Genomic DNA, 60948 nt, shown 5'->3' on the forward strand with positions numbered 1-60948 from the left:
CACAATCAATAGGAAGAAAATCATAAAAAGGATGGAGAAAGAAAAATAACAAGAAGTGCGCAATTGTAAAGTATTCCTAACCTGTAAGGTGAACAATCTATCATTGATCTAGACTTCTTTGGTCAAAAAGTAGGCTACAATCCCAAATTAAGCATCATAGATATATAATTCCATCAAAAGAACTAACTCGCTGTCCAAAAGTAAGTTAAAAAATACATAAAATGATTTAGAGACCTAACAAAACCTAATCTTAATCTAATTAGAAAACTCTAATTAGCTCCACCCAACCTATTCAATACTTGAAAGTTAATCAACATATCCTTACCATCTGACTCTAATTAACATAATCAATCACACATAGATTACATCTCCAAATATGAGAGAATAGGTTAATAGTATAAGAGTAAGGAAATTCATTACCTAACTCTTCTTCTTTGACAATGCAATGATGTCTAAAGGTCCCTAGCAGTGGCACGGTGGCCAGGGGTTGACTTTGATTGCTCGGTCTTAGGTGGCGTCCCCACTGGCTGGTGTAGGGAGGTGAGAGCTCTTAGGGCACTAGAACAAGAATTAGGGTTGGTTGCTTACCTTCGAAGCCCTAAGGCAACCTCACGCCGGTGATCGGATGGCTCTAGCTTGATACCACGGCACCAGAACAAAAATTAGGGCACGACTATACCTCAGACGTCAGCGACGATCCAGGGGAAATCGGTGCACAGGGAACCTACGCACTCCCTCGATCAACGGCGTTGTCGATCTGTCCTCAAGCGAAGGCGATGACGGCTTTGCGAAGGAAGGGAGAGCTCGGCAGTGTCGGCGTCGCGTGAGAGAGGAGAGGGAGGACTCAGCGACGGAAAAACCTAGGGCTCGGGTGGAAAGAGTTGAGAAGAAGAAGAGATCAGGATGATCCGGGCTTCGTTCTCTAGCAAGCTCCGGCGACATGCTACCAGTCGACGTCGACGATCATCGGAGGTAGGACTCTATTGCCCGTCGCCTTAGTGTTGTCCACGAGAAAGAGCAGAGAAAGAAGGGAAAAAAGGAAAAGGTTCGGGAGAGGTGAGGAACTCGGGTCGGGATCGGCGTTAGGGAGAAATAATAAGAAAAGGAATATAAATAATTAAGCATTTCCTCATTTAAACGGGTATCTCAAACAGGCCTTATCCGTACCCGTAATTTCGTCCCCTCAAAACACGTCGCATGAGCTCCGAAAAATTCCCAAAAAATTTCTAAAAGTTCTGAAAAAATTCTATAAGGCTAATAATTTAATAACCCTATTTAATTAATTTCCCAATATCTCACAGAGGAGCTCGACGTCGACAAGATCGAGAGAGGGGAAACTAGGGCACGGGAGAGGGGAAAGGGTGGCGGTGCGACTGCAATAGGAAACTAGGGCATGGGGAGAGGGGAAACGGCGGCGGTGATTGGGAGTAACCGGCAGCACCCTCGACGGCTAGCGATGGCTGTGTCTTCGGGAATGTGAGGGCAGCGCCGGCTGCGTCGGAGGTCAGCAATGAAGAGGAGATCGCGGTGACGGTGAGATCGGCAGGAGAAGAGGAGGAATGGGGAAAAAAATGAGATTGTTTAGATTTATATATGTAGGTTATTAAATAAATAAACTCCCACTTTATTGGTACTCGAAATAGGCTTTCTCTAAGTTTAATCGATTTACCCTATTAAATGTGTCATACCGACTCCATTTATATTCTAATAAATTTCTAAAAATTTTCAAAAAATGCTACCTCCCAAGGAAGCGCCGAAAAGTCGATGCGCTAACACTTTAAAGGCAAAGCAGCGAGAGCGACGAGGAGCGTCTTTCGCGGAGGAGTCGCGAAGGAGGAGTCGGAGATAGGTTTTTGTTCGTTGAAGAGTCACAGAGAATTGAGTTTTAGGTTTTTTTTTTCATGAAGTTAAAAAAATTGTTGTGTTTTTAGGATTCAACAACATTCACTAGACAACAGTTTAATAAAACTGTTGTATATTATCACATAAGCAATACTAAAAGACAATAGTTTTTTAAAACTGTTGTCTTTGACACACATTAGACAACAGTTTTTTGAAAAACTGTTGTTATTTTAAAAATATTATGGTGAACAATAACAGTTTTCAATAAAACTGTTGTTAAATGGAAAAAAGACAACAATTTCTTGAAAAAATATTGTCTATTAGGTGTGGTTAAATCCAAAATTTCTTGTAGTGTGGTGGTGGGGGTTGCTCGGGTGCAAGCTGTCCCTGACGAAGAGAGGAAAAGCTGGAGGCTATCTCTGCAGGAAGTAAGCGAAGTTCGTCCAGGATAAGCCGTCGTAACTGTGCGGACTGAACCTCGAGACGCGTAAGTCGGTCCTCGATCGATAAGGAAGTGGATGGTCATATCGAGGTCGATGGCCCTACCGAAGTGGAGGGTTGTCCATGAATATCCTCGGCTGTGAACTCTAACTAGTCCTCTCATTCAGTTGGAGTAAAGAAGACAATAAACTCGTCGTCTGCCTCGGGCCCTCTCGGAGCAACGACTGGCTATGGTCTACCTTTCCAAGCTAGGATCCCCTCAGCGGTGATGTCTATGTGGGATAATATGAGATTACGCTGCTCAAACTCATCATAATTGTTGGAACCCCAAGGTGTTTTGATGTGATCAAACAAGTTAAGTTAGGTCCTGTTTTGTCTTACCCTTATATCTAAGTGTGCAGGAGCTTACGAACACAGGAAGCCAGCGGAAGACGCGGCTAACGAGAAGGATGGCACGGGGAGAGAGCTGACGGGCTCGGTGCGTCCGAGGGACGAGGTGACCACGGAAGAGTAGACCGGTGGATGAGAAGAACGTACGCGACGTTCGAGGGACGAGAAATCGGGAAGGAAGGCTGCTCGAGGAGAAGGCCGGAACTTGAGTTTGGGTGAGCCCTATTCTGGATGGCCAAGATCACCCAAGCTAGCGGAGCCGGAGTTGAAGACCCGGATCGAGACGAGCTGAACCAAAGCAGAGCTACCAGACGGAAAAAGTCAACTAGAGTTGACTTTTAGGTCCAGGCACCCGGTGCTGACCGAGGTGCCCGAAACGTACCGGGGCGCCTGGACCAAAGATTTTGACCAGATTGAGTTTTGACTCGATCTGAACGTTTGGGGATAAAATTTTATCCCCCCTAGGGCGCCCGGACCCTTCAGGGCGCCCCGAACAGTGCTATAAATATAGCACTGATCTGCACAGTCTTTTCAATCAACTTGTAATCCATTTTCTCTGTGCTTAACTATTCTTTTGTGCTGTCAATGCTGTAAGAGGCTACTCCGCCAAGAGGAGATCATCAGATAGTGCGCCGTCTTTTCCTTGGATTAGCAATCCTCTGATTGCAAACCAAGTAAACCCTCTGTGTCTAATTTCTGTTAATTAGTCTCTTTTATTTAAAGTTACAAGTTTTATTATTAAGTTGAAAATCTGAGAAAGGTGTAATTTATTTTTGTAGGGCAATTCACGCCTCCCCTCTTGTCGGCCTCTAGAGGGACCAACAAGTGGTATCAGAGCAAGGCGCTTCAAGAGGACTAACTGCAGATCGAAGCAACGAGATGGCCGGACCAAGCATTGTTCCACCAAAATTCGAGGGGGACTTCGCACACTGGAAGCGTCGTATGGAGGTATTCCTGAAAACTGATTTCGAAATTCGGTTAATTATAAAGTATGCCTTTGTAGCTCTTACGAATCAGAATGGAGAAGAAAAAGAAGAGAGCCAGTGAACAAAGAAGGAGCAGAGTGATTCCGTAGCGAACAACCGTGCGAAATATCACCTGCTCAGCGTGTTGACTCCTCAAGAAGTCAACCGCATCGGAAGCTACTCGTCGACCAAAGAACTCTGGGAGAAGTTCCTAGAACTCCACGAAGGAACATCCGAAGCCAAGCTAGCAAGAAGAGATATCCTTCGGAACAGACTAACAAACATCCGTCTGGAAAAAGGTGAGAAGGTAGCTGATCTACATGCGAAGGTAAAGGAATTGATTACTGGTCTCAAGAATCTCGGTGAAATGGTAACAACCGGGACACCATACGCTACACACTCAATGTGTTTCCCAGAACTCCAGAATGGATATCAATCGTCGACGCCTACTATATTTCAAAAGACCTGGAGGTAAGTACTTTAGAAGAATTGTTCTCTACTCTTGAATTACATGAAACCAGGTGTGCAGGGACAACAAAGGAGTCAAGCCAGATGATCGCACTAAACACAACTAAGAAGGATGAACCAGAGTCAAATTCAGAAGAGGATCAGGAAGCATACATGGTAAGAAATTTTAAAAAGTTTTTTAGATCTAATAAATTTAAAGAAATGCAGAATAAAAATAATCCAAGAAATAGAAGAAGAATGCGTTGCTACCAGTGTCAAAAGGAATGACACTTAAATCCTAGACTTTATTGTCTCAACGCGGGAGCCTGACCACTTCCATTTGTATATTCTTGGAAGGGCATGTTGTTTGTAAGGATCCATTATTCTAACATGTTCACACATCCAGACCTGTAATACAATAAAAATTGTTTAAATATGATACTCTCTGCATAAATCTTATGAGACTATCATTATATTTAGGGACTTACAACAAACCAAAGCAAAGGCGCTGCAATAGTGGAAATAATTTATAATCATTTTTTTAGCAAGTTTAAATAGGGAGACGACAATTAAATATTTTTAGGGTTAATCTTTTTACAAAAATACGGCTACTAAAAAAAGGACTTACCGATTTAGCTACAACAAGTTGTGGCAGCTACATGTAGAGGTAACTGCTACAATGTGTAGCAGTTATTAGTCTAATTAGCTGCTACAACGCGTGGCAGCAAACCAAAGCAAAGGCTCTGCAGCATCGTAAATAACTTTTTATCATTTTTTTAAACAAGATGATATACAACTACAAACAGGTGTAACAAGTTATTAGTCGAGGTAGCTGTTTCAACGTGTACAAGCAAAACAAACCAAGGGCGCAGCAACAGCATAAATAATTTTAAAGCAAATATATATACAGCTACAATCAATCTGTAGCAGCAAAGCAAAGCTTGACACTGTAAGACTGGGAAAATAATTTTTAATCAAGTTGATATATACAATATGAAAACTATAGCTACTGGGTTAATCTCTACTAGAAAATAGGGCTGCTAGAAACACGACTTACCAAGTTAGCTGCTACAAGGTGTCGCAGCTACACAGAGAGTTAACTGCTACACGTTGTAGCATCTACCTCTCCATGTAGCTGCTACACCATGTAGCAGCAAAGGAAAGTCCAAGTGGCTGCAGGCGGTTGTTGCATAAATCCTTCGGACCTTCTTCGATGACCAATCCAAGTCAGATGCTACAAGGGCGGTTTCCTGCGAAGTAGTTGATGCAACGTTTAGAAGCGAAGCAAAGGCGCGGTGCATCTTTAGACAATTATTTCAGCTAGCGCCTTTACCAATTTTTGTAGGCAATAACGGTGTGAATTAACACAACAGCTAGCTGTACGATTGAAGACGCCGGAGAAACTTCCCGCCGGGAGCGCAAGGGACGAGGGATGACGGAGGACGTTGGAGGGAGTGAGCGAGGGAGAGAGAGAGCGGCGAGGAAAATTTTAATATTAAACTTTCCCGATTTTTACCCACGAGGTCGGTCGGACGACGGACGACGGAGGTTGTGAATGGGAGAGAGAGGGAGAGAGAGAGGAGGGAGATTTTAATTTGGGTAATTTCCACTACTGAAGTTTTGAATAGAAACCCGAAGGGGAGAGAGAATAAAAGGAATATTTTATTTGTAGAGAAATCGAGCTGGCAACGCCACGTCTGCGCGTCGCTCATGCTCACGCACAATGCGTCGCCTAGCATATCAAATTTGTATATATATATATATATATATATATATATATATATAGTAATAAAAAATTAATATGTAATAGATATTATGTAATAGAAAAGTACCAATAGATATTAATTATTAATAACTTAACTTAAATTAAGAATTTATTTATTAATTATTTATTTTATTTATTAATTATTTTATTTATAATTATAATAAATTATATTATTTGTAATTTGTATGGTATATTATACATATTATCAAACCACCAACAGTGAGGTCTGAGCTTGTCCATCCAAAATGGGACGGAACTGACTTCCATCAGTCCTCGCTTAGCTGCTTCCTGGTTACTCGACAACCGGCTGCGAGGCCGTGGGGCGAGGCGTGAGGTTGCGAGGGTCGTGGATGAGGTGTGAGGTTGCGATCTCAAGGCGAACTCTCGAGGTGAGGCGCGACCTCACTGTGAATATATCCTTTCCCCTTCCCGAAGAATATATTTATTCCTTTCCTTTATTTTTATCCGCACCTACAAATAAACAAAGCACTAAAGTCCAACCCAGTAAAGTCCCTCCCAGCTCTAATTTTCACGATCCGTCTTGATTTAAACCTCTTATTCATAAATTTGGAGAGCCAATACAACAAATGAAGTATCATAGTTAAAAAAGAAATGTCAACTACAATGCACACTCTCCATGGATGGAGTCGACCATTCTCAAGTGCTTGACTTTAGGACAAACTCAGTCTCGCAGAGGTATAACTAATCATCTCATAGAGAAGCGAGATCTACTAATGGATAAACTCATATGATATATTAGGACTTAATGACTTCATTTTGCATTGTTTTGATAGTTAAATTACTATCATTGTTAGGGATAAATGCTGATAACATTTGTCTTGTTGTCAAAGTTGCAGTCTCTAATACATAACGAAGGAATTTAATACGTAACGAAGGGATACGTTCGATTCTTAATTGCGGCTTATTACTGGAAATTTTTTCCTCTAGCAAAAAGTGGATCTAAAAATACTAGTCATTTAGATGGACCTCCATGAATGTTTTTCAATTTATCCTGATGATCTATAAAAAAATTTTATCAGACTGGACCGGTCATCAATATAATTAGTTGGTACGAAGATTAGACATCTGAATTAAAAAGAAAACATTGCATCAATGATCTAATGATTTTAATAACAATTGGTGTTGCTATTAATTCTTCAAATTATGGAATACTAATCTAAATTATAGCATCCACTTATTTAATGTATAGGGTGTTTGGTCTAGTGGTATGATTCTCGCTTTGGGTGCGAGAGGTCGTGAGTTCGATTCTCGCAACACCCCAATTTTATTTTATTTTTTATTTATTGAAATAAAATTATTTTATAGATTTCAACTTATCAATTTGTTAATTAATTTGTTAGACAATCCGAGAGCTAGAGGGGAGGTGATTAGCTCCATTCGCTTTGTTGATGATAATTTGTTCCAACAGGAAAAAATTATTCCTCGGAAACAATCCGGAGGTGATTCGCTTTGATCGCTTATTGTCAAAGTTACATGCTCTAATACGTAACGAAGAGATCTAATACGTAATTGATACGATGCGTAAAGGAGAGGTCTGATAAGGTCAGGAGGTCAAAAGTCAAGGAAATGTGACAGTCAAAAGTCAAGGAAAGATGGGAGTTAGACCGCCTCGCGTCATCAGCGGCATAATTCCTGGTCGGTTATAGGCAGGATAGGTCCCCATATCCGAAACATAAGATGAAGCTTAGACTAGTTCTTGATCTGCCCCCGATTGATAGGATTCCCCCAGTTCGGGCTTTATGCCCTATTTACATCTGGGGCAAAATTGAGAAAGGAAAGGATTTTTTAAGGAAAATGATCCTTTCACACAGAAGGTAAAGAAAAGAAATGAAAGAAGAGGGAAGATAAAAGAATCCTTGGGGAAAAGAACCAAGGAATATTAGAGGGAAAAGGGACGAGCGTCGCAGGCCCCTTCGCGAGGGGCCACATAGTGCTGTTGAGTATGGCATTTGTGCAGTGTCGATGGCGACAAAGAGGAGGCTGATAGTGCCACCTCAAGCACAACTACGAGCTCTCTTTTTTTTTCCACCGACAGTTGTCGCCTTCTTCCATCGCCCTCCTTCTGGTCACGCAAAATGGACTCGCGATGTAGTTAATCTAAAAAGATAATCACTTGGTGCCATGTAGCCAATGATGCCTTGGAATGTTAAGGAAGAGGAGGTCTACTTGCTTGTTTCCATCATGCAACTGCAAATGAACACACAACATGCGTACAGTACCAAAATCTCTCACATGCCTTCAAGTCCTTATTGAGGAGAATGTTTGATGGCTTGAGATCATAGTGGATGATTGAGAAGTCATAGTCGGAATGTAGATAGACAAGTCCTTGAGCCGCCAAGAGTGCAGATAGACAAGTCCTTGAGCCATCGAGATGCAGAGCCACAACCTTTCATAGATGGTCCATTGCTATCAATCAATTTCTCGACAGCATATAATGTTTTCGAGAGTTCCATTTTCCACGAACGCCCAAAGGAGAGCTTGATGTCATTGTTCTTGAAAACCACTCCATTGCTATCGTTGTTGTCGTTGTGAATCTCTTGAAGGTTGATCGTTGGGTGGTCGCCCACCAATCGCACATGCAAAAGAATATTTTTCATGTCGAATTCTGCTTGCACATAGCTGCGGCATCGAAGCACGAAGGTGAGGGGTCACATATGGAGTCTAGGTTGAGGGAGATGGAGCTACGGAGGGTTGTGATGGTGCCGGCGAAGATGCAATCAAGGCGTTGTCACTTCTTGGGTGGCGACAAGGTTGCAGAGGGGGAAGGCGGGGAGGACGACGATGAAGAAGAAGAAGAGTTGTAGGCTGTAGGCCAACGACGCAGCAATGGGGTGGAGGAGACGCCTTTGTGGCTGCCTCGCTTGGTTCGTGGCTGGTGGGAATGGTGGAGATGCAGCAGAGGAAGAGAAAGGAAAGGCATTCCACCCAATTTGGGTGGATGAAAAACAGCTCAAAAAATGATCCATGGATAGATCTACGAATCCATCCGTTTATTTGTTTGATAGTGAGTAAACAGAGGAAAAGAAATGGAATCTATCTTTCCTCGTGAAGTAAACTGTAGAAACTTATCCTGCAGAAATTTTTCCCTCACTTTTTATATCCATCCTCCTAGGTAAACAGGACATTATAGATAACCTTGGTACTTTTAATAAGACAACTCCAGACTGTCTCTTCAAAGGTCACATCATGAAAGATAGGTCCCTCGCCACAGTCTCAGATAAAACCCAGTCGGTTCATCACATCTTATCCTCTTCAGCAAGGCTCAGTCTTGGGCACAGCTGAGCAGTCATGCCGAGCTTTTTGTAGTTGAACCTGAGCAGGACAGAAAGCATTAAGCGACAACAATGTCAGAGAATCATAACCTCCTATCAGAAAATAACTGTCATACACCAAGGAATATTCCAGTGGTCTGCCACTCCTTGAGAGTGAAACCTTCCTTCTACCAATAGGAGGTCGTCATACATCCTCTCTCACCTGATAGATCCTGATACCCGATATTCTCTGACAGCGTTCAGATTCAAAAGGTATGCAGAGTTATAAAAAGGTAGGTCCTCTTCCTTGCCCAGGTATGCACACATCCGGATTCATCTTCAACAATTTTTTTTTTCATCGTACACTGCTTTTTCATGGGAAAAGGACATGACTTGAGCATTGGAGGGCCTGCGCCGGGGACTTTTTCCCTAGTTTCTGGTCTCTAACACTCCGGGTGCTTGTCTGAGTGTGTGCAGAGTCTATGTACTACCAGTTCTCCTACTACAGACTTAGGGGTTCCATGTGGGAGTTTGCTTTTTTTGCACGCATACACAGGGTGTGTAAAAGTCGTCTCTCCATTAACACCAACGTCTTCTCCGTTGGCCTCCATCTGACTTAGATTCCGGATAGGATCAATAACTAAAAGATACGTTTGATTCTTAATTGTGGCGTATTACTAGAAATTTTTCTCTCTAGTGAGAAGTGGATCTAAGAATATTGGCCATCGAGATGGATCTCCATGAGTGATTCCCAATTTATCCTGGTGACATGTGAAAAACTTTTATCGGATCGGACCAGTCATCTATGTAATTAGTTGGTATGAAAAATTAGACACCTGAATTAAAAAGAAAACATTGCATTAATGATCGAATGATTTTACTAACAATTGGTGTTGCTATTAATTCTTCAAGTTATGGAATACTAATCAAAATTATAGCATCCATTTATTTAATGTATAGGGTGTTTGGTCTAGTGGTATGATTCTCGCTTCGGGTGCGAGAGGTCGTGAGTTCGATTCTCGCAACACCCCAATTTTATTTTATTTTTTATTTATTGAAATAAAATTATTTTCTAGATTTCAACTTATCAATTTGTTAATTAATTTGTTAAGATACTCTAAGAGCTAGAGGGAAGGTGATTAGCTGATGATTTGTTGCAATGAAAAAAATCACTCCTCGAAAACAATGGTAGAGAAAATAAGTTCACATACAAGAATACAATGAAAACAAGATGTAAATATACAATACAAATGAAAACCTTACTTTTTTGATCTCTTATTGCTTGTAGATGCCTCTTGTAGACTCGAAAATGAAGAGATGTTGATTTAAATCCTTTGAACACCTTATATCCCGCGGATTAAGATTCCCAATCGATTGGCCTTACCCCCAATCAATTGTCATATAAAATCCGAGCACATCCAGCTATTTAAAGCTCACAACGACTTTTTTCTTCTCCTTCCAATTGATTACCTAATCGACTAAGAGGCTTTAATCAATCACCTATTAGATTACGAAGCCCACTATGCGTTCGTGAATTTCTCCCAATAGATTACCTAATCGATTAAACTCCTCGCAAGGAAGCTACTGTGCTTCGCAAAAAAACTCCACTTCAATCGATTACCTAATTGATTAAAGAGGGCTGAATCGATTAGCCAATCAATTCAGCACCTCTTTGTTCTCATAAAATTTGTCTTAATCGATTACCCAATATATTGTCTTCCAACTGAATAGATTACCAAATTGATTCACCATGCCTCTTCGTGACAACACTCTCAATCGATCCACTGATCGATTGAACTTAGGACAATCGATTGCTCTAATCCTAACTCACTTAATCTGAATCTAAGGTTCCCTTGCCCAATATTTCGGTCAACCATGACCCATTGAGACTTCCTTTCCAAGTATCCAGTCAACCTTTTGACCACTTCAAGTTTGCCAACTTTTAGTTGGACTTCCAATCACCAAGTGTGGTCCTCCTTGACCCACTTAGATTTTTTTATCTTGCCTAATCGTAGTTAAGACTTTTCTCTTGCTAATCTTGACCCACATGGATTTTCCTTTCTAATGTGCGGTCCTCCTTAACCCACTTAGACTTTCTTTTGCCAACGTGTAGTTCTTCTTTACCCATTTGGACTTTCCTTTACCTAACTCTTGAATTAGGACTTTCCTTTACCTAACCCTTGAGTTAGGACTTTCCTTTGCTAATGTGCAGTTCTCTTGGACCCACTTGGACTGTCTTTTGTCTAACCCTCAAGTTAGGACTTTACAATTTTCTAACCCTCGTGTTAGGACTTTACTAGTCAAGTATTCGGTCCTCTACGACTTACTTGCCTTTCCTCTCACATGTCATCAAGTATCTGGTCAATCTTGACCTACTTGACCTCTTTTAGATATTTTCTAAATATATTGTCCAAACATTAAAACTCAAGCTCAAACTCACTCGAGCTTAGTCAAACTGGTCAACTTTGAACCAAGGATGATTGCATCAACAATCTCTCAACAATCTCATCCTTTTTGATATTTGACAATATGTTTAAGTTAGGTTAACCCATATTTGCCCAATTCCCATGTCGTGTGAATGTGGATTTCTAGTTTAAACCCTACATTTTTCTCCCCATAAAAAATTCTTCATCTTAAGAGTCAATTTTATCAAAGGAACCCCAATGAAAATCTCATACCCTTCATTGTGTCTTATGCTCATCCTTGAGCATTTATTGTATGCTCACCCTTGAGCTTTTATCCATAACAATGAAGGTTCTCAACTTTTCATTGTATCCTTATCTAAAAAATTTTAAATCATGTCTTTAAGGAAGACCTCCCCCTCAAAATATGCATGCATAAAACTTCTATCATTGCAACAACAATGATTTGGAGTTCCTAAGCCTTTAGGAAATATAAAATTGAAGGTTTGAAGTTCAAAATTAAATTTTGAAATTAAACCTCCTCCTAAACTTCAAGTTAGTTCCTTTTAACCATTCTTTTCTTGTTTTCATTAAGAAAATTACCCTTAAATACTTATCAATGCATTTCTTAAGGTTAGAGATGGTTGACATGACTAAATGTGGCTTAATGGATTGAAGTCAGACCATTTAAACCAAAAACAGTCTTCCTAATCAGTTAGTTTCAGCTATCAATCGATTCCAGCATGTCTTAATCAATTGAAGTTGGGGTTCAATCGATTAATGCCACCTCAATTGATCAACCGATCGATTCTGTGTGCCTCTATGCTCACAAAAATACATCTTAATTGATTAACCAATCGATTCCGACATTTAATCAATCACTTGATCGATTTTCGTGAGCCTCTATGCTCATGGAAATTCTTAATCAATCAATTGCTTAATCAATTGGCATACAACAATTGATTGACCAATCGATTGGTGTATTTGATTTTTTTATTTCGGATTTCAACCTGAAATTCAGAAATCCTAAATAATTCTATGATTTTTTCAAAAATCACAAAAATTGATGTAGATCTTATTTATGAGATATACTATTAGGAAAAATAGCTTCATATGAAAATAACTCTCATTTTTAAATATTGATATAAAATGAAAACCATTTAAAAACTTCAATGTTTTACTCTACTTTGTATCTCACTAATCAATGGTGATTTCTATCAAAAGATAGACTTCACTAAGGTTTTCTAAAATAAATTTGAAATTATTTTTAAAATAAATTTCCAGCCATGTTGTTTGGACTAAATGCACATGACTTGTACACTTGCTTTTCCAATGATTGGACTTCACATAATATATTATTTTGATGATATTAAAACTCCAAAAAGATACATTGAATTAACATCTTAAGTTTTGTTCATCTTCTTAACATCTCATGTGTATCTAAAATGTCTTAAAAACATACACATAGTCAACCCTATGGTCTTGTGATATGTAAATAGGTTTTCCCTATATCTAAGGGAGCATGCATATCTAACTAGGCATTTAAACTCTGATAATACAATCTAAGATGTCAATTTATGTCATATTTCTTAGTTACAAGGATTTAAAGTGATGCATGAAAATGATTATGGCATACAATAAAATGAGTATTTCTAAAAAGAAATCTATCATATCTAAATGATGCATGTATGACATGATATATGATATTTTTCATAAAAATATGAATGCAAAAATAATGATGTCATGGCATATGATAGCGCATACAATTATAGTAATTTTAGCATAAAGAAAATACCTAGATTCTCTAACTAATTGTTAAATTTAAAAGTAATCGTAAGTCGCCTTTATCTCCTAAGAAAATGCTAAAATCCCAACTTGATATTTTTTTAACTTTTATCCCAATTGTGCCAATTTGATCAAACTCAATTCTTAATATTTTATTGACACATTCTCACTCTTTCAAAGAGTAAAACTCAAATTTTCATTTTCAAGTGTAATAATACCTTGAAAATGCCCCAAAGGGCCAACTTTACCAAGGTAGGGTTAACTACCCTTCCAATTTTAGTTGATACTCTCTAAACACATTTAGGATATAGAGAATACACTCTTAGAAACTCAAAATCTATTGGTATTCCTAGGTGTCCTAGGTACTCATTTGGGATAACTTTCCTTGATAACCTTCCTAAGCTTCTTAGAAGTCTTAGTCACACTAGTTTTCTCTAGGTCAACTCTAAGGATATCTTTCCTTGTGACCTTTTTAATGACTTTCTTAGGCTTCTCAAAAGCCTTAGTCATACTAGTCTTCTCAAGGTTACCCCTAGGGATAACTTTCCTTATTACCTTGACTTAGCTTCTAGACCTAGGGTTAGTTCCAATTCTATATAGAACTCTATGGTATGAGAGGACATTCTTCTTGGCTGTTGGTTTGTATCCCAAACCTCTCTTGCCATTAAATAGCGCTTGCCTATCTATCCCTAGATTTTATTCTTTTGACCCCTTAAAGACGCTTTCCATTCTTTTAAGGGGTTTCTCCAATTTATCAAATATTTACCTCAAGACTTGATTTTCTATCCTTAAATTTAGATTTTTCTTGATTTCCTTGGATATTTTTATTTTTAAGTATATATCTAAAATCCTTATAATTCTTGCCGAAATTGTTATATGTCTTCTTAGCCTTAGGGGAGATAGTCCTAGCGTGAAAAGATTTATATTTTTTTCTAGATTTTTCAAGTTTTCTATTTTCATGATAAATATTATTAAAATAATAGAATTTACTTATAGAATATTTTTTATCATTATTTAAAGGAATGTCATTAACTAATGGTACCTTAGGCTTGCCCTTGGAAACTCCCCCTTGACTTGAGCTTTCTTCTTTGACTTTTCTTTGATGCTTCTATAGGATCGCTGCGCTAAAGAGGGGGTGAATAGCACTCGTGGCTTTCACGTTTATTTAAAACTCGGAGTGTAAAAAAGCAATGGAATAAAGATAAAAGAGAAAGAAAACACAGCGCTAACATAACCAAGTTTTACTTATTTCGGAGCTTGTGGTGACTCCAACTCTAAGGCTCGTATGTGAGAGTACTTTCATTGGGCAATAACTAATTAATTGAAATATACAATATAATATTAATTGAGTACAAGTAATTTGAACAATAAAGAATATTGATGACTTGGAGAAAGAGATATCTTCAACATAGTTGTCATCGGAGTAGGTTTTGAGCTTCATGGAGACCTTTTAAGAGCAACATGCAAGAGCGGAAGTTGTTTCGAATGATGTGTTAAAACTGCTAGTTAGGCTTTCCTTTTATAACCTTGCTCAGGCACATGGATCCCCTCTTGTGCACCTACAGTGTGCTGACATGGCGAGTTCTCATTGAAACTTTATCCTGAAAGTTTATCCATGTCTGGGTGCCCATACCCTCTCTGGGCGTCTGGACCGCTAACATGGGTCGGCTAGTTGTTGTGCTCCAGCTCAGCGTGATGATGAGATTTTTCTTATCCGGGTGCCTGGAGCAACTCCGGGCGCCCGGACCGCTCGGGTGCCTAGCCAGGCACCCTTCCAGGGCGTTCCTCGTCACTGCTTACCCAAGTTCCTAGAGCAACTCCGAGTGCCTGAACCACCTTTTCCAGCTTTCTCTTTCTACAAAAAAGAGTTAGTCCTGACAACAGTATATAAAGTAAAATAAGTTTTCACAACCTCTGAACTATCCGGTCCAAACTTTGAGTTTTGTTGAAAGTTTAGGTCGGGCCAATGCCTACTATTTCTTATTCGGGGAACGTAATGTCACCTACTCCTCTTAGGAGAGTTTACCTTTTGCCAGACTGGTCCTCTAGATTGTCTGGAATTTTGGTCAGTGTTCTAGACCTCAAGACTTTTCGCCGGATGTCCAATCCATAACCCATTCAATTTTCTGCCTGGTGTCAATGATGTTGGTCTAGGTAGGCCGGCTGGAGAGGGTTGAGTTGCCTGAAACACTAAAACAAGTACCTTTCTCAACTTTCAACTCAGATTAATAAAGAAATTAAAAAAATTAACAACTTAAAAGAAATAAGTAAAAGACCACTATTTACTTGGTTACAATCTAGATGGTTGTTAATCCAAAACAAATAAAAGCTCACTAAGAAACCCCTTCGCTGAAGGCCTCCAGCTTTTTACACACAATGAAAGCTCAGAAATGACTAGGAAACTGAATACCGAAGTTGTTACCTCTTTCCTAAGTCCAGGGGTCTTTTTATAGACCCTGAAAAAACTTATCCGCAGGCTAAAGGCGCCTTCCATAGGGTTGGAAGGCGCCTCTAACGAGGCCAAATGATAAAACTTTATCCTTTCCGCAATGACCAAAATTGCCTGGTCGAAGGCACCTTCTATGGCTATGGAAGGTGCTTTCGCACTGTTCATAGAAGGCACCTTCCAGCCTTGGAAGGAGCCTTCCACAGAAGGTCTGGAGGCGCCTTCAACAGCTTTTGAAGGCGCCTCTAGCAGCACTTGCATCCTCATTTCACTCCTTTGCTGCTACGATCTCCTGGGTAATTTCGACCAACGGAATCGGGCTTACCCAAATCCAATTTCTGACCTTCTCCTCGAGCAGCCTTCCTCCCCGGCTTCTCATCCCTTTGACTATCGCGCACGTCCTTCTCATCCACCGATGTACTCTTTCGAAGCACCTCGTCCCTCAGACACACCGAGCCCGTCACCTCTCTCCCGTGTTGTCCTTCTCGCTAGCGGCGTCTTTCGCTCGACTTCCTGTACTCCTAAGCTCCTGCACACTTAGATACAGGGATTAAAATATAACATGACTTAACCTAACTTGGTTGATCACATCAAAAATAACCTTGGAGTTTTAACAATCTCCCCCCTTTTTTGATATGAGCAGCCCAACTTAATGTTGGATCGAGAAGCGCTAGAGGGGGGTGAATAGCGCTCATGACTTTCACGCGTTTCGGATTAAAATGTATCGGAATAACGCAACAGAAATAGTAAAGAAAAGAAACACATGAACACAAGTTATTTACTTGGTTCGGAGCCTTGGGCGACTCCTACTCCAAGGCCCACAATCGTTGATCGCTTTCGATGGGCTACAACTATAATATCAGAATTTTGGTACAATAACGAATTATAATTAAGTGAACTGAAAATAAACTATACTGACAACACTAAGTGAAAACTATAGCTTTGGGTCGTCGAAAACTTGTCGTAGCTTAGCCGGGTCATTTCTTGAGCAGCACAGGAAGGAAGACCACTTTAGAATTGATTGTTAAACCTGCTGCTAGAAACCTCCTTTTATACACTGCTTGAGACGCCTTAAACACCATCTAAGGCACCTCCAGCATGCCGAGTCAGCCGCGTGGATTAGCACTGAAAACTTCTCCTCTGATCCACTTGAAGGCGCCTCCATGCCAGTCGAAGGCGCCTCCAATCTGCGGTCCAAGGCGCCTCCAGCTCTGCCGTGCACAAGCTCTATCCTTTGCACCCGAGGCACCTCCAAGTTCCATGGAGGCACCTCGGACACTGTTCATCCGAGGCTTAAGGTTGCTCCTTTGTACCTGCAAGATACGTTAGTCTAAAAGATACCCTGCAACACAAAGTTAGCACATAATATCATAAATATAAAGTCTGATAGTCATCGGACTGTCCGGGTCTGACTTCGGATTTTTGACCGGAAACCCTAGGTCGACCCGACGCCTACTGTTCCCTCTTCCGAGGAACGCGTCCTCACCTGCTCCCCTCAGGATAGATTACCTTATTTCAGTCTGGTCCTCTAGACCGACTGGACTTTCCGCTTAGGGTTACCACCCCCTAGGACCTAGGGTTACCGCCCCTAGGGTTTTTCTCCACCTAGGGTTACCACCCCCTAGGATCTAAGGTTATCTCCCCTTAGGATTTTCCTCCACCTAGGGTTACCACCCCCTAGGGTTTTCACCTTGCCTAACTGCAGCTAGGACTTTTGCCTAAGAACACTTAGGATTTTCCTGCAATCTCCATCAGACATGTTAGATCACATATAAGCTTAACTTTGATTCCTTTGCCATTATCAAAACTTGGATTCGATCATCGAATGCTTCCCGCACCAACAATCTCCCTCTTTTTTATTATGGCAACTGAAATTCAAAGTTAAATAAAATAGATGCATAAACGATCTTCAAAGTTTAAGTAAGAAACATAAACAAGCTTAAGTAAATAAGCATAACTTAAGCTAAAACTTTTAACAATGTAAGACTCCCCCCTTAATAAGAGCTCTTTTTTAAATTTTGCGAATTGAATTTTGAATTTTTCTCGAATTGAATTTTGAATTTTTCCCTACTCTCCCCTTTGCTATATATCAAAATAAACAAGGGAGTTACAAGGAACAGTGATCAAATGGCCTTAGCTCGTTTTGTAAATATTAATAGCTAAATTATTTTGTCTTTGAAAAGTAACTCAGCTAAATTCGAAGAGATATTTTAAAAAAACTAGGTAAGCTTGTAAAATAATTAATTTGAAAAAATATTTCCTTAAATTCTGTAAGTCGTAAAATATATTGTCTTTATTTCGAAAAGCTTTTTGAACAATCATAAGTTAAAATTAAAAAACCTTTTGAAAAAATACTTAGCTTAATTTTGAAAGAATCTAAAATATTTAGCTAAATTATGAAAGAGGTTAAAAGATTACTTAGTGTAGAAAGCTTTTTGTACAACGAATTGAAGTTTGAAAATACTTAGCAAAGAAAACACTTTAACACATTTAGTTAAATTTGGAAACCTTATAATCAATTTTTGAAAAAGCTAAAAAATACTTAGCCAAAAAAAAAATACTTTTGAGATATCCAGCTAAGGGTAATTTGAAACAATATTTGGTAAAATAATTTGAACCAGACTAAGTTTTTAAGAACCTTTTGAGAAAAAAATAAGCTTGTAAAGTTGCAACTAAGGCCATTTTCACATAAGTTCAAGAAGTCCTAAAGACCAAGCATGAGTAACTAAAAAATATTAAAATTGATCCAGTTAATCCTCTTGACTACATGTCTAACCATTTAGCTACTAGTTGATTATCTAGAGGGCAATAACTTTCACTTGGTTAGTCAAGTTAAGTCAATTGATCCAATTAGATTTGACTAGGTCTGGATGACTTAACTTGATTAATGAAATGATGGTTTTTAACGCCCAGACTTACTGTGATGCGCAGAAATAAGTATTCTGAAGTCTAGGCTGTACCCTATGCATCTCACACCGTTCTTAGTTCTTTTAAACACAAGCAAGTTAAGCCTAAGGTGTTTGTGAGATGCTTTGGCTGCAACTAGAGGAACATGATTTCTAGGGTTAGTGCCTAGGCTAAGTCTAAATTTTGAAAGTCTAACAAAATTGGGATTTTGAAGACATTATTTTTCATAAAATTTTGAAACCAAATTTGAGAGTAAAGAAGATCAAAGAAGTGCTAACATAGATGAAAGTACAACTAATCAAACATCTAAGCAACCAACGTACTAAGGAGATGTCCAGATCCAATATACAATGCATGGGTGTTTAGGATCAAATACAATGCATAGAAGGATAGAGTCAGGCAGAAGGATCGTCAGCTGGCACTACAAGAAAAAAGCCTAACAACAATGATTTTTCACCGTTGTCGTAGCCCCTTTAGAGCTGTTGTTAAATGTCGTGTTGTTAAAGGGGTGCCCAAAGACAACAGTTTTTAACCGTTGTCTTTAAAAGCAAAGACAACATTTTTACAACGGTGAAAAACTATTGTCGTTTCCTTCAAAGACAATAGTTTTTCACCGTTGTCTTTGAGCGTCTACCTTTAATAACAGGGTCTTCAATAACAGTTTTAAACTATCTACGACAACAGTGAAAAACCATTGTCTTTTTTAGATAAAAAATAAAAAAAATTAATACACAATTTTCTAATATTATAAATCATTCAAAATACTAAATTTCAAAATAAAATTTAATATACAATTTTTTAACATTCAAAAATAATATCTATAACATTATGAAGAAATTTCATAAGCAACCAACAAAATTTCATAAGCAACCAACAAAATGATAACACTATTAAAACAAAGGTAGAACAATATAACACGAGATTTTCTACTTAGATGTTGGTGAAGAGGAGGGATTGCAGCTCCTAGTGCTCCTTAATTTGTTAAAGTCTCTCCATTTTTTTAGCTTGTCGGCATTCTTCCCAGTACTCTTGAGGACACCTATTCGAATAAAGATATATATTACAAATTAGAAACTAAACTGTACGCGTGATTCTAATTGCACTGCATAAATGTTACGTAACCATAAAAATCATTTGATATAGTCATCTAACAGAAGTGCAAAAAGCGTTATCTATGTAACATAAATGGTAACCTCTTGAATCAATAGTAGGAATGGCTGTAGTAATTACCTGAAACAACATAAATCGTTAGTTTTGAAGGCAGAGTACAGATATGTCATGCAACTTTTAGAAATCAATGCAACATAATCTTAAAGAATAACATTATAGTAGGATAAAGATGCTAAAAAGAGCAATAGATTGAAACTAAAAAAACTACCAAAGAGTCTTTAATATGTACAAAACACCTTTTAGCTTCATGTTGAATACAAAGTGAAAATAATCGAATGAATCGAGATGCAAATATTGCAAATGTAAGTTAGAAAAAAACTAAGAAATGATAAAGTAACTGTAATTTAATCTAACTTACGATTTAATTCTAGATTTAGAGAAGTAAGAAGTGTAAGCTTTTCTAGATCACCCCATGTATAGAAACTGAAATATTAATAGGGCCATTACTTGTCAACACATGATGTTCCTTAGAGGAAGAAAAGGACTTTAGAAATAAGACCAAAGAACAAATACATTAACTGCAAGCATAGATTATGCGTGGGTGATTACATCAAAGGTAGACTATAAACATTTTTAATTAAGAAAATATGGAAGGAAATGAATGGAGGAAATGAATGAGTTTTTCTACTTAGATGTCGATGAAGAGGCAACACTGCAGATATTGCAATACAACAAAAAGTAAATTCTTTTTTCACAAACTAGTAAAGGAAAATAAAAGGACTAATGATCTATAAGTGTGAAGGTCTAATATGAGATTTAATGTTCACAGATTGCAACAATAACTTCACCTTGCTTGGTAGCTGAGGAGGGAAAGGAGTATATGGTTTCTTCTCTTAGCCTTTACTTTCCTTTGAACATTCTTCCTTGATAGTGATCTTCAAAATTATATTAATTGTCAAGATGCATGCTATAAAACTGTTCAAACAATCACTTAGATAAAGTATACTGATATAATTTTTGATACTATCACTACAAGCCAAGTTTGATTTTCAAAAACTCAATGTAAATGGGAAAGAAAAAACATAAAACTCTTATATGGTACAAGAACACAAAAAAACTAATTATTTATCCTTAGAACTAGATGAATAGAGACACGTGTTAAAGATTGTCAAGTGATATGCAAACACAAGCAATGGGATTGGTAGTGTAAAACATACAAGTACATACTTTAACTTGTTGTCAATTTGAGTGTAAGCTTCAGAATAAGAGTTGTCTATTTCATAAACCACAGTAGCATAGTTAGGCAATCCAAAGGTCTGGGAATTATGACTTTAAAAATGATGACAGTAGAAAGGGGAACTTCAACAATAATGAGCTTCTGTTCGTGAACTAAAAAATAGCCGAAAAATTTCATCTTTATGTTTAGACATTCAAAGAATGAGATAATATCATGCATGCAGAGGTAAAATTCAATGAATAACCAAACAACACAACAAGAAAACTGTTCATTAGTGGTGTAATATTTTCGCCGCTAAACCAAACAAATACTTACCTTTCACTCATATATATGGTCATGTCATCAGTAGAATATTTTTTTGAAAAAAAAACTGCACCATTAAAAATAATCTCGCTGAGAACATGAACCTCACAATCAATAGGAAGAAAATCATAAAAAGGATGGAGGAAGAAAAATAACAAGAAGTGCGCAATTGTAAAGTTTTCCTAACCTGTAAGGTGAACAATCTATCATTACTCTAGACTTCTTTGGTCAAAAAGTAGGCTACAATCCCAAATTAAGCATCATAGATGTATAATTCCATCAAAAGAACTAACTCGCTGTCCAAAAGTAAGTTAAAAATGCATAAAATGATTTAGAGACCTAACAAAACCTAATCTTAATCTAATTAGAAAACTCTAATTAGCTCCACCCAACCTATTCAATACTTGAAAGTTAATCAACATATCCTTACCATCTGACTCTAATTAACATAATCAATCACACATAGATTACATCTCCAAATCTGAGAGAATAGGTTAATAGTATAAGAGTAAGGAAATTCATTACCTAACTCTTCTTCTTTGACAATGCAATGACGTCCAAAGGTCCCTAGCAGTGGCACGGTGGCTAGGGGTTGACTTTGATTGCTCGGTCTTAGGTGGCGTCCCCACTGGCTGGTGTAGGGAGGTGGGAGCTCTTAGGGCACTAGAACAAAAATTATGGATGGTTGCTTACCTTTGAAGCCCTAAGGCAACCTCACGCCGGCGATCGGATGGCTCTAGCTTGATCCCACGGCACCAGAACAAAAATTAGGGCACGGCTATACCTCAGACGCCGGCGACGATCCAGGGGAAATCGGAGAACAGGGAACCTACGCACTCCCTCGATCAACGACGTTGTCGATCTATCCTCAAGCCAAGGCGATGACGGCTTTGTGAAGGAAGGGAGAGCTCGGCAGTGTCGGCGTCGCGTGAGAGAGGAGAGGGAGGACTCGGCGACGGAAAAACCTAGGGCTCGGGTGGAAAGAGTTGAGAAGAAGAAGAGATCAGGATGATTCGGGCTTCGATCTCTAGCAAGCTCCGGCGGCATGCTACCAGTCGACGTCGACGATCATCGGAGGTAGAACTCTGTTGCCCGTCGCCTTAGTGTTGTCCACGAGAAAGAACAGAGGAAGAAGGGAAAAAAGGAAAAGTTTCGGGAGAGGTGAGGAACTCGGGTCGGGATCGGCGTTAGGGAGAAAAATAAGAAAAGGAATATAAATAATTAAACATTTCCGCATTTAAATGGGTATCTCAAACAGGCCTTATCCGTACCCGTAATTTCGTTCCCTCAAAACACATCGCATGAGCTCCGAAAAATTCCCAGAAAATTTCTAAAAGTTCTGAAAAATTCTATAAGGCTATTAATTAAATAACCCTATTTAATTAATTTCCCGATATCTCACAGAGGAGCTCGACGTCGACAAGATCGAGAGAGGGGAAACTAGGGCACGGGAGAGGGGAAAGGGCGGGGGAGGAAACCTGCAAACGGCGTGCAAATGCAGTGTTTGCGGAAATGCAAGAGAGAGATGTCTACGGAGAAGACTTAGTCAAATGAAGAGGAGATCGCGGTGACGGTGAGATCGGCAGGAGAAGAGGAGGAATGGGGAAAAAAATGAGATTGTTTAGATTTATATATGTAGGTTATTAAATAAATAAACTCCCACTTTATTGGTACTCGAAATAGGCTTTCTCTAAGTTTAATCGATTTACCCTATTAAATGTGTCATACCGACTCCGTTTATATTCTAATAAATTTCTAAAAATTTTCAAAAAATTCTACCTCCCAAGGAAGCGCCGAAAAGTCGATGCGCTAACACTTTAAAGGCAAAGCAGCGAGAGCGACGAGGAGCGTCTTTCACGGAGGAGTCACGAAGGAGGAGTCGGAGATAGGTTTTTGTTCGTTGAAGAGTCACAGAGAATTGGGTTTTAGGTTTTTTTCATGAAGTTAAAAAAATTGTTGTGTTTTTAGGATTCAACAACATTCAATAGACAACAGTTTAATAAAACTGTTGTATATTATCACATAAGCAACACTAAAAGATAATAGTTTTTTAAAACTGTTGTCTTTGACACACATTAGACAATAGTTTTTTGAAAAACTGTTGTTATTTAAAAAATATTATGGTGAACAATAACAGTTTTCAATAAAACTGTTGTTAAATGGAAAAAAGACAACAATTTCTTGAAAAACTATTGTCTATTAGGTGTGGTTAAATCCAAAATTTCTTTTAGTGTGGTGGTGGGGGCTGCTCGGGTGCAGGCTGTCCCTGACGAAGAGAGGAAAAGCTGGAGGCTATCTCTGCAGGAAGTAAGCGAAGTTCATCCAGGATAAGCCGTCTTGACTGTGCGGACTGAACCTCGAGACGCGTAAGTCAGTCCTCGATCGATAAGGAAGTGGATGGTCATGTCGAGGTCGATGGCCCTACCGAAGTGGAGGGTTGTCCATGAATATCCTCGGTTGTGAACTCTAACCAGTCCTCTCCCTCAGTTGGAGTAAAGAAGACAATAAACTCGTCGTCTGCCTCGGGCCCTCTCGGAGCAACGACTGGTTGTGGTCTACCTTTCCAAACTAGGATCCCCTCAGCGGTGATGTCTATGTGGGATAATATGAGATTACGCTGCTCAAACTCATCATAATTGTTGGAACCCCATGGTGTTTTGATGTGATCAAACAAGTTATGTTAGGTCCTCTTTTGCCTAACCCTTGTGTCTAAGTGTGCTGGAGCTTAGGAACACAGGAAGTCAGCGGAAGACGCTGTAAAGCCCGAAAATTCTCAAAACTGTTTTAGAAATACAGTATGATTTTTCTGGAATTTTTGGATATTTTTCCGGAATTTTCCGAGTAGCGGAAGTAGCAAAAATAATTAGAACCGTAAAATAGCTTAGGCGGGAATCGAACCCGAGACCTATGGTTTACGGATAAGTTTAGTAACCGGTGAACCCAGCAGGGCCGTGCTGAAAGAAAGGAGAACCAAATATATTTATATTAGAGTTGGGTTCATTAAACCACTTAATATAAATAATAAACTTAAGTTGAAGTTGGGTTATTTTTATTTTGGTTCGGCACCTTCCCCTCTCAAACCCTCACGCCGGCGCCCCTCTTCTTCTCCTCTTCCTCACGCACGGCACACCAAGCCCAAGGTCCATCGGTTCACCTTCCGGCGACGACTCCAACACGAAAGAGGTTCTTCTCCGCGAGAGGAACGCGAAGACGTGATCGGATCGTCGAGAGGATCACCTCCACCGGAACTCTAGCGGATAGAATCGTAAGAAATTACGATCAAGAGGTAAGAAACCCCTCACCTGCAGTATAATAGCTCCGGTTGGTTTCCTATGCATTAGTTTTAGCTATATGCAGGTTTTTCCGACACATAGGGTATGTTAAACCCTCCTCGAGGATTTAGGGATTTAGTTGAACACCTCTGACGGGCCGGACACGTCGTTCTCCTTTAGTTGGAGATTCTAGACGTTGTCGGGTGCCTAGAGGTGATCTCCCTATTAGAGGAGGGAGTTGAAGCACACCAAGTGTTCGGTAAAATGTTAGTGTAGCTAAATACCACCTCAGTTATGTTTAATAGCTCAATTAAAGGCATTAGAGGCATTTAAACCAGCACATTAGTTTAGTTCAGTTTTATGGGACTACGGTCCAATGGGTGGGCTCCCACAGTCGCCTCTAGGTTCAGATAACCTCGCTCTAGGTTCAGATAACCTAGAAACAGCATGTTATATCAGTTAGCTATGGATATCAGTATTTTATTTTCAGTGGCACTGTACTGGATTAGATATCCATTGGGTTGGACTCCCACAGTCGTCCCTAGGTTCAGATAGCCTAGACAACCCTGCTAAATTCGGGACTTGCAACCCCGGGTCTAGTAGGGATGCGCGCACAGCAAGTACAGTTGCCGGGCCCAACAGCATGTTTAGTATTTTCACTTATTACGTATTAAATTTCAAAACTCAAAATCAGTTATGCTAGTTGAGTTTGTTTCCAGTTACAGATTCAGTTTCAGTTAGTTTAGCCTATATTCAGTTCAGTGTTCTTTGGGTTGCTTTGCCATGATTCAGTGCTTATGCCATGCTTATATGTTATGCCTTATGATTTCAGTATACCATGTCTTAGTAAGTTCAGTGCATATTTTCAAATAGCATGATTTAAAAGCATACTGCATCGAATGCATGATTTTGTGAGGTAGATGGTTTCTTACTAAGCTTTAAGCTTACAGATTCTATTTTCCTTATACTGCAGATAAAGGTAAAGGAAAGATGGACTAGCGGAGGCTGGAGGTCAATGCATTGATAAGGATGTGTGTGGATGGAACCTGGAAGAAGATCTTAGGGAACCTTAGCAAGCTTTATTTCAAACATTAGAACTTTTCAGTGTTTCTTTTTATCATCTTGCACTTTAGTATGTTATTCATTACGAATTAGTTAACCATGCACTTTATTATGCTTAGAACACCTCTTTTATGTTGTTAGAATGTTAGTTGTTGTCATTAGAGTGTTTCTTAGTCATTTTGGTACTTGTAATGTGGTTGAGGCACGAAACAGTGCTGAAATCAGACATTTGGCACGAAATCAGTAACTCGAATCGATCAGCTGATCGATTCGAGGGTTTCCAATCGATCAGCTGATCGATTGGGCAATCTGCTCCGCGAACAGTAGGCCTTTGGATCGATCAGCCGATCGATCCAGCCATTTCAGTCGCGAACAGAGAGCCCTGGGATCGATCACTGGATCGATTGATCAACCTGGATCGATCAGCCGATCGATCCAAATTATCGTCCCGGCCACAGTAGCATGCTGGATCGATCACTGGATCGATCCAACTTATGTCCCGCATACAGTTGCCGGCTGGATCGATCCGACTATTCCAATCGATCCGTGGATCGATTGGGAGGTCTGGTATCAGCATGGAAGTGTCTAAGTCCAGTTCCTTGGCCATGGGGAAGGTAAGACATGTTATGAGTAGTTAGTTACCTTCCTTAGCATGTATAGAACCAAGAAATGTCAGGGTTTTAGTGAAATTTTAATTAGTACAGCTTCCGCATCTAGACTTACTAAATGGTCAGGGAATAGTTTAGCACAGCATAATGTGACGATCAGCCTTACAGCCTAGTGGTAGAAGGCGGGTCGTTACAGAGTGGTATCAGAGCGGTGTTCCATACTTCCTACACACACATCAGCATTGTACCTACAGCTTCCAAGTAAGAACACCTCTACTTTATTTATGCTTCTTGTTTATTATTACAGCTCATGTTTATATACCTACTGCTTGTTAGCATGTGATAGTTTAACCATGATATCAGTAGTTAGATAACCGTGATAGTGTTAGTTATACCTGTGTTCTCTATGTCTTTAGAAATGGCACGAGGACGCCCAGCTAGAAGGGCACTAGCTACTGAGCCCCAGCAAGAGGCAGGCAGTTCAGTGCCTCCTCCAGACCTTACAGCATTGGTGGCTAGCTGAACAGCAACAGAAATAGTCACCTTAAAGGCTAATCAGCCCCCACAGTCACCCCGGAACCGAACCTGGCGACTCCAAAAGTCTTAGAGGTTCCACCAGCTCATCCTACAGCACCAACACCGGCACCAGCACCAGTAGCCCCAGCAGGTGAGCCAAGAAAGGAAGCCTATCTGATCCGGTGGCAGCGAGTCAAGCCGGAGAACTTCTCAGGCGCTAGTGAACCATGGGATGCACAAGCTGGTTCAAAACACCGGAGAGCACGATGGAGCTTCTGGAACACGAGAAGGTGAAGTGTGCCTCCTTATGCCTGAGAGACGCACGCATGTGGTGGGAAAGAATCGAGCAAGCGCCCGGTGAACCGGATGACATGGGCTGACTTGAGAAGGAGTTCTTCGAGGAGTTCTTTCATATCGGGTTACAAACCGCCACTATGACGAGTTCACCGAGTTTCGTCACAACCTATCAGTTGAGGAAGCCGTGAAGAAATTCAACAGGTTGGCTCGTCTGTGCCTAGAGCTAGTCAACGGAAAAGGAGCGGATCAGGTTGATGCTCAAGATGCCGAGCCGGAGATAGCGATGAACGTGGCTGGTGGCATACATAGGCCACAAACCACGGAGGAGTTAGTGAGCGGTGCCTTGACCACAGAGCATTACCAGAACAGCATGAAGCAAGCCTCCTCAGAGTCCAAGGGCCAAGGGAACTCTCACACTCAAAAACAACAAGGCCACAGCTCTAACTGGAAAGAGAACTCCAACAGCAAGCGTAAATCAGGGAGTGACTCAAAAGGAGGACCATCTAGCAAGCGTCCCAGTTATCCAAAGTGTGCCACTTGTGGGAAATTCCACCCCGGGGTTTGTCGCAAGGGCACACAAGGATGCTTTGAATGTGGACAAGAAGGGCACATGGCCAAGCAGTGCCCGAACAAGACCGGTATTCCTCAGCCACAGCAGATCCAATATGCAGGCCAGTCAGCTCAGTTACATCAGATGCAGGCCGCTCTAGAAGGTCCACTTATCAGCCAGGGCCGATTAGAAGCCCCTCCAGCTATGGCGAACGCGAGGATCTACTCACTCACCAGGGAGGACGTAGCAAATGCCTCGACAGTCGTCACAGGTCAGATTAGCATTTTTCAGCATAGTGCTACTGTTCTATTTGATACTGGGGCAACCCATTCATATATAGCCAGGGTGTTCTCCGAGAAATTAGAAATACCCCCAGAGGTACTCAGTGGTCAGTTTCTGACGGCACTACACGCACTGGCTCAGAGCAGTGCCAGTCATTATAGCAGACAGGGAACTCTTTTGTGATCTGATCCTGCTCGAAATGACTGACTACGACGTCATCCTTGGGATGGACTTTCTGATCAAATACGGTGCTTCCATAGAGTGTCGTAAACAGAAAGTCGTATTCCAACCCGAAGCAGAAGCACAGTTCGAGTACATCGGAGAACCAAAGAGAAAAGCCAGAAAATTTCTCTCAGCTATGAAGGCACAGAGGTTGATGGATTCGGGATGTGCGGGGTACCTAGCACATGTAGTCAATACCAGCCATGACGAGGACCAACAGCTAGCAGAGGTCCGAGTTGTATGTGACTACCCAACAGTCTTCCCTGAAGAGTTACCAGGCCTAGCACCAGTCAGGGAGATTGAATTTGAGATAAAGCTCTTTCCCGGCACCAATCCTATATCCAAAGCGCCCTACCGCATGGCTCCAGCAGAACTGAAGGAACTTCATGAGCAGCTACAGGAGCTACTTGACAAGGGCTTCATACGCCCTAGTCACTCACCATGGGGAGCGCCTGTGCTATTCGTGAAGAAGAAGGATGGAAGCATGCGACTATGTATAGACTACAGAGCACTGAATCAGGTCACGATCAAGAACAGGTATCCTCTTCCCAGAATAGATGACCTGTTCGACCAATTAAAGGGAGCAGCAGTGTTCTCAAAGATTGACCTCAGATCAGGATACCACCAAGTCAGAGTCAAGGAGGGTGATATATCGAAGACAACATTCAGGACCAGATACGGACATTACGAGTTCGTAGTCATGCCTTTTGGCGTGACAAATGCTCCAGCTACATTCATGGATCTCATGAACAGGGTATTCAGGGAGTATTTAGATAAGTTTGTTATTGTGTTTATCGATGACATTCTTATCTACTCAGGAACTCAGGAAGAACACTCAGAGCACCTGAAACTAGTATTGCAGACCCTTCAGCAGAACCAGCTATACGCCAAGTTCACGAAATGTGAGTTTTGGCTAAATCAGGTGTCCTTCCTGGGTCACGTAATCTCAAAGGATGGTATTATGGTAGATCCCAGCAAGATAGAAGCAGTAAGTAACTGGAGGAGACCTAGGAACGCCAGCGAGATCAGGAGCTTTCTGGGATTAGCAGGATATTACAGAAAGTTTGTAGAGGACTTCTCCAGGATAGCCTCCCCACTGACAGCTCTCACCAGGAAGAACAAGAAATTTCAGTGGACAGAGGACTGCGAGAACAGCTTCAGCGAACTGCACCTATTTTGACACTGCCAGAAAATACAGACAGCTTCGATATATATAGTGACGCCTCTAAATTGGGATTAGGAGCAGTGCTGATGCAAGATGGCAAGGTGATCGCCTATGCCTCCAGACAACTCAAGGATTATGAGAAGAACTACCCTACTCATGATCTTGAGCTTGCAGCAGTAGTGTTCGCTCTCAAAATTTGGAGACATTATTTGTATGGAGCTCAGTGCAGAGTGTATACAGATCATCAGAGTCTGAAGTACTTCTTCACTCAGAAGGATCTGAATATGCGACAGCGCAGGTGGCTAGAGCTAGTCAAAGATTATGACATAGACATCCTCTACCACCCAGGGAAAGCCAATAGGGTAGCAGATGCACTTAGCAGAAAATCCAGCGCTACCTTATTATCTCTAGCAGCCATGTCACCACCCCTGCAGAAGGAGATCGCGGATTTTGGTCTCGAACTCATCGTCGGACAGCTCTCTACTATGACCTTAGAGTCTACCTTGCTTGGTGATATTCAGTCAGCTCAGGACCAGGACCCTGAAATTCAGAAAATCAAGCAAGGGCTAACAGAATCAGAAAGTAGAGAATTCAGAGTGTCCGATAGCGGGGTGTTGTATTTTGGTGATAGACTCTGTGTCCCAGATCAGGAGGAGCTACGGAGACAGATTTTAGATGAGGCTCACAGGACTCCTTATGCGATGCATCCAGGCTCCACCAAAATGTATCAAGACCTGAAGAAACGTTTTTGGTGGCCCGGGATGAAGCGAGACATCGCCAGATATGTTAGCATCTGCCTCACCTGTCAGAGGGTCAAGGCAGAACATCAGCGACCAGGAGGAGTTCTGCAGCCTATACAGATTCCAGAATGGAAGTGGGAGGATATCTCCATGGATTTCATAGTGGGACTACCCAGAACCACGAATGGTTTTGATGCCATCTGGGTAATAGTCGACAGGTTGACTAAATCAGCCCACTTTTTAGCTATCAAGATATCCTACTCCATGGAGAAGCTAGCTCAGTTGTATCTTCAGGAGATCGTCAGACTACATGGAGTCCCATGAACCATCATTTCAGATAGAGACGGCAGATTCACATCACACTTCTGGGAGTGTGTACAGTCAGCATTGGGCACCAAATTGAAATTCAGCACAGCCTTCCATCCTCAGACAGATGGTCAGACGGAGCGAGTAAATCAGGTACTCGAAGATATGCTCTGAGCGTGTGCCCTAGACTTCAAGGGAAGTTAGTGCAAATATCTGAGCTTAGCAGAATTTGCATACAACAACAGTTATCAGGCCACTATCGGCATGGCACCGTATGAGGCACTCTATGGGCGGAGGTGCAGATCACCAATCTATTGGTATGAGAGTGGTGAACAGAAGGAGCTAGAGCTTCAGACAGATCTAGTGGCAGATACCACAGCAGCCATACAGCAGATTCGCCAGAGGATAGAGATAGCACAGAGCCGTCAGAAAAGCTATGCTGATACACGACGCAGACCCCTAGAGTTTTCAGTTGGGGATACAGTTTTCCTCAGAGTAGCTCCCATGAAGGGAGTCATGCGTTTTGGGAAGAAGGGCAAGCTAGCTCCCAGATATGTGGGACCATACCCTATCACGAAGAGAGTGGGCAAGGTAGCCTATGAGCTAGAACTACCTCAGGAGATGTCAGCTGTCCACAACGTATTTCATGTCTCCATGCTGAAGAAGCATATCCCAGACGCCACCCAGGTGATTGAGCCCCAGTTGGTACAGGTCCGTGATGATCTCAGCTATGACAGTCGGCCTATTCAGATAATAGACCGAGCAGTAAAAAATTACGGAACAAGGAAGTACCATTAGTCAAAGTCAGCTGGCAAAATCACACAACAGCAGAGGCGACTTGGGAGACAGAGGCCAGCATGAGACAGAAATACCCAGAATTGTTTTAAGTTCGGGGACGAACTTTTTATAAGGTATGGGGGATTGTAAAGCCCGAAAATTCTCAAAACTGTTTTAGAAATACAGTATGATTTTTCTGGAATTTTTGGATATTTTTCCGGAATTTTCCGAGTAGCGGAAGTAGCAAAAATAATTAGAACCGTAAAATAGCTTAGGCGGGAATCGAACCCGAGACCTATGGTTTACGGATAAGTTTAGTAACCGGTGAACCCAGCAGGGCCGTGCTGAAAGAAAGGAGAACCAAATATATTTATATTAGAGTTGGGTTCATTAAACCACTTAATATAAATAATAAACTTAAGTTGAAGTTGGGTTATTTTTATTTTGGTTCGGCACCTTCCCCTCTCAAACCCTCACGCCGGCGCCCCTCTTCTTCTCCTCTTCCTCACGCACGGCACACCAAGCCCAAGGTCCATCGGCGACGACTCCAACACGAAAGAGGTTCTTCTCCGCGAGAGGAACGCGAAGACGTGATCGGATCGTCGAGAGGATCACCTCCACCGGAACTCTAGCGGATAGAATCGTAAGAAATTACGATCAAGAGGTAAGAAACCCCTCACCTGCAGTATAATAGCTCCGGTTGGTTTCCTATGCATTAGTTTTAGCTATATGCAGGTTTTTCCGGCACATAGGGTATGTTAAACCCTCCTCGAGGATTTAGGGATTTAGTTGAACACCTCTGGACGGGCCGGACACGTCGTTCTCCTTTAGTTGGAGATTCTAGACGTTGTCGGGTGCCTAGAGGTGATCTCCCTATTAGAGGAGGGAGTTGAAGCACACCAAGTGTTCGGTAAAATGTTAGTGTAGCTAAATACCACCTCAGTTATGTTTAATAGCTCAATTAAAGGCATTAGAGGCATTTAAACCAGCACATTAGTTTAGTTCAGTTTTATGGGACTACGGTCCAATGGGTGGGCTCCCACAGTCGCCTCTAGGTTCAGATAACCTCGCTCTAGGTTCAGATAACCTAGAAACAGCATGTTATATCAGTTAGCTATGGATATCAGTATTTTATTTTCAGTGGCACTGTATTGGATTAGATATCCATTGGGTTGGACTCCCACAGTCGTCCCTAGGTTCAGATAGCCTAGACAACCCTGCTAAATTCGGGACTTGCAACCCCGGGTCTAGTAGGGATGCGCGCACAGCAAGTACAGTTGCCGGGCCCAACAGCATGTTTAGTATTTTCACTTATTACGTATTAAATTTCAAAACTCAAAATCAGTTATGCTAGTTGAGTTTGTTTCCAGTTACAGATTCAGTTTCAGTTAGTTTAGCCTATATTCAGTTCAGTGTTCTTTGGGTTGCTTTGCCATGATTCAGTGCTTATGCCATGCTTATATGTTATGCCTTATGATTTCAGTATACCATGTCTTAGTAAGTTCAGTGCATATTTTCAAATAGCATGATTTAAAAGCATACTGCATCGAATGCATGATTTTGTGAGGTAGATGGTTTCTTACTAAGCTTTAAGCTTACAGATTCTATTTTTCCTTATACTGCAGATAAAGGTAAAGGAAAGATGGACTAGCGGAGGCTGGAGGTCAGTGCATTGATAAGGATGTGTGTGGATGGAACCTGGAAGAAGATCTTAGGGAACCTTAGCAAGCTTTATTTCAAACATTAGAACTTTTCAGTGTTTCTTTTTATCATCTTGCACTTTAGTATGTTATTCATTACGAATTAGTTAACCATGCACTTTATTATGCTTAGAACACCTCTTTTATGTTGTTAGAATGTTAGTTGTTGTCATTAGAGTGTTTCTTAGTCATTTTGGTACTTGTAATGTGGTTGAGGCACGAAACAGTGCTGAAATCAGACATTTGGCACGAAATCAGTAACTCGAATCGATCATCGATTCGAGGGTTTCCAATCGATCAGCTGATCGATTGGGCAATCTGCTCCGCGAACAGTAGGCCTTTGGATCGATCAGCCGATCGATCCAGCCATTTCAGTCGCGAACAGAGAGCCCTGGGATCGATCACTGGATCGATTGATCAACCTGGATCGATCAGCCGATCGATCCAAATTATCGTCCCGGCCACAGTAGCATGCTGGATCGATCACTGGATCGATCCAACTTATGTCCCGCATACAGTTGCCGGCTGGATCGATCACTGGATCGATCCGACTATTCCAATCGATCCGTGGATCGATTGGGAGGTCTGGTATCAGCATGGAAGTGTCTAAGTCCAGTTCCTTGGCCATGGGGAAGGTAAGACATGTTATGAGTAGTTAGTTACCTTCCTTAGCATGTATAGAACCAAGAAATGTCAGGGTTTTAGTTAAATTTTAATTAGTACAGCTTCCGCATCTAGACTTACTAAATGGTCAGGGAATAGTTTAGCACAGCATAATGTGACGATCAGCCTTACAGCCTAGTGGTAGAAGGCGGGTCGTTACAGACGCGGCTAACGAGAAGGATGGCACGGGGAGCGAGCCGACGGGTTCGGTGCGTCCGACGGACAAGGTGACCACGGAAGAATACACCGGTGGATGAGAAGAATGTACGCGACGTTCGAGGGACGAGAAACTGTGAAGGAAGGCTGCTCGAGGAGAAGGCCGGAACTTGAGTTTGGGTGAGCCCTATTCCGGATGGCCGAGATCACCCAAGATAGCACAGCCGGAGTTGAAGACCTGGATCGAGACAAGCTGAACCGAAGCAGAGCTACCAGACGGAAAAAGTCAACCAGAGTTGACTTTTAGGTTCAGGCACCTAGAGCTGACCGAGGCGCCTGGAGCTGACCGGGGCGCCCGGAACGTACCGGGGCGCCCGGAACGTACCGGGGCGCCTGGACCAAAGATTTTGACCAGATTGAGTTTTTACTCGATCTGAACGTTGGGGGATAAAATTTTATCCCCCCAGGGCGCCCAGAACAGTGCTATAAATATAGCACTGATCTACACAGTCTTTTCAATCAACTTGTAATCCATTTTCTCTGTGCTTTACTATTCTTTTGTGTTGTCAACGCTGTAAGAGGCTACTCCGCCAAAAGGAGATCATCAGATAGTGCGTCGTCTTTTCCTTGGATTAGCAATCCTCTGATTGCAAACCAAGTAAAGCCTTTGTGTCTGATTTTTGTTAATTATCTCTTTTATTTAAAGTTACAAGTTTTATTATTAAGATGAAAATCCGAGAAAGGTGTAATTTATTTTTGTAGGGCAATTCACGCCTCCCCTCTTGTCGGCCTCTAGAGGGACCAACAAGTGGTATCAGAGCAAGGCGCTTCAGGTGGACTAAATGCAGATCGAAGCAATGAGATGGTCGGACCAAGTATTGTTCCACCAAAATTCGAGGGGGACTTCGTACACTGGAAGCGTCGTATGGAGGTATTCCTGAAAACTGATTTCGAAATTTGGTTAATTATAAAGTATGCCTTTGTAGCTCCGACGAATCAGAATGGAGAAGAAAAAGAAGAGAGCCAGTAGACAAAGAAGGAGAAGAGTGATTCCGTAGCGAACAACCGTGCGGAATATCACCTGCTCAACGTGTTGCCTCCTCAAGAAGTCAACCGCATCGGAAGCTACTCGTCGGCCAAAGAACTCTGGGAGAAGTTCCTGGAACTCCACGAAGGAACATCCGAAGCCAAGCTACCAAGAAGAGATATCCTTCGGAACAAACTGACGAACATCCGTCTGGAAAAAGGTGAGAAGGTAGCCGATCTACATGCGAAGGTAAAGGAATTGATTACTGGTCTCGAGAATCTCAGTGAAATGGTAACAAACCGAGACACCATACGCTACGCACTCAATGCGTTTCCCAGAACTCAAGAATGGACATCAATCGTCGACGCCTACTATATTTCAAAAGACCTGGAGGTAAGTACTTTAGAAGAATAGTTCTCTACTCTTGAATTACATGAAACCAGGTGTACAGGGACAACAAAGGAGTCAAGCCAGATGATCGCACTAAACGCAACTAAGAAGGATGAACCAGAGTCAAATTCAGAAGAGGATCAGGAAGCATATATGGTACAAAATTTTAAAAAGTTTTTTAGATCTAATAAATTTAAAGAAATGCAGAATAAAAAGAATCCAAGAAATAGAAGAAGAATGCGTTGCTACTAGTGTCAAAAGGAATCACACTTAAATCCTAGACTTTATTGTCTCAACGCGGGATCCTGACAACTTCCATCTGCATATTCTTGGAAGGGCATGCTGTTTGTAAGGATCCATTATTCTAACATGTTCACACATCCAGACCTGCAATACAATAAAAAGTGTTTAAATATGATACTCTCTGCATAAATCTTATGAGACTATCATTATATTTAGGGACTTACAACAAACCAAAGCAAAGGCGTTGCAATAGCGGAAATAATTTATAATCATTTTTTTAGCAAGTTTAAATAGGGAGACGACAATTAAATATTTTTAGGGTTAATCTTTTTACAAAAATATGGCTACTAAAAAAAGGACTTACCGATTTAGCTACAACAAGTTGTGGCAGCTACATGTAGAGGTAACTACTACAATGTGTAGCAATTATTAGTCTAATTAGCTGCTACAACGCGTGGCAGCAAACCAAAGCAAAGGCTCTGCAGCATCGTAAATAACTTTTTATCATTTTTTTAAACAAGATGATATACAACTACAAACAGGTGTAACAAGTTATTAGTCGAGGTAGCTGTTTCAACGTGTACAAGCAAAACAAACCAAGGGCGCAGCAACAGCATAAATAATTTTAAAGCAAATATATATACAGCTACAATCAATCTGTAGCAGCAAAGCAAAGCATGACACTGTAAGACTGGGAAAATAATTTTTAATCAAGTTGATATATACAATATGAAAACTATAGCTACTGGGTTAATCTCTACTAGAAAATAGGGCTGCTAGAAACACGACTTACCAAGTTAGCTGCTACAAGGTGTCGCAGCTACACAGAGAGTTAACTACTACACGTTGTAGCATCTACCTCTCCATGTAGCTGCTACACCATGTAGTAGCAAAGGAAAGTCCAAGTGACTGCAGGCGGTTGTTGCATAAATCCTTCGGACCTTCTTCGATGACCAATCCAAGTCAGATGCTACAAGGGCGGTTTCCTGCGAAGTAGTTGATGCAACGTTTAGAAGCGAAGCAAAGGCGCGGTGCATCTTTAGACAATTATTTCAGCTAGCGCCTTTACCAATTTTTGTAGGCAATAACGGTGTGAATTAACAAAACAGCTAGCTGTACGATTGAAGACGCCGGAGAAACTTTCCCGCCGGGAGCGCAAGGGACGAGGGATGACGGAGGAAGTTGAAGGAGGGAGTGAGCGAGGGAAAGAGAGAGCGGCGAGGCAAATTTTAATATTAAACTTTCCCGATTTTTACCCACGAGGTCGGTCGGACGACGGACGACGGACAAGGAAGGTTGTGAATGGGAGAGAGAGGGAGAGAGAGAGGAGGGAGATTTTAATTTGGGTAATTTCCACTGCTGAAGTTTTGAATAGAAACCCGAAGGGGAGAGAGAATAAAAGGAATATTTTATTTGTAGAGAAATCGAGCTGGCAACGCCACGTCTGCGCGTCGCTCATGCTCACACATAAAGCATCGCCCAGCATATCAAATTTGTGTATATATATATATATATATATAGTAATAAAAAATTAATATGTAATAGATATTATGTAATAGAAAAGTACCAATAGATATTAATTATTAACAACTTAACTTAAATTAAGAATTTATTTATTAATTATTTATTTTATTTATAATTATAATAAATTATATTATTTGTAATTTGTATGGTATATTATACATATTATCAAACCACCAACTGAGGTCTGAGCTTGTCCATCCAAAATGGGACGGAACTGACTTCCATCAGTCCTCGCTTAGCTGCTTCCTGGTTACTCGACAACCGGCTGCGAGGCCGTGGGGCGAGGCGTGAGGTTGCGAGGGTCGTGGATGAGGTGTGAGGTTGAGATCTCAAGGCGAACTCTCGAGGTGAGGCGCGACCTCACTGTGAGGTCGTAACCGCAGCGCCCATGACCTCACTGTGAGGTTGCAACCGCAGCGCCCATGACCTCACCGAGAGGTTGCGAGTGCTTCCTGTGAGGTCGCTGGGCGAGGGCATGAAGTCTCGAGGGTCGCGGACGAGGTGTGAGGGCATGGCCTCTCGGCGAGCTCTCAAGGCGAGGCATGACCTCACTGCAACAGTGTAGACGTCACTGCCATCACTATATCCTTTCATTTCCCTATTTCCTTCTGCTCGTTTACTTTTATCCTTCGTCTTTCCTTTCCCCTTCCCGAAGAATATATTTTCATGCTAGATTCCTTTCCTTTATTTTTATCTGAACCTACGAATAAACAAAGCACTAAAGTCCAATCCAGTAAAGTCCCCACTGCAAGAAAAACCCTCATAGACATCGGTGGAACAACAACGGTTTTAAGCAAAAACCGATGTCTTTGAATATTTTACACTGATTTTTTCAAAAACCAGTGTCTATGAGCGCAGATTTTCGCTCATAGACATCAGTTTTTTAGCTGATGTCTATGAGCGCTTTTTTTTTGTTAATAGACACCGGTTTTAACAGCGGTTTTTAAAACCCGGTGTTAATGAACCAAAAAATAATAATTTAATTTTTCCACCAGCTACACTTCACAAAGTTCCCTCCAAACCTAAACCAATATCGCGCCCCTTCTCTCAGCCTAAATCTAAACCTAAACCTCCGACCATCTCTCTCAGCCTCATCTCCCTCTTCCCCTTCGATCCACGCCCCTTCCTTCTTCCCCTTCGATCGACTCCCCTTCCTGGATCGACGCCCTTTCCTCTCCCAGGATCAAAACCATCTGCTTCGGTCCTAAGCAAAATCGCAACATAAATCGTTCCCTCGTCCGATCCTCTCTTCCTCCTCCTCCTTCCTCTCTTCGCTCTTCCTGGTTAAGGTAGGGGCCGACTAGATCCGAACAGCGAGAGGACGCCCACGACCACCATGGCACGGTTGGTCGGCAACGTGAGGGAATCCGAAGGAAGAGAGAACAACACCGAGATCCAGGAGCTCGTACACAGAAGGGGCATCGACTTACTTCCTCCTATCCCTCCCCTCCCGCTATCTCCCCTTCTGCGCCAGATCTACCTCTCCTACAATCACGACCTCGCCTTCGTGGGCGCCCTTCCGACGGTTCCCCCTTTGCCGCCACCTGGAGCGGGAGTGGTGGTTCGAGGGGGAGGGGTACGAGGCGATGCACGTTCAAGGCAGGCGGTGGAGTGGCGACATGGGCGGCCGATTTAACCCTAAGAAAGGCATGGCGTTTGAGGGTTCCATCTTCGACGCCGGGTCGATTTTTGAGTCCTATGGCGTAGCTCATGGATAGGCAGGTCGATTGCTCGATTTTTGAGTTGGCCATCATCATCATCTCCCTGTTGCTGGAGAAGGGACTTCATCATGTCGGGGAGGTGAGTCAGAGCTTCACTTTGTCTGATATGTGTTTGGGTATTTTTCTTAACAGGAAAGTTGCTCAGGAATTTAATTTTTTTACTATAATTTTTAAAGGAAAATTATGAGGCGTTTGTCTCAATCTTGATCTATGTATGTATGTATTGGGAAAAAAAATCTAAACTATCTTGATCAGGATGAACTTGGTTTGTGAATACAAAAAGTTGTTTTGCTTTGTTGTTTCTTTGGGAGTTATCAGTAACATCAAGAAATTAAATGAAGCGAAAGCGGTTTCTTTACGAGTTATCAGTCATGTTTCACGAGGAAGCATGGTTTTATAAATTCTCAGTTTATATCTTAAAGATTAATCATCTTTCAGTTTCTAGAATGTCTGGGGCTGCAAGTGAGAAATTGTCCTGATAATTTCATACTTCAGATCCTTGAATGGCTTATCTTTTTCCTAGCTTGGAATTATGCTACTCCATCTTGTCCTTCATCAGCATCATTTTCTCATATGACTGACAGTTACATCTGCTTTGACTTCGTTGTCAGTGGTTTATCAAGAGGCAAAAGAGAACTCTTTTTGAAGTTCTTGAGAAGGTGAAAGCCAGTAAAACCAGAAAGTTCATACCTAAATTGGAGCACTCTTTCGACGTGCATGGTATCCGGAATAGATGAATTACTGTAACTCTGTGATCCATTGTGGTTTTCGCAGAGTTGATGATTCTCGGCTTCATCTCCTTGCTGTTGACGTTTAGTCAGGACCAGATCGCGAAAATCTACGTGCCAAAGGGAGTTGCAGATTCTATGTTGCCATGTCGCCCTGATGCAGAGTCAACTGGCGGAAATAAAAGGCGGCTGCTTGCGCTGGTGCTGACGGAGTCACACCTGAAGCGCAGGATTTTAGCTGCTGGTGGTTCAGTGGTTGAATGCCCCCCAGTGAGTAGTGCACAACAACTTCCAATTCTCTGATTGTTTGGTTGAAAATAATCTATTGTAAACAAAATCTAAGAAGTTTTCACTAAAATGTTCAGTTGCGATCACTTGTAGGAAAAGGAGCAACTGATTACTGCCACAGGCTTGCACCAGTTGCACATTCTGATCTTCTTTTTGGCTGTGTTTCATGTGGTAAATAGTGCTCTTATAATGGTCCTTGGAAGAGCAAAGGTGAATCTGCAGTGATAGAGTAGTGGATTACATTATGTATCATTCTGAATAATTCCATAGCATTGCCTGAGGATGATTTAGTTTAGCTATTGCAGTATCCACTTTGCATTGATAATCTTCTCTTGGGCAGATACACAGATGGAAGGACTGGGAAAAGGATACGACATCGGCTGAGTATGCCTTCACGACTGGTATATATATGTTCACTATTCTTTGTTGTATTGTTGCAAGTCCATAAGTCATCATTCCATCAGACTTTGCCATCAACGCTAACAATTTCCATTTTACATGCATGAGTTTGCTGTTACGAGATCACAAAACTAGATAATTATTTTGGCAGGTCGATTGCTTGAACAAGCATCCTACTACTATTTGCTTTCCATCCCACCAATGTTACGCAATTATGGTTTTCATCTTGTTTTGTCTAGAAACCGTTACTACATTTCTGATCAGGTACTCGATTGCATGTCAAATTTATCTTCATATTGAAACTTGTGTCTCAGATATTTAAAGCATGTTCAAAATTTTATGTGCTAATTATAAAACATTCATTCTGTAAAATGTAGAGACAACATGCGATTCGAGCTTACAGGAATGCACTCTTCGTTTACAGAGAAAATGGTTGGAGTTATATATCTAATCATGTTCACTACAATGTTGGAAGGTTCTCTATGCTTTGTTTGTATATTTGTGCATTTATCTTTGATGCTTTTGACCTTATCTCCTTCCATTTACTTACATGGTATTCTTTTATTGGAGTTCTTGATTTGGCTATCAAGCATATGCTGGAGGTTTTGGCTTGCAGTCATTTGTCCCTAGCCACACAAAATGCATTCCTTAATGAATTTTCCCATGTTGTCCAGGTACTTCTATAGATTCTTCCTCATGATATTTTTGTTTAGTAGTTCGTAAATCTTAAAATCTTGCTATACCTTGATTCATCAGAGCATGGGAATGAAATTTGAGGTTTACAATCTTCGACTACATGTTATCAATATGGCCTCACTCAAAGTATTTTATTAAGATTTTCGAACTTACGCATCACCTTCAGATTTAAGTTAGTTGCTTGATTTTCATTGTTTTTGAAGGACTACTGTTATTATATATTTTCCTCGTTTCTTGTCATGGTTATTCCTTATCCTCTCTCCTTTATGTACTTTCTTTTGCTTTAGATGCTAGAACAAAAAGCAAACTAATGCTTTGATTGAGGTTATGAAAATTCATGATTTTTTGTGCTCCAAAGACAAATTAATTCTTAGCGATGGATTTGGGTTCAATTCCATCAATAAGAAAATGAAAAATAGTACTAGACATGATTTTGTTTAAAAATTCATGCGGGCTATGAAGAATGCTCCTAAACAAGGAGACAACAACGTTAAACAAACATGTTAACAACATTTAACATCAAAATAGTGTTGTAAATACAGAAATTGATTTTCCTCATTATTATTCTTCTTCTCTGAACTTGGGATAAAAGCTACTGAGGTTCCTACACAATTGGGAGACTTTGCAAAACCAAAGTAACTAATTTATTAGGTTGAAATGATAGATAGATGAGTGATCTCAGTCTTGGCATGACTAACATTTTTTTTTTATGTTTGAAACCTTTCATTTTGTTTTGTATGGTTCTCTCTAAGAGCATGGACCTAGTTATCTTTTGACAGCTGAATATGATTCTTTTACTTCATTTGTAACTACAAATTCAACTTTCTGATACCTTGTGAACCACTGAAGATCCTTATTGCAAGCATTGAAGTAAGCATTGATGTGGTTGAGATAAATGATGAATATGTCTCTTTTTAAGCATTCAAATTAGTCATCTTGTTACCTGGTGCTCTTACTACTTTTTCAACTATGATTTTTGGTCTTGGTTTACTAATATATTATTTATGTGTTTTTACAGTTTACAAATCTCAAGTACTCCAGAGTTGAAATTGATGAAGTGCGGTTCGAGTGGGCTGAATACATGCTAGATTACATTTGAAGTGCGGTTCTACTTTGATGTGTTGTTAAAAGAATGTTCTACCTTGATTATGATATCTATTAGCTTTTGATGTAAAAAGAATGTTTGTGTATTTTATGGATACTGTTGTAAGAAGAATATTTATGTAATTTGTGAATATTTGTGTATTTTATGGATAATGTTGAATGAAGAATATTTGTGTAATTTGTGAATATTTGTATTTTTTTTTTGTTATTATTTCGGAAATCAAATTTGTACGGTTAAAAAATACTGATATTACATCGGTTTTCCATCGCTGTAAAACCGGTGTTATTAACTAATATTACGTCGGTTTTACATCGTTGATGAAACGGTGGCGTTAAGTGATACTACACCGGTTAATAACCGATTCGAAGACCGGTGTCGTTAAGTGATACTACATCGGTTTTAACCCGATGTCTAAAATGGCAGACTTTTAACATAGGCTTCATAGACATCGGTCGAAAATGAAATAGACACCGGTGGAAAACCGATGTCTATGAGGGTTTTTGTTGTAGTGCCCTCCCAGCTCTAATTTTCACGATCTGTCTTGATTTAAACCTCTTATTCATAAATTTGGAGAGCCAATACAACAAATGAAGTATCATAGTTAAAAAAGAAATGTCAACTACAATGCACACTCTCCATGGATGGAGTCGACCATTCTCAAGTGCTTGACTTTAGGACAAACTCAGTCTCGCAGAGGTATAACTAATCATCTCATAGAGAAGCGAGATCTACTAATGGATAAACTCATATGATATATTAGGACTTAATGACTTCATTTTGCATTGTTTTGATAGTTAAATTACTATCATTGTTAGGGATAAATGCTGATAACATTTGTCTTGTTGTCAAAGTTGCAGTCTCTAATACATAATGAAGGAATTTAATACGTAACGAAGGGATACGTTCGATTCTTAATTGCGGCTTATTACTGGAAATTTTTTCCTCTAGCAAAAAGTGGATCTAAAAATACTAGTCATGTAGATGGACCTCCATGAATGTTTTCCAATTTATCCTGATGATCTATAAATAAATTTTATCCGACTGGACCAGTCATCTATATAATTAGTGGGTATGAAGAATTAGACATCTGAATTAAAAAGAAAACATTGCATCAATGATCTAATGATTTTAATAAGAATTGGTGTTGTTATTAATTCTTCAAGTTATGGAATACTAATCTAAATTATAGCATCCACTTATTTAATATATAGGGTGTTTGGTCTAGTGGTATGATTCTCGCTTTGGGTGTGAGAGGTCGTGAGTTCGATTCTCGCAACACCCCAATTTTATTTTATTTTTTATTTATTGAAATAAAATTATTTTATAGATTTCAACTTATCAATTTGTTAATTAATTTGTTAAGACAATCCGAGAGCTAGAGGGGAGGTGATTAGCTCCATTCGCTTTGTTGATGATAATTTGTTCCAACAGGAAAAAATTATTCCTCGGAAACAATCCGGAGGTGATTAGCTCCAATCGCTTTGATCGCTTATTGTCAGAGTTACATGCTCTAATACATAACGAAGGGATCTAATACGTAATTGATACGATGCGTAAAGGAGAGGTCTGATAAGGTCAGGAGGTCAAAAGTCAAGGAAACGTGATAGTCAAAAGTCAAGGAGAGACGGGAATTAGACCGCCTCGCTTCATCAGCGGCATAATTCCTGGTCGATTATAGGCAGGACAGGTCCCCAGATCCGAGACATAAGATGAAACTTGGACTAGTTCTTGATCTGCCCCCGACTGATCGGATTCCCCCAGTTCAGGCTTTATGCCTATTTACTTCTGGGGGCAAAATTGAGAAAGGAAAGGATTTTTTATGGAAAAAGATCCTTTCACACGAAGGAAAAGAAAAGAAATGAAAGAAGAGGGAAGATAAAGGAATCCTTGGGAAAAAGAACCAAGGAATATTAGAGGGAAAAGGGATGAGCGTCGCAGGCCCCTTCGCGAGGGGGCCGCATAGTGCTGTTGAGTATGGCATCTGTGCAGTGTCAATGGCGACAAAGAGGAGGCCGATAGTGCCACCTCAAGCACAACTATGAGCTCTCTTTTTTTTTCCACCGACAGTTGTCGCCTTCTTCCATCGCCCTCCTTCTGGTCATGCAAAATGGACTCGCGATGTAGTTAATCTAAATAGATAATCACTTGGTGCCATGTAGCCAATGATGCCTTGGAATGTTGTGGAAGAGGAGGGCTACTTGCTTGTTTCCATCATGCAACTGCAAATGAACACCCAACATGCGTACAGTACCAAAATCTCTCACATGCCTTCAAGTCCTTATTGAGGAGAATGTTTGATGGCTTGAGATCACAGTGGACGATTGAGAAGTCATAGTCGGAGTGCAGATAGACAAGTCCTTGAGCCGCCAGGAGTGCAGATAGACAAGTCCTTGAGCCATCGAGATGCAGAGCCACAACCTTTCATAGATGGTCCATCGTGATCAATCAATTTCTCGACGGTGTATAATGTTTTCGAGAGTTCCATTTTCCACGAACGCCTAGAGCTTGATGTCATTGTTCTTGAAAACCACTCCATTGCTATCGTTGTTGTCGTTGTGAATGTCTTGAAGGTTGATCGCTGGGTGGTCGCCCACCAATCTCACATGCAAAAGAATATTTTTCATGTCGAATTCTGCTTGTGCATAGTTGCGGCATTGAAGCACGAAGGTGAGGGGTCACATATGGAGTCTAGGTTGAGGGAGAGGGAGCTATGGAGGGTTGTGATGGTGCCAGCGAAGTTGCAATCAAGGCGTTGTCACTTCTTGGGTGGTGACAAGGTTGCGGAGGGGGAAGGCAGGGAGGACGACGATGAAGAAGAAGAAGAGTTGTAGGTTGTAGGCCAGCGACGCAGCAATGGGGTGGAGGAGACGCCCTGGTGGCTGCCTCGCTTGGTTTGTGGCTGTTGGGAATGGTGGAGATGCAGCAGAGGAAGAGAAGAGAAAGGCATTCCACCCAATTTGGGCGGATGAAAAATAGCTCAAAATGATCCTTGGATAGATCTACAAATCCATCCGTTTATTTTTTTTGATAGTGAGTAAACAAAGGAAAAGAAATGAAATCCATCTGTCCTCGTGAAGTAAACTGTAGAAACTTATCCTGCAGAAATTTTTTCCTCACTTTTTATATCCATCTGTTGGAGTGTATACTGAAAGCCTAAGCTTTTGTAAACATTTGTCTTGAATAAAGAATCACATTTGGTCAAATTATCTACATTTGTTTGTAGTTGTTCAATTAAATTATATTGTAGATAACATAGCATGTGGTGTCATATGCAGAAGATAATGTTATCAGTACCTTATAAATTATAAACAGAAGCTCACGACCAAAATGGAAAGGAACAAACCATTAGAAGGTCGTAGTGTAATTAGGTATCAGTTTATCTTGACTGTATAATTACACAAGTACACTTAGAGTGTATTGAGTAGGACCATTTGAGGTTGTTTCTTTTATACTGATTTTATAAAGAAACAAAGACCTCGGTTATTATGGAAGTGTGTGCTCTTAATCCTAATATAATAACAAGCACATATATTTGATATTTATTTCTTTAGTTTATCAATGTGTGAGATTTAGTTCGATGAATCAATAAGCCCGATAAGTTGAGAAATGGTATCACTTATAGTGTGTGTTGTTGATTATAGAAGGAAACAGTGTCCTAGAGATACTAGGTTGATAATGTCCCCAAGAGGAGCTCATAAGGATTGTCATGTTAAACCCTGCAGGTGGACTTAGTCCGACATGACGATAAGGTTGAGTGGTACTACTCTTGGACTTAGATATTAATTAAATGAGTTGTCAGTAACTCACTTAATTAGTGGACATTCGATATCTTAAACACAGGGAGACTAACACACTCATAATAAGAAGGAGCCCAAAAATGTAATTTGGGATTGGTGCGGTAGTTCAATGATAGTTCTCTAGTGGAATGAATTATCATTGATAAAATTAAGTTGTGTGTTCGGGGCGAACACGGGATGCTTAATTTTATCGGGAGACCAAAACCAATTCCTCCTCTCGGTCCCTATCGTAGCCTCTTATTTATAGAGTTCTATACCCACCTATACCCACCTTCTATACCCACCCAATAAGGGCCGGCCAAGCTAGCTTGGGAACAAGCTAGGGCCGGCCTAGGTATAAGATTGGGTGGCCGACCCTAGCTTGAACCCAAGCTAGTGGGGGCCGGCCAAATTAAATTAAAAAAGAAATTTAATTTTAATTTTTATTATGTGGAAGATATAATTTATTAAAGAGAATTAAAATTAAAATATCTCTATTGTAAAAGATCTACAAAAGATTAAAGAAAGAGATTAGATCTCTTTCCTTATTTGTAGATTGGTAAGATATTTTATTTTCTCTTTAAAAAATTATTCACATGTTGTAAAATTAAAATTATAGAAATTTCCTTTTTATCAACCATGAAGAGATTTGAAGAGAAATTTTATTTTTTAAAATTTCTGGAAACAAATTAGGAAGTTTTAATTGTTGATTGAAACTTGTCTAACTTTGTTTTCATTGATGTGGTCGGCCACTTGATTTTAATTGGGGAAATTTTATTTTATTTTTCTCAATTAAATCATGTCAAGGAAATTAAGGAAATTTTATTGTAATTAAATTTCCTAATTTGCCTAGGCCAAGGAATATAAAAGAAGGGGTGAGGGTGCCTTCATGAGACACAACATCTATTATTTCTCTCCCTCTTTTGTTCCTTGGTGTGGCCGGCCATCCTCTCCCTCTCTTCCTCTTGTGGTGGCCGAACCTCTCTCCCTTCCTTGGAGCTCTTGTGGTGGCCGGATACTACTTAGAGAAGAAGAAGAAGAAGGAGAGAAAGCTAGCATCTCTTGGAGCTTGGTTAGTATTTTGGTTTTTCTCCTTGGTGAAGTTTTTCCTTTGTGGCCGAACCTTGCTTGGAGGAGAAGAAGGTGGTTGGTGGTTTCTCATCTCGGTAGATCGTTGCCCACACAACGTCCGAGGTTAGAAGAGGAATACGGTAGAAGATCAAGAGGTTTTTCTACAAGGTATAACTAGTAATTTTTATTTCCACATCATGCTAGTTATTTATGGAAATAATACCAAATACAAGAGGCTTACGTTCTAGAATTTCGAATATATTTTTTCGATGCTGTGTTCTTTTGGTTTTTCTTTTCCTTGTGATTTGATTATTCTCTTTGGTTAACCTAAAGTTATTTTAGGAAATTAAATATTAGCTTTCTATAAAAGGTTTTGTCTAGTCGGTGGTGGTTGCTCCCATATCCAAGAAGGTCATGTGCCTCGCCACGTCAGTACTGGGAACCAATTATGGAAATTAATATTTAATGGAATTAATAACTTAAGGAGACTTGGGTCGAACGTGTAAAGTTCAGGAGATCCAAGTCAAAACCTAAAAGAACAAATAGATTAAGTTTTGGATCAAACGTGTTAAGTTCCGCAGGCGATCCAAAATTTAATTTAAAAGAACACATGGTAGCTAGGAAAAGGTTCAGACCTTTGTACAAAATTTTTGTACAGTGGAACCTATAGGTTTTCCGAGTAGCAACCAACAATTGGTATCAGAGCTAGGGTTTTGCCTCTGTGTATTTGGTATTTAATTTAATTATGCACATGTCATACATAATTTAGGCAGGTTAATAGTAGGATGTGCTAATTTTGTGGATGCAGGATCCAACTATTATGGCTTTTAGTTATTATGTGTGTGATTGGACCCTTGGACATGTCAAGGGCATTTATCTGTGTGTGCATGATTGTATTAAAATACAGCAGGAGCTGTATTTAGTTTTATTAGGATTTTATTTTTGATCTAGATACATGTACATTCCTTTTATGGAATATAGGATCAAAAATATAAAATTCTATTTATGTCGCGGATCGAATCTTGCAAAGCGTGGAACCTTCTAAGGACCAGAGACGCAGTGGAACTAGGAGCAAGATGGATGCGACAGCTAGATCCGGTGGCGGTGGCCAAATATGGCAGCAGCTTGGGATGACAACACACGGAGGACAATTAGAGATAAAAGCCATAATAGTTGAAAATTAAATTTTCTATTTATTGCTTTTATATTATGCTGTGTGTGCATGTTAGTTTACAAGTTTTAGTAGGCTAGCATAGTTAAAATTCCTCATTTATAAATAACTAAGTGGGAGAGGGATTTTTAAATAAATCTCATGGTCTCCATTACTGGTTTGTAAGTGATGCAAACAAGCTTGCGCGTTGGCTCTGAGTGGCCCTCCATCATCATGATCATCTCACTCACTTCCTTTTTGTGATGACGAATGTTAAAGGCGTGTGATCTTCCCCAACGGAAGGGGCATAATCTTATTAATGGACTTAGTGTCAAGTAATGGTATACACTTAGACACATCTATTAGTATCCTCCCCAACGGAGTCACTGCTATTATTTGTGTGACCAAATGATACCAACTATTAATTTTATTTGTCAAAAAGTTAGGTTGACAAGATAATAAAATTAATGGGTTAAAACCCTCCTTTTACAAATGATGAATTTGTATACGTCCACACTAACGTGACATACAAAATTCACGGTGTTATGAGGTGTTGGTTAATTTAAAATAGTATTGTTTGAGGAATCAATATTATTCTAAATTTAGAGTTCTGACCAAAAGTTATTTGTGATTCTTAGGATGTCTTTCAACCCACTGTCCATCATACTTCAACAGAATAGACTTACTGGACCAAACTACATAGATTGGAAAAGAAACCTGGACATTGTTCTTACTGCTGAAAGCTATAAATTTGTACTGACTGAGTAGTGCCTTGATGCACCTACTGGTGAATCTACCCAAGAGGAGATTGAATATCATAGAAAATGGGTAAAAGCAGATGAGATGGCGCGGTGTTACATTTTGGCTTCAATGTCAAATGTATTGCAACATCAGCATCAAGATTTACCAACAGCCTATGATATTATGAACAATCTTAAGGAACTCTTTGGTCATCAGGATAGGGCTTCTAGGCAAGAAGCCATGAGAAAGATAATGACAGCCACCATGCAAGAGGGTACTCCTGTAAGGGATCATATCCTAAAGATGATGGCTTATCCGAAATACGGATCCTTGGAGGAGAAATTGATGGGAAACCCGGATCGATATGATCCTCCAAACGCTACCTAAGTTTTGATTCGCTCTGAACTATAATATGAATAAGAGGGTTTATTCATTAGTGGAACTTCTGAACAGAAGGATTATTTCGTCACAATGCTTAAATTCACTATCTTTGAAAATGGTTCTACTTCTAAACCGAAGGAAGAAGAAGAAGAAACAAGTTGTTCAGCAAAGAAGGTGAATAAATCTCAGTACTGGATTTAAAATGGAATGAAGAAGTCAAGGGCAAGTGGTTCATCTGTAGCGGGACATTGGAAGGCGGACTGTCCTCGTAGGAACCAAAACAAAGGTATATCTCATACTCTAGTTGTTGAAACATGTTTAGCGGTGTTATCTACCAGCACCTGGTGTGTAGATACGGGAGCCACTGATCTTGTCTGTAATTCCTTGCAGGGGTTCCAGGAAACCCGACGGCTATCTGAAGGAGAAATTACCGTCTACATGGGCAATGCTACTAAGGTGGCAGCTGTTGCAGTGGGAGACGTCTACTTATCTTTTAGTAGAAATAGAAATTTGATTTTAAGAAATTGTCTTTATGTACCCAGTTTTAGAAAGAATTTAATTTCAGTTTCTAAACTGTTTTTAGATGGATATTCAGTTTCTTTCAGTAACGATGTAGTTATTAAAAGAAATAAAGTGATTATCTGTTCTGGTGCATTAGTTGGCAATTTGTATACTTTAAATCCAATTTCTTCCACAAAGCAAAACATGGAAATTTATAACTCATCTTCTAACTCTAATAAGAGAAAAGAACCTTCGGAAATGAACCAAGCATATCTTTGGCATTTAAGGCTTGGTCATATTAACTTAAGTAGGATTCAGAGGCTTATAGCCGATGGACTTTTGAGTTCATTTGAGTTGGAAAATTTTCCAACTTGTGAATCTTGCTTGGAAGGTAAAATGACCAAGAGGTCGTTCAAGGCCAAGGGGTATAGAGCCAAAGAAGTGTTAGAGTTGGTTCACTCTGATATGTGTGGTCCTATGTCTGTCCAGGCAAGAGGAGGTTTTGAATATTTTGTCTCTTTCATAGACGATTATTCAAGATATGGATACATTTACCTAATGTGCCGCAAGTCCGAGTGCTTTGATAAGTTCAAAGAATACAAGGCTGATGTGGAGAAACGACTAGGTAAAAGTATCAAGACACTACGGTCAGATCGTGGTGGCGAATACCTCTTAGGAGAGTTTAGGAATTACTTATCAGAGGCCGGGATTCAATCCCAACTGTCCGCACCTGGTACACCCTAACAGAATGGTGTGGCAGAACGAAGGAATAGGACTCTTATGGAGATGGTTAGATCGATGATGAGTTATTCAGAATTACCAAATTCGTTTTGGGGATATGCTCTGGAAACAGCAGTATACGTTCTGAACTTAGTACCTTCTAAATCAGTTTCTTCTACTCCCATAGAATTGTGGAATGGGCGAAAGCCCAGTCTAAGACATATTCGGATTTGGGGTAGTCCAGCACATGTGCTGAAACCAGATGCTGATAAGTTAGAATCCCGTACAGAAGTTCGCGTGTTTGTAGGATATCCCAAAGGAACGAAAGGTGGTTTATTTTATAGTCCTAAAGACCAGAAGGTCATTGTTAGCACCAATGCCCAGTTTTTAGAAGAAGATTATATAATGGATCACAAGCCCAGTAGCAAAGTTGTTTTAGAAGAACTTAGAGAGGACATGTCTACTTCAGTACCAACAGTACAAGATGAAGTACCACAAGAGACTGCAACACGTGTCACACATGATACACAACCACAGATAGTGCCTCGTCGTAGTGGGAGGGTTGTAAGGCAGCCTGAAAGATTCATGTTTTTGGGAGAGTCTTCGGACTTGATCCCAGGTAAACATGAACCTGATCCACGAACATACAACGAAGCACTCCAAGATATAGATGCAGCATCTTGGCAAAAGGCAATGAATTCTGAAATAGAGTCTATGTACTCTAATAAAGTCTGGGAGCTTGTAGAACCACCTGATGGTGTAAAAGCCGTTGGATGCAAGTGGATCTACAAAAGGAAAAGAGGGACAGACGGGAAGGTAGAGACCTTCAAAGCAAGGCTTGTTGCGAAAGGGTACACTCAGAAAGAGGGAATCGATTATGAGGAGACCTTTTCACCAGTAGCCATGCTTAAGTCTATCCGGATACTCTTATCCATTGATGCTCATATGGATTATGAGATTTGGTAAATGGATGTCAAGACGGCTTTCCTTAATGGAAGTCTTGAAGAGAACATTCATATGAAGCAACCAGAAGGGTTCATTGAAAAAGGCAAAGAGCATCTAGTGTGCAAGCTCAATCGGTCCATTTATGGACTGAAGCAAGCTTCAAGGTCTTGGAACATCCGGTTTAATGAAGTAATCCAGTCATATGGATTTATTCAGTGTCCGGATGAGTCTTGTGTATACAAAAAGTGTAACGAAAATGTGGTGGTATTTCTTGTACTATACGTAGATGATATTTTGTTAATTGGCAATAATGTCAAGGTATTATCAGACGTAAGGGTATGGTTGTCCAAACAATTTGATATGAAGGACTTAGGAGAGTGTGCACACATTCTTGGGATCAAAGTGATAAGGGATCGCAAGAGAAGAATGTTGTGTCTGTCCCAAGCTTCATATATAGATACAATCCTTACTCGTTTTAGCATGCAGGATTCCAAGAAAGGTTTCTTACCTTTTAGACATGGAGTAGCTCTGTCTAAAGAGATGTCTCCAAAGACATCGAAAGAGATAGAAGACATGAAAGCAGTTCCTTATGCTTCGGCTGTAGGAAGCTTAATGTATGCAATGCTATGTACGAGACCTGATATCTGTTTTGTCGTGGGCATGGTCAGCAGATATCAGAGTAACCCTGGACAAGGACATTGGACTGCGGTAAAGCATATATTAAAGTACCTGAGAAGGACTAGAGATTATATGTTTGTTTACCAAGCAGACGATCTGCTCCCTGTGGGTTACACGGATTCAGATTTCCAATCAGATAGGGATAATAGTAAGTCTACATCAGGCTATGTGTTTACTTTAGGAGGTGGAGCCATTTCATGGAGGAGTGTTAAGCAGAAATGCGTATCGGACTCAACCATGGAAGCTGAGTATGTAGCAGCCTCTGAGGCAGCTAAAGAAGCAGTATGGCTCAGGAACTTTCTAATGGACTTAGATGTGATTCCTGGTTTGCCCAAAATTATCACAATTTATTGTGATAATAGCGGTGTAGTTGCAAACTCGAAGGAACCACGAGCTCATAAGGCAAGTAAACATATAGAGCGCAAGTACCACCTGATACGATATATCGTGAAGCGAGGAGAAGTTGTCATCGCCAAGATTGCATCAGCGGATAACCTGGCAGATCCTTTCACTAAGGCCCTTCTGGCGAAAGCTTTTGATCGGCATGTGGAGGGAATGGGAATCAGATGTATGGTAGAAGATATGGCAGCTTAGTCATTAGTATAAGTGGGAGATTGTTGGAGTGTATACTGAAAGCCTAAGCTTTTGTAAACATTTGTCTTGAATAAAGAATCACATTTGGTCAAATTATCTATATTTGTTTGTAGTTGTTCAATTAAATTATATTGTAGATAACATAGCATGTGGTGTCATATGCAGAAGATAATGTTATCAGTACCTTATAAATTATAAACAGAAGCTCACGACCAAAATGGAAAGGAACAAACCATTAGAAGGTCGTAGTGTAATTAGGTATCAGTTTATCTTGACTGTATAATTACACTAGTACACTTAGAGTGTATTGAGTAGGACCATTTGAGGTTGTTTCTTTTATACTAATTTTATAAAGAAACAAAGACCTCGGTTATTATGGAAGTGTGTGCTCTTAATCCTAATATAATAACAAGCACATATATTTGATATTTATTTCTTTAGTTTATCAATGGGTGAGATTTAGTTCGATGAATCAATAAGCCCGATAAGTTGGGAAATGGTATCACTTATAGTGTGTGTTGTTGATTATAGAAGGAAACAGTGTCCTAGAGATACTAGGTTGATAATGTCCCCAAGAGGAGCTCATAAGGATTGTCATGTTAAACCCTGCAGGTGGACTTAGTCTGACATGACGATAAGGTTGAGTGGTACTACTCTTGGACTTAGATATTAATTAAATGAGTTGTCAGTAACTCACTTAATTAGTGGACATTCGATATCTTAAACACAGGGAGACTAACACAATCATAATAAGAAGGAGCCCAAAAATGTAATTTGGGATTGGTGCGGTAGTTCAATGATAGTTCTCTAGTGGAATGAATTATCATTGATAAAATTAAGTTGTGTGTTCGGCGCGAACACGGGATGCTTAATTTTATCGGGAGACCAAAATCAATTCCTCCTCTCGGTCCCTATCGTAGCCTCTTATTTATAGAGTTCTATACCCACCTATACCCACCTTCTATACCCACGCGGCCAAGCTAGCTTGGGAACAAGCTAGGGCCGGCCTAGGTATAAGATTGGGTGGCCGGCCCTAGCTTGAACCCAAGCTAGTGGGGGCCGACCAAATTAAATTAAAAAAGAAATTTAATTTTAATTTTTATTATGTGGAAGATATAATTTATTAAAGAGAATTAAAATTAAAATATCTCTCTTGTAAAAGATCTACAAAATATTAAAGAAAGAGATTAGATCTCTTTCCTTATTTGTAGATTGGTAAGATACTTTATTTTCTCTTTAAAAAATTATTCACATGTTGTAAAATTAAAATTATAGAAATTTCCTTTTTATCAACCATGAAGAGATTTGAAGAGAAATTTTATTTTTTAAAATTTCCGGAAACAAATTAGGAAGTTTTAATTGTTGATTGAAACTTGTCCAATTTTGTTTTCATTGATGTGGCCGGCCACTTGATTTTAATTGGAGAAATTTTATTTTATTTTTCTCAATTAAATCATGTCAAGGAAATTAAGGAAATTTTATTGTAATTAAATTTCCTAATTTGCCTAGGCCAAGGAATATAAAAGAAGGGGTGAGGGTGCCTTCATGAGACACAACATCTATTATTTCTCTCCCTCTTTTGTTCCTTGGTGTGGCCGGCCATCCTCTCCCTCTCTTCCTCTTGTGGTGGCCGAACCTCTCTCCCTTCCTTGGAGCTCTTGTGGTGGCCGGATACTACATGGAGAAGAAGAAGAAGAAGGAGAGAAAGCTAGCATCTCTTGGAGCTTGGTTAGTATTTTGGTTTTTCTCCTTGGTGAAGTTTTTCCTTTGTGGCCGAACCTTGCTTGGAGGAGAAGAAGGTGGTTGGTGGTTTCTCATCTCGGTAGATCGTTGCCCACACAACGTCCGAGGTTAGAAGAGGAATCTAGAAGATCAAGAGGTTTTTCTACAAAGTATAACTAGTAATTTTTATTTCCGCATCATGCTAGTTATTTATGGAAATAATACCAAATACAAGAGGCTTACGTTCTAGAATTTCGAATATATTTTTTCGATGCTGTGTTCTTTTGGTTTTCTTTTCCTTGTGATTTGATTGTTCTCTTTGGTTAACCTAAAGTTATTTTAGGAAATTAAATATTAGCTTTTTATAAAAGGTTTTGTCTAGTCGGTGGTGGTTGCTCCCATATCCAAGAAGGTCATGTGCCTCGCCACGTCAGTACTGGGAACCAATTATGGAAATTAATATTTAATGGAATTAATAACTTAAGGAGACTTGGGTCGAACGTGTAAAGTTCCGCAGGAGATCCAAGTCAAAACCTAAAAGAACAAATAGATTAAGTTTTGGATCAAACGTGTTAAGTTCCGCAGGCGATCCAAAATTTAATTTAAAAGAACACATGGTAGCTAGGAAAAGGTTCAGACCTTTGTACAAAATTTTTGTACAGTGGAACCTATAGGTTTTCCGAGTAGCAACCAACACCATCCTCCCAGGTAAACAGGACATTATAGATGACCCTGGTACTTTTACTAAGACAACTCCAGACCGTCTCTTCAACGGTCAAATCATGAAAGATGGGTCCCTCGCCACAGTCTCAGATAAAACCTAGTCGGTTCACCACATCTTATCCTCTTCAGCAAGGCTCAGTCCTGGGCACAGCTGAGCAGTCATCTCAAGCTTTTTGTAGCTAAACTTGGGCAGGACAAAAAGCATTAAGCGACAACAATGTCAGAGAATCATAACCTCCTATCAGAAAATAACTGTCATACGCTAAGGAATATTCCAGTGGTCTGCCACTCCTTGAGAGTGGAACCTTCCTTCTACCAATAGGAGGTCACCATACATCCTCTCTCACCTGACAGATCCTGATACCCGGCATTCTCTGACAGCGTTCAGACTCAAAAGGTATGCAGAGTTATAAAAAGTTAGGTCCTCTTCCTTGGGCAGGTATGCACACATCTGGATTCATTTTCAACAGTTCTTTTTTTTCATCGTACACTGCTTTTTTCGTGGGAAAAGGACATGACTTGAGCATTGAAGGGCATGCGTCAGGGACTTTTTTCCTAGTTTCTGGTCTCTAACACTCCGGGTGCTTGTCTGAGTGTGTACAGAGTCTAAGTACCACCAGTTCTCCTACTACGGACTTGGGGGTTCCATGTGGGAGTTTGCCTTTTCGACACGCATGTACAGGGTGTGTCAAAGTCGTCTCTCCATTAACACCAACGTCATCTCCGTCGGCCTCCATCTGACTTAGATTCCGGATAGGATCAATAACTAAGGGATACATTTGATTCTTAATTGTGGCATATTACTAGAAATTTTTTTCTCTAGTGAGAAGTGGACCTAAGAATATTGTGTAAGCGATCGGTGGCCGGCTAGAAGAGGGGTTGGATAGCTAGGTCACCCCCAACTTCTTTTCTTCTCTACAAAAGATTAGTGCACATACGGAAATACAACTAACTAATGAAAACAATAAAGAAAGAATACCAAATCGCTAACAAGCTCGATGTAACGTGGTTCGGAGATTGCTTGCTCCTACTCCACGGCGTGTCCTTGAGGTGGACGAGCCCTTGATCCTTCGGTGGATCAATCCCCGGCAATCTCCGGCTAGAGCTTTCTCCTTCTCGGTGGAGCAAACCTCTCACAAAGGATCTCTTCCTCTTTACAATGATGAACTTAGGTTTAGGAGGAAGAGAGTAGGCTTGGAAGCTTTTGGGCAATGACAAGGAGTTATTCAACAAGCATGAGTAACCTCCTTCAAGCTCCAAAGCTTTCCTTAAATAAGAGGAGAGAGTTGATCATCATATCAACTCATCTCGGCATCAGTCGACTGGCAAAACCATCAGTCGACTGGTGTTACCGTTAGAGGTAGCCAACGCCTACTTTTCAGCACCAACGGTCATTTACCAGTCGACTGCTAAAACTAGCAGTCAACTGGTGCAGTCGACTGCTACAGTACTGCTACAGTGCTGCTACAGTAATGCTACAGTAAACCCTAAAATTTATGCTTTTGCTTCGAGTACAATCTCTCGTGCACTCGTACCCTCACCCTTACGACTCTTTTGACGCTTCCTTTGAAGCTTTAACAGAACCTTCAAGCATACTTTCTTTGGCTCTCGTCCCTCGGATGCATTCAAGCCTGCGGCTCGTCCCCAATGTCATTCTTCGTGTATGCCTCGAAATTGCTTCCCTCGGCCCTTGTCCTCGCTGCCTCGTCCACGGTCCCTCGGATGCTTCATCCTTCACCGGACCCGAAGCCATCAACCTGAGTCGCATGTGTATCCTGTGAACCTGCACAACTCAAATACACATATCATATACAAGGGTGAACCTAACTTAAACTCTTTGACACACACATCAAAACTATGATCGTACCGATCAAAACCTAGGTCGATTGCACCAACAATCTCCCCCTTTTTGATGTGTGGCAATATGTTTAAGTTAGGCATAAATATCAACATGAAAATTAGAAGCAATATGTAAACATGAAGCATAATACCCAAGCTCCCCCTTAACATATGCTCTCAACCATAATTTTCAAGTTTTGCACATAATTAGGTTTTTAACTTAAACCTTTGCATTTCTCCCCCTTTGACACCATCAAAAATTGTACCAAACATGTATATATACTATGGTATCAATATGGACTTAAAAATATCCAAAACCAGCTCTTGAAGGTGCTGGAAAACAGATACCAGTCGACTGCTATCTGTCGCAGTCGACTGGCACAAACCAACCCGAATTTCAGCATTTTACAGCCAACTTCAGAAATGCATAGAAAATTCTAGAAAATTCAAAAAATCATGAAATTTTGAACACATATTTCTTATAATGTTCTTTAACAAGGAAAAATATGTTTTCATGAAAATTCATCATATTTTTGAAGTTTTGATAAAAACTCAAACACTTTAAAAATCAATCAAGTTTGTATCAATTTTAAACCTTGTTTTGCAATCATATGTTTCAAAATAGCTAAACCACAGTAAATAAATCATAAAATTGTTTTCAAAACATTTGAAATGTCCAACTATGATCTATGGGCAAGATGTCCATTAATTAAACATTTGCTTTCCCCATAGTTGGTCTATGATCACTAAAAATTGATACATTTCATAACTCATCAAAATGTCATAAGCATATGTGAATTACTTGTATCATCCTAGTATCTCACATTTATTTTTAGAAAATAATGCAAGTCATTGTGAGATAAAGGTAATCTCTACTTAGCCCTTTTTATCATGAATTTCTATCAAGGCTAAGTGCTCCTCCTTAAGGTCTCAAGTCAACCAAAAAAAATTAGAATTATGATTTCTATGGTTGACTTGACCTAAAATCCTCTAACCCTTGAGGATTGATTTTGGCACCCAATAGAAGTTCTCTCTAATTGGGTTGACCAAGTACTCCTTAGGGATCCATTTCCTATCTATGGTCTTTGTCTTTGATTTCCCCCTAGCAAGTAGACAATGATAAGTCTTTTCATTATTAGGTTCATTATATCCTAGCCCATTTTTCTTAAAACTTGCCCTTTGACTCCCAATAATCATGTTTAAGGTATTTGAGCCAATTTCAAATTTTCTAAGGGCTATGGTGAGGTATTCTACCTTTTCCCTTAATTTCCTATTTTCCTCTTCTAAACATGAATCATTTGAACTTGTAGAGGAAGCATGCAAATCATCATCCCTAATAGGCATGGATTCTAATTTTTCTTTAAGCATGCAAATGTCATTTCTCAAAGATTTGTTCTTTCTTTTTGCCTTAAACAAATCATCATTTGTGCTTGAAATAATTTTAATTAAAATATGGGGAGGAAGATTATGTACCTCACTTACCGAGAAGTCCGAATCCGAAGTTTGACCTCCCCCTTCACTTGAGCTCCCCTCTTCATCTTCGCTTGAGCTCCTTCCTTCTTCTTGCTCGGATGAGGTGGAGGCTACATCATCAATTCCCATTAAAGCAAAATTTACTACATGGTGCTCTTCTTCCTCCAATGATGATGAAGGATCATCCCATGTTGCTTTTAGGTTTTGAGCCTTCTTGCCCTTTTCTTTTGTCTTCTTCTCCTCCTTCTTCTTCCCTTCCTTCTTCTTCAAGAGAGGGCAATCATCTCTCATATGTCCCTCTCCTTGACAATTGTAGCATTTGATCTTTCTTCTTCTACTCTTGCCCCTTGAACTTCTCCTAGCATGTGATTTGTTAGAAGAAAAAGATTTAAATACTTTTCTCATTTTTCTTACCATATATGCCTCTTGATCACTATCCATTGAGGCACTTGATTCTTCGGAGTCGGAGGATGGTGGGGATGAAGACTTCTTCTTCTTACCCTTTCCCTTGTTTGCCACAAGGGCTACTCCTCTTGATCTATTTGCTTCTCCTTCTAATCCTTCAACCCTTGTTTCATGAAGCTCCATTGTTGAGAAGAATTCATCTAGAGAGCTCTTCTCTAGATCCTTTGAAATGTAGAATGAATCTACAATGGAGCTCCATGTCGAGTTTCTTGGGAAGGCATTGATGGCTTTCATTATGATGTCTCGGTTGGAGAGCTTCTCACCTACACTTGTTAGTCCACTTAAAATTTCTTTAATTTTAGCATGAAGTGTAGATACCTTATCTCCCTTCTCAAGCTTTACATTATTGAGTTGAGTTCGGAGAAGATCTCTTCTTGCCAACTTAGCCTCCGATGTGCCTTCATGAAGCTCCACTAGCTTTTCCCATAACTCCTTGGCGCTTGAGTAGGTTCCCACCCTTGTTACTTCTTGTTGGGGAAGAACATTTAGTAAATGATGGATGACTTTTGAATTCGCTAAATGTTCTTCTCTTTGCTTCTTGCTCCACCTTGTTTTCTCAAGTATCTTATTGTCTTGATCCCTAGGCACTTCGAAACCATTTTCCATGATTAGCATAATATCAAAATCAGTTTCGAAGAATACCTCCATTCTCTTCTTCCACCAAGAGAAGTCCCCTTCGAATTTGGGTGGATGAATGTTTGAGCCGGCCATTGATGATGTTGTTCTTCTTGGCGATTAGTCCGTTGAAGAGCGTCCTCGCTCTGATACCACTTGTAAGCGATCGGTGGCTGGCTAGAAGGGGGCTGGATAGCTAGGTCACCCCCAACTTCTTTTCTTCTCTACAAAATATTAGTGCACACGCGGAAATACAACTAACTAATGAAAACAATAAAGAAAGAATACCAAATCGCTAACAAGCTCGATGTAACGTGGTTCGGAGATTGCTTGCTCCTACTCCACGGCGTGTCCTTGAGGTGGACGAGCCCTTGATCCTTCGGTGGATTAATCCCCGGCAATCTCCGGCTAGAGCTTTCTCCTTCTCGGTGGAGCAAACCTCTCACAAAGGATCTCTTCCTCTTTACAATGATGAACTTAGGTTTAGGAGGAAGAAAGTAGGCTAGGAAGCTTTTGGGCAAAGACAAGGAGTTATTCAACAAGCATGAGTAACCTCCTTCAAGCCCCAAAGCTTTCCTTAAATAAGAGGAGAGAGTTGATCATCATATCAACTCATCTCGGCACCAGTCGACTGGCAAAACCATCAGTCGACTGGTGTTACCGTTAGAGGTAGCCAACGCCTACTTTTCAGCACCAACGGTCATTTACCAGTCGACTGCTAAAACTAGCAGTCGACTGGTGCAGTCGACTGCTACAATACTACTACAGTGCTGCTACAGTAAACCCTAAAATTTATGCTTTTGCTCCGAGTACAATCTCTCGTGCACTCGTACCCTCACCCTTACGACTCTTTTGACGCTTCCTTTGCAGCTTTAACAGAACCTTCAAGCATACTTTCTTTGGCTCTCGTCCCTCGGATGCATTCAAGCCTGCGGCTCGTCCCCAATGTCATCCTTCGCGTATGCCTCGAAATTTCTTCCCTCAGCCCTTGTCCTCGCTGCCTCGTCCACGGTCCCTCGGATGCTTCATCCTTCACCGGACCCGAAGCCATCAACCTGATTCGCATGTGTATCCTGCGAACCTGCACAACTCAAATACACATATCATATACAAGGGTGAACCTAACTTAAACTCTTTGACACACACATCAAAACTATGATCGTGCCGATCAAAACCTAGGTCGATTGCACCAACATATTGGCCATCTAGATGGATCTCCATGAGTGCTTCCCAATTTATCCTGGTGACATGTGAAAAACTTCTATCAGATCGGACCGGTCATCTATGTAATTAGTTGGTATGAAAAATTAGACACATGAATTAAAAAGAAAACATTGCATTAATGATCTAATGATTTTACTAACAATTGGTGTTGCTATTAATTCTTCAAGTTATGGAATACTAATCAAAATAATAGCATCCACTTATTTAATGTATAGGGTGTTTGGTCTAGTGGTATGATTCTCGCTTCGGGTGCGAGAGGTCGTGAGTTCGATTCTCGCAACACCCCAATTTTATTTTATTTTTTTATTTATTGAAATAAAATTATTTTCTAGATTTCAACTTATCAATTTGTTAATTAATTTGTTAAGATACTCTGAGAGCTAGAGGGGAGGTGATTAGCTCCAATCGCTTTGTTGATGATGATTTGTTGCAATGAAAAAAATCACTCTACCGAAACAATCAAAGGTAGAGAAAACAAGTTCACATACAAGAATACAATGAAAACAAGATGTAAATATACAATACAAACGAAAATCTTACTTTTTTGTTCTCTTATTGCTTGTAGATGCCTCTTGTAGTGT

At 40.3% G+C, this 60948-nt stretch overlaps 1 protein-coding gene, 1 long non-coding RNA gene and 4 other non-coding genes across 6 annotated transcripts; all 6 read left to right on the plus strand.

Moving 5' to 3' along the window:
- The first annotated feature begins 7059 nt into the window (after positions 1-7059).
- On the plus strand, positions 7060-7131 carry TRNAP-UGG. Its single transcript has one exon. It is a non-coding gene; the product is annotated as a tRNA-Pro (tRNA).
- Positions 7132-10081: 2950 nt separating this feature from the next.
- TRNAP-CGG lies at positions 10082-10153 on the plus strand. The gene has a single exon. It is a non-coding gene; the product is annotated as a tRNA-Pro (tRNA).
- A 28404-nt stretch (positions 10154-38557) lies between these two features.
- LOC122028779 lies at positions 38558-39367 on the plus strand. Its single transcript, XR_006124956.1, has 3 exons — positions 38558-38612; positions 39145-39192; positions 39308-39367. It is a non-coding gene; the product is annotated as an uncharacterized LOC122028779 (long non-coding RNA).
- A 32-nt stretch (positions 39368-39399) lies between these two features.
- On the plus strand, positions 39400-40028 carry LOC122029201 (MLO-like protein 7). Its single transcript, XM_042588140.1, has 3 exons — positions 39400-39531; positions 39643-39759; positions 39890-40028. Exons 1-3 carry the CDS (start codon positions 39400-39402, stop codon positions 39995-39997), a joined length of 357 nt encoding a protein of 118 aa, XP_042444074.1. The 3' UTR covers positions 39998-40028.
- A 2931-nt stretch (positions 40029-42959) lies between these two features.
- TRNAP-UGG lies at positions 42960-43031 on the plus strand. The gene has a single exon. It is a non-coding gene; the product is annotated as a tRNA-Pro (tRNA).
- A 17550-nt stretch (positions 43032-60581) lies between these two features.
- Positions 60582-60653, plus strand: TRNAP-CGG. Its single transcript has one exon. It is a non-coding gene; the product is annotated as a tRNA-Pro (tRNA).
- The last annotated feature ends 295 nt before the right edge of the window (positions 60654-60948 follow it).

This window comes from Zingiber officinale, chromosome 10B (assembly GCF_018446385.1).
Source record: "Zingiber officinale cultivar Zhangliang chromosome 10B, Zo_v1.1, whole genome shotgun sequence".
Lineage (NCBI taxonomy): Eukaryota > Viridiplantae > Streptophyta > Magnoliopsida > Zingiberales > Zingiberaceae > Zingiber > Zingiber officinale.

Coding starts and splice junctions, on each gene's coding strand:
- LOC122029201 (XM_042588140.1), top strand. CDS start 39,400: ATGTTGCCATGTCGCCCTGATGCAGAGTCAACTGGCGGAAATAAAAGG. Junction 39,532..39,642: donor CAGTGGTTGAATGCCCCCCA/GTGAGTAGTGCA, acceptor GATCACTTGTAG/GAAAAGGAGCAACTGATTAC. Junction 39,760..39,889: donor TGGTCCTTGGAAGAGCAAAG/GTGAATCTGCAG, acceptor TCTCTTGGGCAG/ATACACAGATGGAAGGACTG.